The sequence below is a fragment of the Amblyraja radiata genome, chromosome 36 (assembly GCF_010909765.2).
Source record: "Amblyraja radiata isolate CabotCenter1 chromosome 36, sAmbRad1.1.pri, whole genome shotgun sequence".
NCBI lineage: Eukaryota > Metazoa > Chordata > Chondrichthyes > Rajiformes > Rajidae > Amblyraja > Amblyraja radiata.
In genome coordinates this window covers 1,338,791-1,410,879 of record NC_045991.1, presented here as the reverse complement: position 1 = coordinate 1,410,879, position 72,089 = coordinate 1,338,791, and the positions used below count along the sequence as shown (strand labels likewise).

General features: G+C 46.9%; 1 protein-coding gene across 2 annotated transcripts; it reads left to right on the top strand.

Moving 5' to 3' along the window:
• The first annotated feature begins 42,925 nt into the window (after window positions 1–42,925).
• On the top strand, window positions 42,926–69,625 carry LOC116966289 (sialic acid-binding Ig-like lectin 12). 2 transcript variants are annotated; one of them, XM_033012407.1, is made up of 5 exons: window positions 42,926–43,021; window positions 46,669–46,947; window positions 51,923–52,216; window positions 53,091–53,372; window positions 69,329–69,625. In XM_033012407.1, exons 1-5 carry the CDS (start codon window positions 42,982–42,984, stop codon window positions 69,616–69,618), a joined length of 1,185 nt encoding a protein of 394 aa, XP_032868298.1. In that variant the 5' UTR covers window positions 42,926–42,981; the 3' UTR covers window positions 69,619–69,625. The 2 variants fall into 2 exon arrangements, with proteins under 2 accessions (XP_032868298.1, XP_032868297.1); XM_033012406.1 differs by having other exon boundaries at window positions 46,669–47,025.
• The last annotated feature ends 2,464 nt before the right edge of the window (window positions 69,626–72,089 follow it).

Here is a 72,089-nt window from a genome sequence, read left to right as displayed (position 1 = left end):
GCGGAGCGGCCAGCTGCGACGTTGAACTTACATCTCGCCGAGATCACCAGTGCGCGGAGCTCCGTCTGGCGTGGTCTGTTGGCTTGGAAGCCGCAGGCTCCGGTGGGAAGGCGGCCGTTCCTGGCACCCCAAGCTGCTGGGGGTTCTCCCGACGCCGGAGTACCATCACCCGGCGAGAACATCGGGCGCCGTGGCGGCGACTGTGGAGGCCTCAATAGGCCCGACTATGGGTGGACAAGAGGATGGGGACTGGACTTTGTGCCTTCCCCCACAGTGGGAATCACTGTGGGGGGATGTTTTGGTGTTGAATTTCTTTATGAATACTGTGTTGTATTTTTATTAGTGTGCTGCAAGGACATCAGAATTTCACCTGAATAAGGGGATTAATAAAGTATTTATCTATCTATCTATCTATCTAGGCAAGTGGGACTCAGGTAGCTTGGACATTGTTGGCCGGTGTGGGCGAGTTGGGCTAAAGGGCCTGTTTCCACACTGTATCACTCGATGACTAAGTGTGAGGTGTTGCATTTTGGGACATCGAACAAGGCCAGGACCTGCACAGTAAATATTAGGACTCTGGGTAGTGTTGTAGAGCAGAGGGATCTAGGAGTACAGGTGCATGGTTCCTTGAAGGTCGAGGTGCAGGTAGATAAGGTGGTCAAAAAGGCTTTTGGCAATTTGACCTTCATCAGTCAGAGTATTGAGTATAGAAGCTAGGAGGTCATGTTGCAGTTGTATAAGATGTTGGTGAGACCTCATTTATAATATTGTTTTCAGTTCTGGGCACCGTGTTATAGGAAAGATATTGTCAAGCTTGAAAGTGTCAAGAATAGATTGATGAGGATGTTGCCAGGACTAGTGTGAACTATAGGGAGAGATTAACTAAGCTGGGACTCTATTCCATGGGGCGTAGGAGGATGAGGGGAGATCTTATAGAGGTGTATAAAATCATGAGAGGAATAGATTGGGTAGATGCACACTTTTACCCAGAGCAGGGGAATCAAGGACCAGAGGACAGAGTAGGGGAATCAAGGACCAGAGGACATAGGTTCAAGGTGAAGGGAAAAAGATTTAATAAGATTCAGAGGGGTAACACAGAGGGCAGTGGTGTATAGAGGAAGCTGCCAGAGGAGGTAGTTGAGGCAGGGACTATCCCATCGTTAAAGAAACAGTTGGACAGGTACATGGATAGGACAGGTTTGGAGGGTTATGGACCAAAAGCTGGCAAGTAGGACTAGTGTAGATGGGTCATTGTTGGCCGGTGTGGGCCGAAGGGCCTGTTTCCACACTGTATCACACTATGACTATGACACAGCGAGTATTGTAAAGCATCAGCAGCAAACGTTCTGCACCGTTGATTCACAGATGAAAGATCAAATCCCACCTGTCACTGAGGAATTAAATTCAAACACAGCATCAGACTAGAATGGACTCAGCCCCTCACTACACACACCCACACTACACACACACACACTACACACACCCTCACTACACACACACACACACCCTCACTACACACACTACACACACACACACTACACACACACACACTACACACACACTACACACACACACACTACACACACACACACACACTACACACACCCTCACTACACACACTACACACACACTACACACACACACACTACACACACACTACACACACACACACACACTACACACACACTACACACACCCTCACTACACACACACACACTACACACACCCACACTACACACACACACCCTCACTACACACACACACACACACACACCACACCACACTACACACACTACACACACTACACACACACACACACACACTACACACACACTACACACACCCACACTACACACACACACACACTACACACACACTACACACACCCACACTACACACACCCACACTACACACACTACACACACACACACACCCACACTACACACACACACACCCACACTACACACACACACACACCCACACTACACACACACACTACACACTACACACACCCTGTGTAGTGTGTGTGTGTGTAGTGTGTGTGTAGTGTGTGTGTGTAGTGTGGGTGTGTGTGTGTGTGTGTGTGTGTGTGTAGTGTGTGTGTAGTGTGTGTAGTGTGGGTGTGTGTAGTGTGGGTGTGTGTAGTGTGTGTGTGTAGTGTGGGTGTGTGTAGTGTGGGTGTGTGTAGTGTGGGTGTGTGTAGTGTGTGTGTGTGTAGTGTGTGTAGTGTGGGTGTGTGTGTGTGTGTAGTGTGTGTGTGTAGTGTGTGTGTGTAGTGTGGGTGTGTGTAGTGTGTGTGTAGTGTGGGTGTGTGTAGTGTGTGTGTGTGTAGTGTGGGTGTGTAGTGTGTGTGTGTGTAGTGTGGGTGTGTGTAGTGTGTGTGTGTGTAGTGAGGGTGTGTGTAGTGTGGGTGTGTGTAGTGTGGGTGTGTGTGTGTAGTGTGTGTGTAGTGTGGGTGTGTGTAGTGTGTGTGTAGTGTAGTGTGGGTGTGTGTGTGTGTGTGTGTGTAGTGTGTGTGTGTGTAGTGTGGGTGTGTGTAGTGTGGGTGTGTGTGTGGGTGTGTGTGTGTGTGTAGTGTGTGTGTGTAGTGTGTGTGTAGTGTGTGTAGTGTGGGTGTGTGTAGTGTGGGTGTGTGTAGTGTGTGTGTGTGTGTGTGTGTAGTGTGGGTGTGTGTAGTGTGGGTGTGTGTAGTGTGGGTGTGTGTAGTGTGTGTGTAGTGTGTGTAGTGTGGGTGTGTGTAGTGTGGGTGTGTGTAGTGTGTGTGTGTGTGTGTGTGTAGTGTGGGTGTGTGTAGTGTGGGTGGGCTCGAAGGGCAGAATGGCCTACTCCTGCACCTATTGTCTATGTTTCTATGTTTCTATCCTGGACTGTTACTCCCACTCCCACTGATCCTGTACTGTTATTGTGGGAAGAAGTGAACTGTTCTTCTCTCCTGTGATGAACACGGGCAGCCCTTTGTACTGTGGGACATGCTGGTTTAAACCGAAGATAGACACAAAATGCTGGAGTAACTCATTGGGTCTGGCAGCATCTCTGGAGAGAAGGAATGGGTGACGTTTCGGGTCGAGACCCTTCTTCAGACTGAATCAGGGGAGACAACAACGAGATATATAGATGGTGATGTAGAGAGAAATAGAACAAATGAATGAAAAAATGTAATGATGATAAAGGGAACAATGTTGGCTCTGTGCTGGCTGGGAACAAGAAGCTGGTGCGACTTGGGTGGGGGAGGGATGGAGAGAGAGGGAATGCAGGGGTTACTTGAAGTTAGAGAAATCAATATTCATACCAGACCAAGTAGGAATAGGTGACGTTTCCGATCGAGACCCTTCTACATTGACAGCATTGATGTGCAGTGGGATCTAGGAGTCCATGTTCACAGTTCACTGAAGGAGGCAGCATGAGTAGATAGGGTGCGTGGCACTGAGAGAAAGCCGGGTTCGGTGGTGACCACTCCGACATTCACAGTAACACGGTGAACTCAGCTGCTTTATTCCAAAGATCCAATAGCGAGCAAGATAGTCCACTCGACGAAAAAGACGTAGTACGGTCATGGGCAGATTCATGGGTAAATTCCGGCCCCATTTTCATAACCGGCTTCCGTCTCAGCCAAAGATACCAATGGGAGACAGAAGCCGCTTACGGAAAAACCCTCGTAAAAACCAAACATCTTTGGTAAAAATCTTTTCATTTTCTTTCTGCCTCACAATAAAAAGTAAAAAGATGCCTATGTTCCTTCCACAGCGTGTGGGAAGTCTGGCCCGGATCAGCAGGGCTGGGACACCAGGGTGAAGTTGCGGGGACATTTGCAATGTATTTTTATGTAATGTTGTCCCTTGTCTGGGCCTTGTGTCTGAAATAAACTTGATCATTATATATAAAAATCTGGAGAAATGTATATGTGTGTGTTATATGATTACAGTGGCTTGTAAAAGTATTCATACCCCTTGAACTTTTCCACATTTTGTCACGTTACAACCACAAACGTAAATGTATGTTATTGGGATTTTATGTGATAGACCAACACAAAGTGGCGCATAATTGTGAAGTGGAAGGAAAATGATACATGGTTTTCAAATTTTTTTACAAATAAAAAACTGAAAAGTGTGGCGTGCAAAAGTATTCAGCCCCCTTTACTCTGATACCCCTAAATAAAATCCAGTGCAACCAATTGCCTTCAGAAGCCACCTAATTAGTAAATAGAGTCCACTTGTGTGTAATCTAATCTCAGTATAAATACAGCTGTTCTGTGAAGGCCTCAGAGGTTTGTTAGAGAACATTAGTGAACAAACAGCATCATGAAGCCCAAGGAACACACCAGACAGGTCAGGGATAAAGTTGTGGAGAAGTTTAAAGCAGGGTTATGTTATAAAAAAATATCCCAAGCTTTGAACATCTCACGGAGCACTGCTCAATCCATCATCCAAAAATGGAAAGAGTATGGCACAACTGCAAACCTACCAAGACATGGTCGTCCACCTAAACTGACAGGCCGGGCAAGGAGAGCATTGATCAGAGAAGCAGCCAAGAGGCCCATGGTAACTCTAGACGAGCTGCAGCGATCCACAGCTCAGGTGTGAGAATCTGTCCACAGGACAACTATTAGTCGTGCACTCCATAAATCGGGCCTTTATGGAAGAGTGGCAAGAAGAAAGCCATTGTTGAAAAAAAGCCATAAGTCTCGTTTGCAGTTTGCCACAAGCCATGTGGGGGACACAGCAAACATGTGGAGGAAGGTGCTCTGGTCAGATGAGACCAAAATTGAAGTTTTTGGCCTAAATGCAAAACGCTATGTGTGGCGGAAAAATAACACTGCACATCACCCTTAACACACCATCACCACTGTGAAACATGGTGGTGACAGCATCATGCTGTGGGGATGCTTTTCTTCAGCAGGGACAGGGAAGCTGGTCAGAGTTGATGGGAAGATGGATGGTGCCAAATACAGGGCAATCTTGGAAGAAAACCTGTTAGAGTCTGCAAAAGACTTGAGACTGGGCGGAGGTTCACCTTCCAGCAGGACAACAACCCTAAACATACAGCCAGAGCTACAATGGAATGGTTTAGATCAAAGCATATTCATGTGTTAGAATGGCCCAGTCAAAGTCCAGACTTAAATCCAATTGAGAATCTCTGGCAAGACTTAAAAATTGCTGTTCACAAACACTCTCCATCCAATCTGATTGAGCTTGAGCTATTTTGCAAAGAAGAATGGGCAAAAATTTTAGTCTCTAGATGTGCAAAGCTGGTAGAGACATACCCCAAAAGACTTGCAGCTGTAATTGCAGCGAAAGGTGGTTCTACAAAGTATTGACTCAGGGGGGCTGAATACTTTTGCACGCCACACTTTTCAGTTTTTTATTTGTAAAGAAATTTGAAAAACATGTATCATTTTCCTTCCACTTCACAATTATGCACCACTTTTTGTTGGTCTATCACATAAAATCCCAATAAAAAACATTTACGTTAGTGGTTGTAACGTGACAAAATGTGGAAACGTTCAAGGGGTATGAAAACTTTTGCAAGCCACTGTATATACATCTATATCATATTCATATATGTGTGTAGACAAAAGTGCTGCAGAAACTCAGCTGGGTGCGGGTTCGATTTTCCATCATCTACAGTTCCTTCTTAAACATATACGTGTGTATGTGTGTTCTTTCATACACAATCTAATCAGTTGTATGGTCGCTGAATAAAACCATCCTTAAGTTATACATCATTTTTTAATCTAGCTCAAAACAAATGTTATTTTGTGAAATACTTCATTTAGATAACCACACCGTTACAGATAGATCTCATTCCACTCTCTGGCTATTGGGAAGACCAGACCCATTTTATTGTTGAAAAACAATTCCATAGACACAAAAAAACAATAAGAAACATTAATGAACATTTCAAGATTCCAAGAGCAGAGCAACTGGAATCTTCATATTGCTATTATTTTTCCAAATACCGCAGTTGTGAACAGTGTGATTAGATGAATGAATTACAGAGTGCAAGAGTAATGCAAAAATCAACTCAAACACAGCACATGAGCCATTTAAAAAGAAAAGCTTTTTAAAAAAAACATTAAAAAAGACAATTAACAGAATCATAATTTGTTAACACATTAATCATTTTCAAAATTTAACAGAATTATGAATGAATAGAATTATGAATCTAACAGATTCAGATTCAGATTCATTTTCAATCTTTATTATCATTGTGCAGTGTACAGTACAGAGACAACGAAATGTAGTTAGCATCTCACCCAGAAGAGCCAACCCTATATCACACACACAAACTGTTCCCCCGCAACGCTGATTACACTGCGAGAGGGATATACAAAGTCGGGTCGGGTTACTGAAATGGATGAAAAAAAGGCCCACGTTCTGCTCCATTGCGTACTACACGTCAGCCCATTGCATTTAGCATCTTGCTCCACTATAGGATCTTTGCTTTATTCTATTTAGACATAGAAACATAGAAAATAGGTGCAGGAGTAGGCCATTCGGCCCTTCGAGCCTGCACCGCCATTCAATATGATCATCCAACTCAGTATCCTGTACCTGCCTTCTCTCCATAACCCCTGATCCCTTTAGCCACAAGGGCCATATCTAACTTCCTCTTAAATACAGCCAATGAACTGACCTCAACTACCTTCTGTGGCAGACAATTCCACAGATTCACCACTCTCTGTGAAAAATGTTTTTCTGATCTCGGTCCTAAAGGATTTCCCCCTTATCCTTAAACTGTGACCCCTTGTTCTGGACTTTCCCAACATCAGGAACAATCTTCGTGCATCTAGCCTGTCCAATCCCTTAAGAATTTTGTAAGTTTCTATAAGATCCCCCCTCAATCTTCTAAATTCGAGCGAGTACAAGCCGAGTCTATCCAGTCTTTCTTCATATGAAAGTCCTGCCATCCCATGAATCAGTCTGGTGAACCTTCTCTGTACTCCCTCTATGGCAAGAATGTCTTTCCTCAGATTTAGAGACCAAAACTGTACGCAATACTCCAGGTGTGGTCTCACCAAGACCCTGTACAACTGCAGTAGAACCTCCCTGCTCCTATACTCAAATCCTTTTGCTATGAATGCTAACATACCATTCGCTTTCTTTTTTTACAGCGGCAAAATGTCCAGGACCACATGGGGCGCTGTCCCTCACCATCAGAGCGCATGTGGTCCTTGGTTAGATCTTTCCACCTTTCATTTCACTCTACTGGTATACGGGGGGGTGGGGGGGGGTTGCACTTAAGTTCATCGGGTCAAAGGGCGTGATGCGCGGAGCAGCTCAATCCATGTGGAGTACATGTACTCCAGCTTCCGGCATGTACTGTTAATACACGAAACGCATACGTTCTTACATGTTAAAAAACGCTGAAATTGTCTTTTTATTTGCACTGTAAATAATTGTGGAAATCGGGGTAACCGTGAGAGATATTTATCCTACTTCAGAATTCCAAAAGTGAGGAGAAATGACAGTAGAGAGAAGCGAGAGCTGAAGGGACAACAACAGCTAAAGTGGTTGGCGAACATTGGCCGTGCAGATATCAAGATTGAAAATATTGGCAATTATCACATTTGCTCACTGCATTTCATCAACTGACTTCTCCCGCTCGAATTGCAGGGTTGAGAGTGAGGTGGAGCGCGGCCTTACATCGCCCCGTGTGCGCTTTAAATGCCTGCGGAATTGCTAGCGCCCGCCGGGGGCTCTAACATCGGGACCCGGGGCAGGGCCTTACATCGCCCGGCGCGGCTTTAAGTGGCCGTGGGACTTGCTAGCGCCCGCCGGGGGCTTTGACTTTGACTTCGGGAGAGAAATGGAGAGCAGGGGAGAGACAAGTCTTTGCCTTCCATCACAGTGAGGATGAGATTCACTGTGATGGATGTTTGTGTAAATTGTGTTGGTGTGTGTCTTGGTTCTTTTCTTGTATGACTGCAGAAACCAAATTTCGTTTGAACTTCATGTGAGGTTCAAATGACAAATAAACGGTATTGTATTGTATTGTAAGGCATTATTTGTGTTTATTCTTGATTCCTTTGGTATCTAAAAAGTATCAGAATTGATAAATCTGGCTGTAAATTTTAAAATCGCCCATTGTCCTCAAGTGGTTTTGAAATGGGTTTTTACATGCAAAAAGAAACCGCTTCTGAAGCTAAATTTGTTAGTTGTTGTTATCCCTTCAGCTCTCGCTTCTCTCTACCATCATTTCTCCTCACGTTTGGAATTCTGAAGTAGGATAAATGTCTCTGACCCCGATTTCCATAATTATTTACAGCGCAAACATTGACTATTTTGGCGGTTTTTAACTGGTCCGTTACATTGAAAGCCATGGTCAGTGCTTGCCTGCAGTTCATCGCGTGTACTCCAGTTGGGGTTGCGTGGCAACAGTACAACCTCGACTGCTTGCAACCTCCCTATATTTTGAGAATGAGACTGAGGCCGGCCGGCTTCACCCTCTGCTGCGCTGCATCAATACATGGCTCATGCGAGTTGATCCCCAGTCTATATCCGATGCAGGTTCGATCGTGACTACGGGTGTTTTTCTGTACGGAGTTTGTACGTTCACCCAGTGACCTGCATGTGTTTTCCCCAAGATCTTCAGTTTCTTCCCACACTCCAAAAACGTACGGGTTTGTAGGTTAATTGGCTTGGTATAAATGTAAATTGTCCCCAGCGTGTGTGGGATAGTGCGGGGATCGCTTGTCGGCGTGGACTCGGTGGGCCACAGGGCTTCTTACCACATTGTATCTCCAAACTTAACCTAGAACTAGTGTGTGAATGGGTGATCGATGGTCAGTCAGGATTAGGTGTGCCGAAGGGCCTGTTCCTGCGCTAAAAAAAACAATGCTGTTATTGGACTTGCCATTAACTCTACACCCTCTCCTTGTGCCTTCAACCTCCCAAAGTGCAACACCGCACTCTTGCTCGGTTTAAACTCTGACTGCCATTTCTCTGCCCCTTTATGCATCTAACTTCATCCCGCAGCATCTTCCGACAGCTTCCTCAGTCTGCAACTCCTCCAATCTTGGTGTCGTCAACAAACCCACTCAGCCACAGATCGGCAGCATCTTCACACATGCGCTCTGACCGTGAGGGACAGCGCCCCCATGTGGTCCTGGACATTTTTGCCACTGTAAATAGAATAAAGCACCAGAGTTCACCGTGTTACTGTGAATGTCGGAGTGGTCACTGCCGAACCCGGCTTTCTCTCAATGCCACGCACCCTATCTATTCGTGCTGCCTCCTTCAGTGAACTGTGAACCTGGACTCCTAGATCCCGCTACACATCAATGCTGTCAATGTAGAAGGGTCTCGATCCAAAACGTCACCCATTCCTTCTCAGTCCGGTATGAATATTTTATTTCGGAGTCACGTGAGTGACTATGTGAAGACTCCGCCAGCATGCATGCGTGTATAGCATCTCACGCAGTGCAACAGCGACGGGCGGGGGTGGAGAGTGCTCCCACGGCAAAATTGAAAAACGGACCTAGAAGGTAAGAATTTTTTTTTCTAAAGTCGTATTTCTTCCCCTTGCTGTGCTTTGTGTTTCAGCACTTTGGACAAGGGGAAGAAAAAACGGATCACATTTCAAAGTCTGCGGGGAACTGTGAAAGTTCCGACAGCCGACAGTCGAGGGCGACCTGCGGCACCTGGACCGCAGGCAGCGGTCCACAAGACACGTTAATACCCAGATACAGCGCAGCGGGCTGGAGGGGAGTCGGTCCAGCCGATAGACTCGGGGAGCTTGGCCAGGAGGACGCGCTGCCCAAGGGCAGTGGAAGTGACCGTTTGGAGCGGTTGCTGAGGTCCACTTACCGACTCCAACGCTGAATCCAGCGCCGGGAGCTGTACAGCTCAAATCAGCGCTGCAGGCTGGAGGCAAAGCCCATCAGGAGTCAGCCAGGCCGATCATACTCATCTGAGTCCGGTCGGGAGGACGCGCTGCCCGAGTGCAGCAGAGGTTCCACCTCTCCCACGTAAAGCGGCGTGACTTGCTCCAGGAGATGGAGCAAGCTCACTATGGGAGTTTTCGCACTCCCATAACAGCACCTTATCGAGGGTTGTAAAACAATGCATCTCCCTCGACAGAGGGGAGCATTGTGGACCAGGGCTGGGCTGGTCCTGAAGAAGAGGACGTGGCTGAAGAAAACGGCAGTGTGCTGGGGGTGCAGTATCCTAAGGAGCTACTGGGAGTGGTCACCAAATTTGCGGATCACCGAAATCAGGAGTACCATTGCTGACCAAGCTGGTGGCCAGCATCAATTACCTGTACTTCCATCATCTGCAGGAACAGGTGGTTAACGAAACTACGGAGAAGTATATGCCTCCTGTGAACTTTACTTTGTTAAAAGAGCCGGCAGCAAACAATGCGATCTGCGGGTACAGTGGGACTAGCATAAAAACCCAGGAGGTCAAACTACAGAAGTTTCTAAAACTTCTGACAGCGGGCATATCATTGCTTGCTCGTTCAGACAATGGTACAGAGATGACGGACACTCAGCAGGACTGACATTGATCCGCAAAACCCACTATAAAATCAATTGCTTGCGAGAGCACAGTAAACCTGCACTAAACCGCAAATTTGCAGGGTTGTGCGAAACAGCTGCAACACAACTGCAGATACTGCTGTTTGGAGGGGAAACTTGTCTAAACAAGTAAAAAAGCTCGACGAAGAGTTTAAAGCCATCGGGCTCATGACAGCGTCATCAGCAACGGGCAGACCACACACCTCAGACGGCAGCACCCCTATGCAGCCACCAGCTGGCATCAACACCAGGACACTGGTGAAAGCATAAGGGCCGCGCAGCAACCACAAAGGTCCTTTTTAGGCCAAGGCCCAGAGCGATCCTCATGGAAAACGTGCCAACCCCGCACTCCGGCGCCTCTTCCGCAGAAGAGGCAGAAGTTGAAGAAGGGGACGTACCACCGGCAACCAAGGAGGTAGGTATATCTGGTTCCTTCCAGAACACAAAAGGTGTAGGACCTGTACTAGCAAGGGGAATGTTACACTTGTTTTGGGAGACATGGAGGTTATTACCACTGTGGAAACATTGTTACTGCCAAAACAATTAGTTTCAGAGGGATACTTCATGGCATGCATTGATCCAAAAGATGCATACTATTCAGTCCCCATACTAGGGATCATTGAAGATACCTAAAATTTAACTCGATGGGGCAATTATGGCAGTATATAGCATTGCCTAATGTGTTAAACTTCAACCCCAAGACTGTTCACCAAGATATTAAAACAGGCCTTGGCAATACTTAGGAAACAAAACATATTGTCATGGCATATCTTGATGATATATCAATTGTGGGGGAAAAACCCTGGAACTAGCTAAATCAGCAGTTTTAGCTACCAAACATTGGGTTGAAACTCTGGGGTCCATCTCCATCCGGATAAATCTAAGTTAACGCCATCCACAACTGTGGACTTTCTGGGATTTACAAGTAACATTATCCACATGTCTGTAACATTGCCAAAGAGTAAAGCAGCAGACTTGGTGGAAGCCTGCAACAAAATTAATTGTTGCAAATAAACCATCTATTCGACAGGTGGCAAGAGGAATTGGGAAACTAGTAGCAGCATTTCCAGCTACTCAGTTTGGACCTTGCATTATTAAAGCTCAAAAAGGGCAAAAGTGCAAGAGCTAAAACACCTTGCAGGTCACTTTGATCGACCTATGCAGTTACCAGCCAAAGCAATTTCGGAGTTACAATGGTGGAAGGGAAATATTTGGCATAGTTCCAGCCCCATCATTATTAGTAACCCATCATTCACATTACAAATGGAGGTCAGCGCTCATGGCTGGGGAGCTACTAACACTATATCCAGAACTGGTGGTAGATGGAACATTAGGAATCATCATTACTAAAAACACTGGGTATAAATTATTTAGAGATGTTGGGTGCGTTTCATGGGCTAAAAGCCTACTGTTCACAATGCACCATCTGCATGTCCACCTACAAATTGATAATCCACAGTGGTGGCATATATTAATCATATGGGTGGAATAAAATCGATATCATGTGCCAATCTGGCCAATAAAATCTGGCAATGGTGTGTTAACATACATATTTGGCTATCAGCAACTTACCTACCAGGTAAGCTCAATACAGTGGCAGACACCAGGTCATGAAAATTCAATGACAGCACTGAATGGCTGTTGGACCACAAAAATGTTTGCTGATGTTACTATAAGATATGAACACCAGATATCGATCTATTTGTATCTAGACTCAATCATCAGTTACCAACATATGTTGTTTGGGAACCACACCTGGGTCAGCAGCAATGGACGTTTCTCGCTGAATTGGGGGAAATTGTTTACCATATAACCATATAACAATTACAGCATGGAAACAGGCCATCTCGGCCCTACAAGTCCGTGCCGAACAATGTTTTTCCCTTAGTCCCACCTGCCTGCACTCATACCATAACCCTCCATTCCCTTCTCATCCATATGCCTATCCAATTTATTCTTAAATGATACCAACGAACCTGCCGCCACCACTTCCACTGGAAGCTCATTCCACACCGCTACCACTCTCTGAGTAAAGAAGTTCCCCCTCATGTTACCCCTAAACTTCTGTCCCTTAATTCTGAAGTCATGTCCTCTTGTTTGAATCTTCCCTATTCTCAAAGGGAAAAGCTTGATCACATCAACTCTGTCTATCCCTCTCATCATTTTAAAGACCTCTATCAAGTCCCCCCTTAACCTTCTGCGCTCCAGAGAATAAAGACCTAACTTATTCAACCTATCTCTGTAACTTAGTTGTTGAAACCCAGGCAACATTCTAGTAAATCTCCTCTGTACTCTCTCTATTTTGTTGACATCCTTCCTATAATTGTTTACTATACATGTTTACTATGTTTTTTCCCCTCCTGCCGCATCAGTCGGGTCCTATGCAAAATACATATGGTCTCAGCATCAGGTGTCTTGGAAGTACCTGATTGGCCTACTCAGCCATGGGTCCCTGTGGTCCTTGACATAGTCTCTGAACCATAAGTCCATCATGCTAAGATCTGGGCTGACAGACAGGACCATGAACATGATCACGGCGGCCTATCAAGAATCACCAATAAAGCAGTACCTCTCCAACATGGGAATATGGGGATCGTATTGCTCAAGGACTGGTGTAGCGTATAATACAGCTACAATCACCAAAGTCCTGGAAATTCCTGTCCAGCCTTCATGTAGATGAAGGACTGAGCTGCAGCGCTATAATTGCGCTAGGAGTGCCCTGTCAACTTACTGGTGGTAGGCACCGCAACAATCTCCATGGCATCTCACCCTTTATTTGCCAAACTTATGAGGGTTATTTACAACACCAACCCTCCTACAGCGAGGTACTCCCAGATCTGGGACGTCAGTGTTGTACTTACATTGCTAAGGGGTTGGTCACCAGCAATGTCCCTATCCCTGGGGAAAAACTCACATTAAAAAACAGTATGCTGATGGCACTGGTCTCAGCTCAAAGGGTCCAGTCTCTACATAAACTGAGACTGGACAATATGATGGCATCTCCAGAAAAGATAACTTTCGCATCTTGGAGCTGGTTAAACAAGATAAACCAGGAACATCAGGATAACATTTGGAATTCCAGGCATACCCATCTGACACCCGACTGTGTGTAAAGCCACACCTTCTACTATACCTTAAGACTACTAAAACTTTAAAAGGTAGTAAATTGGCACTATGGGCAGCCATAAACAGCCTAATGGCTGGGTATCAGCACAAACCATCTCTAGATGGCTCAGACAGGTTTTGGGAGCAGCTGGGGCGGATACTGACATCTTAAATCTCATTCCACCAGGACAGCAGCAACACCGGCAGCTAGAGACATGGAGGTGCCTATGGACCATATCCTGGCAACAGCAGGATGGTCTAGAGAAAAGACCTTCCAATTCTTTTATAATAAGCCAATAACCAAACCTGCGGTGTTGCAGAAACAAGTTTGAATTCTGTAATATATTTAGCCCAAGGGAGCATTATTTTGTTAAAATAAATTGTTATTGTTTGAATTTGATACATGTCTGAATACGATAACATACTTCCTCCCTTGAATGACATTGACAGTGAATGAAGCATGGATTTGTTCCACGGCTTGAAATCACAGATCTTTAAAATCTTCACGTAGTCACTCACGTGACTCCGAAGTAAAATAGTAAGATTAAACGAGAACCTACCAATTTGAAGTTTGATCTTTATTTTATGAGGAGTTACGATGAGGGATTACATGCCCTCCGCTCCCACCCTCTATTATAAAGGTCAACTGGTATCCTAGTTCTTCTTATCTTACTATGTTTATTTCAATTACTATTATTGTGATTCCACACCGCTGCTTTGAAGAATGCCGCGCATGCGTGCTGGCGGGGTCTTCACATAATCCCTCATCGTAACTCCTCATAAAATAAAGATCAAACTTCAAACTGGTAAATTCTCATTTAATCTTACTATTGATTTCTCTAACTTCAAGTAACCCCTGCATTTCCACTCTCTCCATCCCTCCCCCACCCAAGTCGCACCAGCTTCTTGTTCACAGCTAACACACAGCCAACATTGTTTCCTTTATCATCAGTACTTTTTTTGCATGTCTTTCATTAATTTGTTCTATATCTCGCTACATCACCGTCTATATCTCTCGTGTCCCTCTCCCTTGATTCAGTCTGAAGAAGGGTCTCGACCAGAAATGTCACCCATTCCTTCTCTCCAGGGGTGCTGCCTGTCCCAATGAGTTACTCCAGCAATTTGTGTCTACGGTTTAAACCAGCATCTGCAGTTCCTTCCTACACTGTTAATGGTTTAATTTAGTTTAGAGATACAGCGCGGAAACAGACCCTTCGGCCCATCGAGTCCGCACCAACCAGCGATCCCCGCACACTAACTCTATCCTACACTATGAACGATTTTTACTTTAATACCAAGCCCATTCATGTATATATTGGCAGCTCCTTCCACATACCCTCCCACCCAGTGAGTGAAAACGTTGCTCCTCAAGTTTCTATTTAATCTTTATCTGCTCACCTTAAACACAAGTCCTCTGGTTCTTGAATCCCGTACCCTGGGTAAAAACATTCAGTGCATTCAGTCAGCAGGCAAGGTGAAACAGTGGTAGAGCTACCTACCGCCTTACAGCGCCAGAGATCCGGGTTCGATCCTGACTACAGGTGCTTGACTGTACGGAGTTTGTACATTCTCTCCGTGACCTGCGTGTATTTTCCCCGAGATCTTCAATTTCCTCCCACACCAATTTTGTAGGTCAATTGGCGTTTGATAAATGTAAATTGTCCCTATTGTGTGTAGGATAGTGCTGGGACCGATGGTCAGCACACACTCGATGGGCCGAAGGAGCTATTCCGCGCTGTATCTTTAAACTAAACTAAATTTAAAACATTAAATATGGTTTTTTTGGTGTTCATGTATAAATGCAATTTGTTTATGTTATTTGTTAGTTTCATTTAGCTTAGAGATACAGCGCAGAAACAGACCCTTCTGCCCACCGCGTCCATGGCGACCTGCGATCCCTGCACATTAACACTGCCCCACGCACACTGAGGATAATTGTACATTTATACCAAGCCAATTAACCCACAAACCTGTACGTCTTTGGAGTGTGGGAGGAAACCCAAGCACCTGGAGAAATCCCACGCAGTCACGGGGAGAACGTGCAAACACCGTACAGACAGCACTCGTAGCCAAGATCGAGCCTGGGACTCTCGCTCAGTAAGGCAGTAGTTCAATCACTATGCTACCGCACCGCCGCGCTAATGCAGAGAATCTTCGCTGGTCAGCGCGGACACGGTGGGCCGAAGGGCCTGTTTCTGCAATGTAGCTCTAAACTAAACACATACCTAGTGTGAACGGGTGATCGATGGCCATCGCGGACTTGGAGGACTGAAGGGCCTGTTTCCACGCTGCATCTGCACTGTATCTCTAAACTAAATTAAACTGACTTATTGAGTGACTCCAGCTTTTTGTGTCTATCATCGGTGTAAGCCAGCATCTGCGGTTCCTTCTTCAACTAAATTCACCCTCTTGACCGTAAACCCTCGTGATAACAGACCACATCATGAGAGATTTTAGTTCTGTCAGACGGACTTGTTGACTAATGTCGATGCTTTTGCACCGCCTCCCTATGCCACCCCTCGGTATGATATGAATATTGATTTCTCTAACTTCAAGTAATCCCGGCGTTCCCTCTCTATCCATCCCTCCCCCACCCAAGTCGCACCAGCTTCTCGTTCTCACATAGTAAATCGCTAACAACGGCCTGTTACTTATTTTGCATCTTTCATTCATTTGTTCTATATATACATCACCGTCCATACCTCTCGTTTCCCTCTCCCCTGACTCTCAGTCTGAAGAAAGGCCTCGACCCGAAATGTCACCCATTCCTCCTCTCTAGAGATGCTGCCCATCCCGTTGAGTTACTCCAGCCCTTTGTGTCTAACCACCCCCAGATCCGCCGAGTTCCCCCAGCATTTGTTTTCTCGATGAATAAAGGGAGTGTTATGCACCCTCAGCTTTGGAGAATTCTGTGATACATTTCCCTTCATTCTGTGAACGAACAGTTTCATTTTTAGCACTAGATTTCCTGTCACAGCTTCTGTCTACTTCTACTTCCTCATACCCTCTCGAGTTTCTACCACATCATAAGTTACAGTGATAATGGTAATATAGAGAGCAAACTCAATGCGAGCATATATTTCAATAGGGCTGTTATACACAAACAGGGATATAATGTTGAGGCTCTATAAGGCGCTGGTAATATTTGGAATATTGTGAGCAATTTCTTGGGCCCCGTATCTGAGGAAGGATGTGTTGGCTCTGGAGAGGGTCCAGAGGAGGTTTACAAGAATGATCCCTGGAATCAGCACATTAACCTATGATGAGCGTTTGTCTGCACTGGGCCTGTACTCGCTGGGGTTAAGAAGAATGAAGGAGGACCTCATTGAAACGTACAGAATAGTGAAAGGCTTGGATAGAGTGGATGTGGAGAAACATAGAAACATAGAAAATAGGTGCAGGGATATAATGGTGCATGTCTTTCCTCAGATTAGGAGACCAAAACTGTATGTAATACTCCAGCTGTGGTCTCACCAAGACCCTGTACAACTGCAGTAGAACCACCCTGCTCCTATACTCAAATCCTTTTGCTATAAATGCTAACATGAATGCTAAGAGGATGTTTCCACGAGTGGGTGAGTCTAGGAGCGGAGGTCACAGCCTCAGAATTAAAAGAGGTTCTTCTACTCCTATTCCTTATGATAGGAGCCAAATTAAACCATTCGGGCCCTCAAGACTACACCGACATTCAATCATGGCTGGTCTATCTTTCCCTCCCAACAGCATTCTCCTGCCTTCTCCCCATAACCCCTGACAACCGTACTAATCAAGAACATATCTAGTGTATTTTGTACCTTTAAAAATATTAATTGACGGCCTCCACAGCCTTCTGTTGCAAATAATTCCACAGATTCACCACCCTCTGACAAGAAATTCCTCGTTATCGCCTTCCCAAAAGAATGTCCTTCAATTCTGAGGCTGAGACCTCTGGTCTTAGATTCTCCCACCTATTCTTGCTATTGAGGGAATGCAGCGTAGGTTTACAAGGTTAATTCTCTGGATGGCGGGACTGTCATATGCTGAGAGAATGGAGCTGCTGGGCTTGTACACTCTGGAGTTTAGAAGGATGAGAGGGTATCTCATTCAAACATATAACATTGTTAAGGGTTTGGGCACACTAGAGGCAGGAAACATGTTCCCGATGTTGGGGGAGTCCAGAACCAGGGGCCACACACAGTTTAAGAATAGTAAGATTAAACGAGAACTTACCAGTTTGAAGTTTGGTCTGTATTTTATGAGGAGTTACGATGAGGGATTACGTGAAGACCCCATCAGCACGCATGCGCGACATTCTTCAAAGCAGCGGTGTGGAATCACAGAAACACAGTAATTGAAATAAACATAGTAAAGATAAGGAGAACTAAAATAGTGACCTTTATAATTGAGGGTGGGAGCGGAGGGCACGTAATCCCTCATCGTAACTCCTCATAAAATAAAGATCAAACTTCAAACTGGTAAATTCTCGTTTAATCTCACTATTTTACTTCGGAATCACGTGAGTGACTACGTGAAGATTTTAAAGCTCTGTGATTTCAAACCATGGAACAGTCCATACTTCACTCACTGCCGAAGTCATCCAAGGGAGGAAGTATGTTATCGTAATCAAACATGAATCAGGTTTTTAAAAAACAATAACAATATTTATTTTAAACAAAGAAAAAATAACATTCCCCCGGGCTTAAATTATATATTTGCAGAATTTAAAATCCTCTCTGCAAATAATACAGGTTTAACAATCGGCTTATTATAGAACGTTTGGAAAGTTCTTTCCGTGGACCAGGATATGGTCCAATGGCACATCCATATTCTTAGCCGCTGATGTAGATGCTGCCCTGGTGGAGTGAGATGTGTAAATGTCAGTATCCACCCCAGCAGCTCCCAATACCTGTCTGAGCCATCTAGAGACGGTTTGTACCGACACCCGTCCATGTGGCTTTTTGTAGCTGACCCATAGTGCCTTTTCTCTCCTTCGGGGTTCTTTGGTTATGTTGAGATATTGCAGCAAATGTGTCATGACACATAAACGGGGTTCAGGTGGATATGCCCGGAATTCCATAGTTAGTCCTGAAGTTCCCGGTCTGCTCTGTTTTACCAGCTCCCAGATAGTAAAAGTAACTTGGTCAGCTGATATGACCATGTTGTCCAGTCTGAGTAGGTGCAGGGACTGGACCCTTTGGGCTGAGACTAAAGCCATCAGCATTACCGTTTTCAGGGTGAGCAGTTCCAGAGTGAGGGATCTGGCTGGTGACCATCGCCTTAGATATGACAGGACGACAATTCATTAATTTGGCCACCAGCGGATGTGACCCTATGGACTGTTGTCCTGGTGCCTGCCACAGATAGGCTGACAGTGCACACCAAGCACAATTAATTGTACTGTAACTCAGACCTTCATCGTAGTGAAGGCTGGACAGGAACTCCAGTATGTTCGTTATGGTTGCTGTTCTATATGTTGTCCCTGTTCTTGAACAGTACGCTTCCCACTTCCTGATGCTGGAGAGGTACTGTTTCTTGGTGGATTGTCGGTGAGATGCTGTCATCATGTCCACGGTCCTGTTTGACAGTCCCAGGTCCAATAATGGTCTTTTTAAATTCTGCAATTCAACAGATTTTTTCTGTCATGGCACGGATGACTCTCGCCTGTGACAGGGTGGACCAACAGATCTGGTCTCCTGGGAATGGTTATGGGTGGCAAGGACCACAGGGAACCATTTTCCCCAGTTCAGCGAGAATGCGTCCATCGCTGCTGCCTCAGGGTCTGGTTCCCAAGCAACATATGTTGATACCTGGTGATTCAGTCATGGGTTGCAAAGAGGTCGATATCTGGTGTTCCATATTGCTTTGTAATTTCAGCAAATACTTTGGGGTTTAACATCCATTCGGTGTTATCATTGAATTTGCGTGACCTGGTGTCTGCCACTGTATTAAGCTTACCTGGTAGGTAAGTTGCTGATAGCCAAATATGTCTGTCGACACACCATTGCCAGATTGTGTTGACCAGATTATCACATGATATCGATTTTATCCCGCCCATATGATTAATATAGGCCACCAATGTGGTATTGTCAATTTGTAGGCGGACATGCAAATGTTGCATAGTTGAACGGTAAGCTTTTAGCCCATAAAACGCACCCAACATTTCAAAGTAGTTTATACCCAGTGTCTGTAGTAGTGATGATTCTTGTATGTTCCATCTACCACCCGTACTAGATATAGTGTTAGTAGCTCCCCAGCCTTGAGCACATCCGTTTGTATCGTGAGTGTTGGGTTATTGATAACGATGGGGCTGGAACTATGCCAAATGTTCATTTTCCACCATTGTAATTCTGATATTGCTTTAGCTGGTAATTTCATGGTTCGGTTCAAATGACCTACATGTAGTTTTAGCACTTGCACCTTTGCGCTTTGTAAGTTTTGGTAATGCAAAGGTCCAAGCTGGGTAGCTGGAAATGCTGCTACTAATTTCCCAATTACTCTTGCCACTTGTCGAATAGTTGGTTGATTGGTAATCATTAATTTGTTGCAGGCTTGTGCCAATTCTGCTGCTTTTTCTTTTGGCAACGTTAGACATGTGCACTGAGTTAATTGTGAATCCCAGATAGTCCATAGTTGTGGATGGCGTCAACTTAGATTTATCTGGATGTATGACAAATCCCAGAGTTTCAAATAAATGTTTGGTAGCTAATACTGCTGATTTAGCTAATTCCAAGGTTTTGCCTACTATCAAAATATCATCAAGATATTCCATGACAATATGTTTTTGTTTTCTTAGTATTGCCAGGGCTGGTTTTAATATCTTGGTAAATAGTCTTGGGGCTGAAATTAGACCATTAGGCAACGCTTTATACTGCCATCGTTGCCCCATCCAGTTAAACTTTAGGTATCTACGATGATCCTTATGAATGGGAACTGAATAGAATGCAGCTTTTAAATTGATGCATGCCATGAAGTATCCTCTGGAAATCAATTGTTTGGCAGTAACAAATGTTTCCATTTTTAAATGTATATACTTGACAAATGTATTCAATGTCGTTAAATCAATGATGATGCGACATCCACCATCTTTATTAGTTTTAGTAAAGATATTTGATACAAATTCCAAAGGGTCATGTTCCGATTTCTCTATGATTCCCTTTGTATGTAGTCTCACCAGTTCTGCCTGTCCCTCGCATTTTTCTTTTTGTGAGAGGGTAAACTCCTTGTGGGGGGCATGCTGAACTGGCGGTATACTTTTTTGAACAAATTCAATTTTGTATCCCTGAATATTTTGTAGTATATAGTTATCGAGAGTGATAGCCCTCCATGCTTCCAAAAACAGGTGTGACCTCCCCCCTGTTAGCAAAGGCCCTGCACCTTTTATGTTCTGGAAGGAACCAGACCCACCTACCTCCAATGTTACCGGTAGAATATTCATTTCTTGGATCTGCGGCTCTTCATCTGTCGAGGTGTTGCTGTGTGGGGTTGGCGCATTTTCCATGGGGTCCACTCTGGGCCCTGTCCTAAAAAAGACTTCCGGGGATGGTATGCGGGCCCCATGCTTTTACCATTACCATGTTGTAGACGCCTACTGGTGGATGCGTAGGGGTGCTGCCGTCTGGGTTGCGTGGTCTTGCTTGTTCTGGGACCTGCCCTCGTGAGTCCAAGTGCTTTAGACTCCTCGTCCAGATCTTTTACCTGCTTTGGCAGGTCTTTACCAAATAGCAGGATTTGTGGTTGTGAGGTCGGCGTTTTGCACAACCCTGCAAATTTGGGGTTGAGGGCAGGTCTTATGGCTTCTTTCCGTAGGTTGTTGATTTCATACTGTGTATTACACAGCAGAGCCGTGGTGTCTTGTTGGTTATTGGTCATTTCGACACCGTCCACGGAACGAGCGTATGAAGTTAAGGCTGACGTCAGGAGCTTCAGAATTATTTGGAGTTTGAGTTCTTGGGTTCGAATACCCAGCCCAATGTACCCCCAGATTTGGCTATTGACGGCCGGTACATTGAGCGATATACAATTCTCCGGTGGCGTGTATAATTCCAACGCCTCATTGACTACCTGTTCTTGGAGTGGGTTGAAGGACAGGTAGTCAATGCTAGCCGCCAATTTAGGCTGTAACGGCTGTCCCGCTCGCGGTGTTATGGCGTAGCGGTTTACCACTCCCAGCAGTTCTTCCTGTTCCTGCACCCCCAGCATACTGCTGTTGTCTTCAGCCAACGACCCCTGTTCTTGACCAGCCCAGCCCTGGTCACCAACGCTCCCCTCCGCTGAGGGAGGTGCGATGGCCAGTGCTGGATAATGCACTGTGGCGGGTGTGCTTGCACTGCCTTGGCGGGCTTGCCCCATCTCCCGGAGCAAATCCCGCTGGAGCATTTGCGTGAGACACTATGTCGCGCATGCGTGCTGGCGGGGTCTTCACGTAGTCACTCACGTGACTCCGAAGTAAAATAAGGAGTAAGCCATTTAGAACGGAGACGAGAAAACACTTTTTTCTCACTGAGAGTAGTGAGTCTGTGGAATTCTCTGCCTCAGAGGGCGGTGGAGGATGGTTTTCTGGATACTTTCATGAGAGAGCTAGATAGGGCTCTTAAAAATAGCGGAGTCAGGGGATATGGGGCAAAGGCAGGAACGGGGTACTGATTGGGGATGATCAGCCATGATCACATTGAATGGCGGTGCTGGCTCGAAGGGCCGAATGGCCTCCTCCTGCACCTATTGTCTATTGTGTAGTCTAATCATCTGCCCCCCTCACCTGTATCCACCTATCACTTGGCAGGCTTTGACCTGTTCACACAATTTGCACAGTGTAGACTTTGGGAGGTCATGTTGTATAAGACGTTGGTGAGGCCACATTTAGAATATGTGCATTCAGTTCTGGGCATCATGTGATAGGAAATATGTTTTCAGCTGGAAAGCGTATGGAGAAGATTTACGAGGATGTTCCCAGGAATGAGTAGGCTGGGATTCTATTCCTTGGAACGTAGGAAGATGATGGGTGATCTTATGGAGGTGTATAATATCATTATACATTACATTACAGCATTCCCTCCACTAAATCAAAGTCATGCCCCATCAGGGATCAGTCATGCCCCATTTGCTGAAAAAGGAATACTTCCTTATTTTATTTCCGTTTCTTGATGTAAATTTTCCCCTCTACACATTCGTGTTCTCCACACAGTGACGGCCACTGAGAACAAGAGTTTGTCAGTCGATATTCCAGAGACGAGCAGCGGACACAACCCAGGTACGTAATTCTGTCAGTCGCTCGTTCCCACAAACAATGACCAGTTTATTGAATTGTGAGTTTGTACAGAGTCTGATCACTGAAATTCTTTGTGTATTAAGGTAACTGCAGATGCTGGTTTACACTGAAGATAGACGCAAAGTGCCGGAGTAACTCAGCAGGACAGGCAGCATCTCTGGAGAGTTAGTTTAGTTTTCTTGCTATTGAGGGAGTGCAGAGTAGGTTCACCAGTTCTGAAGAAGGGTCTCGACCCGAAACATCATCCATTCCTTCTCTCCAGAGATGCTGCCTGTCCCGCTGAGTTACTCCAGCATTTTGTGCCTACCTTCAATTTAAACCAGCATCTGCAGTTCTATCCTACACATTTTCACTAGGTTAATTCCCGCGATGGCGGGACTGACATATGATGAAAGAATGGGCCAACTGGGCTTGCATTCACTGGAATTTAGAAGGATGAGAGGGTATCTTATACAAACATATAAAATTCTGAAGGGATTGGACAGGCTAGATGCAGGAAAAATATTACTGATGTTGGCGGAGTCCAGAACCAGGGGTCACACACAGTTTAAGAATAAGGGGTCGGCCATTTAGGACTGAGATGAGGAAACACTTTTTCACACAGAGTTGTGAATCTATGGAATTCTCTGCCACAGAATGCAGTGGAGGCCAATTCACTGGGTGTTTTCAAAAGAGAGTTAGATTTACAGTGGCTTGCAAAAGTATTCATACCCCTTGAACCTTTCCACATTTTGTCACGTTACAATCACAAACGTAAATATATTTTATTGGGATTTTATGTGATAGACCAACACAAAGTGGCGCATAATTGTGAAGTGGAAGGAAAATGATACATGGTTTTCAAATAAAAAACTGAAAAGTGTGGCGTGCAAAAGTATTCAGTTCCCCTGAGTCAATACTTTGTAGAACCACCTTTCGCTGCAATTACAGCTGCAAGTCTTTTGGGGTATGTCTCTACCAGCTTTGCACATCTAGAGACTGAAATTTTTGCCCATTCTTCTTTGCAAAATAGCTCAAGCTCAGTCAGATTGGATGGAGAGCGTCTGTGAACAGCAATTTTCAAGTTCTTGCCAGAGATTCTCAATTGGATTTAGGTCTGGACTTTGACTGGGCCATTCTAACACATGAATATGCTTTGATCTAACCCATTCCATTATAGCTCTGGCTGTATGTTTAGGGTCGTTGTCCAGCTGGAAGGTGAACCTCCGCCCCTGTCTCAAGGCTTTTGCAGACTAATAATAATAATAATAATAATAATAATAATAGTAATAATGATCTTTATTGTCATTGTACAAGACAATGACATTTTGTTGGAGCAGTCATCCAGCTGCACAGGAATATCAGTATAAAAATACATTTAAAAAATAACTATTAAAAAATTAGACTATAAACATATAGGAGTATGGGCGGGTGTGTGAGAGAGAGGGGGGGGGGATCAGTGTGGGAGGGGGATAGAGTTCAGTAGTGTCACAGCTCTATGGTAGAAGCTGTTTTTTAGTCTTGTCGTGCGGGCGCTCAGTGTCCTGTATCGTCTTCCTGAGGGCAGGAGGGTGAAGAGGCAGTGTCCAGGGTGTGTGCTGTCTCTAATGATGCCCTTGACCCTCTGGATGCAGCGGGTCCGGTAGTTATGGCTGTACCCAAGAGCAGGGACCTCCTAGTGAACCCAGTTACAGGGAGTAATCATCCACTACATGAACGTATTAACTTGTTGGTCTGCAGATTCTGAGGAGGCCATTTCAAGGCATAGGACTGTCCGAACAAATACAACACAGTTCGGATAACGGATGTCTTGGAGTTCCTATCAACTCTGTATTATAACTATAAACAAAGTTATAGTGCAATCTATAGTGCCAGAGGCGCACTCTCCTCCTATCTGATGCTGGAAGCAGGCACGGGTCGATAGGAACGCACCCCTTTACAACAGAATTCATGAAGGGAATTTACAATTTAATACCTCCAAGGCCAAGGTACACGGACACATAGGATGTGAGCGTGGTACTAACCCTACTTTGACAGTGGGGGCCGCCTATAACTAACCCTGAAGGTGGTATGCTGACAAAGAGTCCAGACACTGCAAAAGCTACGGTTGGACTACATGACCACCAATATAAACAACATAACATTCGTAATCAGGAACCTGATAAAACAGAGCAGGCCAGGATGAAGATCCAGTTCTTGGCATATCCAGAGGACCAACGGTTGTGTGTGGGGTAACATACTAACACCACTATCTGAGAGTTACAGAGAACTTCAGAGGCTCAGAACAATCGGTCCTCATCAGCCATAAAAAAACACACCAGAAGGTGTCAACTCAAACCATCTCCAGATGGTCAAAGGAGGTAATGGTGCTAGTAGGAGTGAACATTCATATGGTTAAATCTCATTCCACCAGGGCTGCATCTACGTCGGCAGCAAGAGCTATGGACGTGCCCCTTGACGACATCCTAGTGGCTGCAGGAAGGACGAATGAAATAACAGTCCACCAGTTTTATAACAAACCCATAACCAGACTGGGGGTGTTTGCACGTATCATTTTAAGTTCTGTCCCTTAGTTTCCCCCCCAAGGTTGGGAGGGATAACTATTTTTTTAAAACATTTCTTTCATTTAAAGCATCAGTGTCTTTACTTAACTACGTAATGTCTGAATACTTTAATGATTACACGCATCCATGGTCAATCCATTCAGTGTGTGACGCCTGGATTTGTAACCGGCGTAAAATCACAGAGTTTTGAAAACTTCACGTAGTCACTCACGTGACTCCGAAGTAAAATAGTAAGATTAAACGAGAACTTACCAGTTTGAAGTTTGATCTTGATTTTATGAGGAGTTACAATGAGCGATTACGTGCCCACCGTTCCCACCCTCATACTATCAAGGTCATATGGAAGTTCTAGTTTCTTCACAATCTTACTATTCTCAGGTCTTTTTATCTGTGATTTAACACCGCTGCTTTGAAGATTGACGCGCACGCAGATGGACGGTTCTTCTTCACGTAATCCCTCATCGTAACTTTTCATGAAATCAAGATCAAACTTCAAACTGGTAAGCTCGTTTAATCGTACTATTTTGGATGATCAGCCATGAACATATTGAACATATTGGCCCTTCGAGCCAGCACCGCCATTCAATGTGCTCATGGCTGATCATCCCCAATCAGTGACCCGTTCCTGTCTTCTCCCCATATCTCCTGTCTCCGCTATCTTTAAGAGCCATATCTAGCTCTCTCTTGAAAGTATCCAGAGAACCAGCCTCCACCGCCCTCTGAGGCAGAGAATTCCACACTCACAACTCTCTGTGTGAAAAAGTTTTTCCTCATCTCCGTTCTAAATGGCTTGCCCCTTATTCTTTAACTATGGTCCCTGCTTTAGGACTCCCCCAACATTGGGAACATATTTCCTGCCTCTAGCGTGTCCAAACCCTTAATAATCTTATATAAGATCCCCTCTGATCCTTCTAAATTCCAGAGTATACAAGCCAAGCCGCTCCAATCTATCAGCATATGACAGTCCCGCCATCCCGGGAATTAACCTTGTGAACCTACGCTGCACTCCCTCAATAGCAAGAATGTCCTTCCTCAAGTTTGGAGACCAAAACTGCACACAATACTCCAGGTGTGGTCTCACTAGGGCCCTATACAACTGCAGGAGGACGTCTTTGCTCCTATACTCAACTCCTCTTAAGAGAGGGAAAGCAAGGGTTACTTGAAGTTAGAGAAGTCGATATTCATAACGCTGGGGTGTAAGCGGCCCAAGTGAAATATGGAGTGCTAATCCTCCAATTTGCGTTGGGCCTCACTCTGACAGTGGAGGAGGCCCAGGACAGAAAAGTCAGAAAGGTATATCTGTGTCTCCCTCTCACTTGAATCTCAGTCTGTATTGTACTCAATATTGTGAGCAATTTTGGGCCCCGTTTCTAAGGAAGGATGTGCTGGATCTGGAGAGGGTCCAGAGGAGGTTTACAAGAACAATCCCAAGAATGAGTGGGTTAACATATGATGAGCACTGGTCTTGTACTCGCTGGAGTTTAGAATAAGTACAGAATAGTGAATGGCTTGAATAGAGTGGATGTGGAGAGGATGTTTCCACTAGTGGGAGAGTATCGGACCAGAGATTATAGCCTCAGAATTAAAGAACGTTCTTTTAGGACGGAGATGAGGAGGAATATCTTTAGTCAGAGGGTGGTGAATCTGTGGATGCTTTGCCACAGAAGACCGTAGAGACCAAGTCAGTGGATGTATTTAAGGCAGGGATGGATAGATTTGTGATTAGTCGTGGAGTCGGAGGTTACGGGGAGAAGGCAGGAAAACGGGGTTAGGAGGGAGAGATAGATCAGCTATGATTAAATGGCAGAGTAGACTTGATGGGACGAATGGCCTAATTCTGCTCCTATCACTTATGACCTTATATATACGACTTACCTGGGTTGCATGCAAACACTGTATCCTGTAACACATGGCAATTGTACAACCATACCAATCGATGGGCAAAAATGGGCTCGCATGGACGTGGTGGGCCGAAGAGCCTGTTGCTGTGTGGATGGAACTGTTCTCAAACCAAGCTATGATGCATCCTGATATAATGCTTTCTGACATGACCTTCAGGGGTGGAATGGGGAGACTGCTTTGTGTAATGGACTGAGCGATATCCAAGTTTGGGCAGCAAGGTGGTGCAGCATTAGAGTTGCTGCCTCACAGCGCTAGAGACCCTGGTTTGATGCCGACTTTGGGTGCTTCTCTGAACGGAGTTTGCCTGTTTACATATTCTGTTGTGCTGCTGCAAGTAAAAATTTCATTCTGTAATCTGGGACATTTGACAATAAAACATTCACTGCCTGCTGCACCTGCATGCCTACTTGCAACGAGACCTGGGTGTCATGGTACACCAGTCATTGAAAGTAGGCATGCAGGTGCAGCAGGCAGTGAAGAAAGCGAATGGTATGTTAGCATTCATAGCAAAAGGATTTGAGTATAGGAGCAGGGAGGTTCTACAGCAGTTGTACAGGGTATTGGTGAGACCACACCTGGAGCATTGCGTACAGTTTTGGTCTCCTAATCTGAGGAAAGACATTCTTGCCATAGAGGGAGTACAGAGAAGGTTCACCAGACTGATTCCTGGGATGTCAGGACTTTCATATGAAGAAAGACTGGATAGACTCGCTAGAATTTAGAAGATCTTATAGAAACTTACAAAATTCTTAAGGGGTTGGACAGGCTAGATGCAGGAAGATTGTTCCCGATGTTGGGGAAGTCCAGGACAAGGGGTCACAGTTTAAGGATAAGAGGGAAGTATTTTAAGACTGAGATGAGAAAATAATTTTTCACACAGAGAGTGGTGAATCTCTGGAATTCTCTGCCACAGAAGGTAGTTGAGGCCAGTTCATTGGCTATACTTAAGAGGGAGTTAGATGTGGCCCTTGTGGCTAAAGGGATCAGGGGGTATGGAGAGAAGGCAGGTACAGGATACTGAGTTGGATGATCAGCCATGATCATATTGAATGGCGGTGCAGGCTCGAAGGGCCGAATGGCCTACTCCTGCACCTATTTTCTATGTTTCTATGTCCTGTTTCTGTATTGTACCTCAAGAACTAAACACAGAAATAGTGTGTGGATGGGTGATCGATGGTCAGCACGGACTCGGTGGGCTGAAGGTCCTGTTTCTGTATTGTATCTCAAGAGCTAAACATATAACTAGTATGTGAACGGGTGATCGATGGCTGGCATGGACTCGGTGGGCCGAGGGGGCCTGTTTCAGCGCTGCATCTCTGAACTAAACTAAACTAAACTAAGCTCTCAGCAATTTCTTGTGGTGTTGAGCGGAGCTGGTCCCAAACCATGATGTGATGCAACATAACAGAGTTCTTGATTTGGTGTGAGTCACTGGAGAAATGCCGAACTTCCTTCATCTTTTGAGGAAGATGAGACATTAGCGTGCTTTATTGACCACACCTTCAATGTAGTTGATGCAGGGTATGTTGTTGGTGATATTTACAGTCTTGTGATAGGAGCAGAATTAGGATATTTGACCCATCAAGTCTACTCCGCCATTCAATAATGGCAGATCTATCTCTCCCTCCTAACCCCATTCTCCTGCCTTCTCCCCATAACCCCTGACACCCGCACTAATAGTAAGATTAAACGAGAACTTACCAGTTTGAAGTTTGATCTGTATTTTATGAGGAGTTACGATGAGGGATTACGTGAAGAACCCGCTCAGTGCGCAGGCGCGGCATACTTCCAAGCAGCGGTGTGGAATCACAGATAGACACAGTTATTTGAAGTAAACATAGTAAAGATAAGGAGACATCAATTTATTAGTTTGATCCATATAATGAGGGTGGGAGCGGAGGGCACGTAATCCCTCATCGTAACTCCTCATAAAATACAGATCAAACTTCAAACTGGTAAGTTCTCGTTTAATCTTACTATTTTACTTCGGAGTCACGTGAGTGACTACGTGAAGATTTCAAAGCTCTGTGATTTCAAACCGTGTAACAGTTTCATTTCACTCACTGCCGAAGTTCTTGAGGGAGGAACTATCGTAATCAACCAATGAGTCTATTTGTAGAAAAACACAATGGTATTTTTTAAACAATAACAACAAAGAATTAAGTTGCTCCCCTGGGCTTAAATTAAATATTTGCAGTTCGTAAATCTTTACTGCAAATAAACCAGGTTTTGCCAACGGCTTATTATAAAATTTCTGAACGGTCTTTTCCCCCCCACCATCCTGCTGTAGCCAGGATGTGGTCTATAGGCATGTCCATTCTTTAGCCGTCGACATGGATGCTGTCCTGGTGGAATAAAATTTGTACATGTTAGTGTTTATCCCAGCAGTTTCTAGCACCTGCTTGAGCCATCTCGCAATGGTTTGGCTTGTCACCCGACCATAAGGTTTTTGTGACTGACCCACAAGGCTTTTCATCTCCCTCGTATATTTTGGTTGTGTCTATGTAGGATAGTAGGTGAGTCATGGCACATAACCGTGGTTCTGGTGGGTAAGCCACGACTGGATTAGGTGTTCCTGGTCTGCTCTGTTTGATCAGTCGCTGGATAACGACAGATCTGGTCTGGAGCTGTGATCACGTTGTCCAGTCGCAATAGGTGTAGTGACTGGACCCTCTGAGCGGATACAAGTGCCATCAACATGAGCGTCTTTAGTGTAGCTTGCTCGAGGCCGGGGGATCTGGCTGGTGGCCATTCCCTGAGATATGTCAGGACCACACTGATATCCAAAATATGGGTATACCTGGGCTTAGGGCTTGATATTGTAAATGCCCTTCATCAGTTTTACCACCAGTGGATGGGATCCCATCGCCTGTTGTCCTGGCACTGGTTGTTGATGGCACTGTAGCTGATCCCTACATCGTGGTGTAGATAGGCCAGGAACTCCAGTATGTTGGTGGCTGTAGCTGTTGCGTATGTCGTCCCTGTTTCCTGGCAGTACTTCTCCCTTTTTTGATGCTGGTTAAGTACTGCCTCTGGTGGATGTTCGAAGGGATGCCGACATGGTGATGGTTTGTTTGGACAATCCCAGTTCCAGGTAAGGTCTGTTCAAACTTGCAACCCAGGCGTTTAATTTTCTCATGGTATGGGTGTTTAGCTTACCTGGTAGGTAAGTAGCTGATAGCCAAATATGTCTTTCGACACACCATTGCCAAATCATGTTGACCAATTTGTCGCATGACAATGATTTTATGCCACCCATATGGTTAATATAAGCCATCACCGTAGTATTTATCAATTTGTAACCGAACATGCAAGTGCTGCATATTAGATACATATGCTTTTAAACCATAAAAGGCGCCCAACATCTCTAGATAGTTAATGCCCAGTGTAAGTAGTAATGATGACTCTAGGTTAGTCCATCTACCACCTGTGCTGGATATGGAGTTAGTCGCTCCCCAGCCTTGAGCACTGGCATCTGTTTTAGTAACTAAAGTAGGGTTAGTGATAAAGATAGGGCTGAAACCATGCCAAACGTTTTCTGCCCACCACTGTAGCTCTGATATTGCTTCAGTGGGTAAGTTCATGACACGATCATAGTGACCTGTATGTCGTTTTATTGCCTGTACCTTTGCTCTCTGTAAATTTTTTGATAGTGCAAAGGTCCGAATTGAGTAGCCGGAAATGCTGCTACCATTTTCCCAATTACTCTTGCTACTTGTCGAATATCCTTTGGAATTCAGTTGTTTGGCAGTAACATATGTCTCCATTTTGAAATGTATATACTTAACAAATTTGTTTAGTAATGTTAAGTCAATGATAATGCGGCAGCCACCATCTTTTTTGGTTTTAGTGAATATATTCGATACAAATTCCAAAGGTTCATGTTTGGTCTTTTCGATGACCCCCTTTGTGATAAGTCTCACCAGTTCAGCTTGTCCCTCACGTTTCTCTTTGACGGAGGCAGAAATACCCTTTGGGGCCATTGTTGAACTGGCGGCGTTTTTTCTGACATGAATTGTATTTTATATCCACTATGCTTCAAACCGGTGCAATCTACCTCCTGTTAGTATTAAGCCTCCACCTCCCAAAAGGTGATAGGAACCAGACCCACCTACCTCCATGGTTACGGGTATTTCCTCTGATTCCCTTTGGTCGGCTTGCGAGGTGTCTGATGTGGCGTGTTTGTTAGGGGTTGGCGCATTTTCCACGGGGTCCGCTCTGGGCCCTGGTCTAAAAAAGACTTACGGTGAAAGTAAGCGGACCACGAGCTTTCATCAGTGTTGAATGGTGGATGTTTACTGGTGGATGCGGCGGGGTGCTGCCACTTGGTGGTGTGTGTTTTCAGTTTGCTCGTTTTATACCCTGCCTTCCCGAAGAGCAGCCTGTCTGGCTTATCGGCTGATGTTTTACACAGCCCGGCAAATCGAGGACTGATGGCAGGTTTGATGATTTCTTTCCGCAGATTATTAATTTCAAACTGCGTGTTACACAACAACGCGAGTGTATCCTGTTGATTGGTGGTCATCTCGGTGTTGTTTATAGAACGAGCAAACGAAGTGATGCCTGCTGTCAATAGTCGGAGTATCCGCTGCAGCTTTAGCTCGTGGTGCCGGATGGTTGCCCCAATGTGTCCCCAGATTTGGCTGTTCACCGCTGGTACTTTTTAGAGGTTCACAGTTCTCCGGCGCCGTATAGTATCTAAAGCTTCATTAATCACCTGCCCCTGCAGAGCTCTGTTGGAAAGGTGATTGATACTTGCCGCTAGTTTGGCCTCTAGCGGTTCCCCTGCACGGGGTTTTGACACGTAGCGGCCCACTGCACCAAGCAGCTGTTCCTGCTCCTGCACCCCCTGCATACTCCCGAAATCTTCAGCCATAACCCCTTGTTCTGGACCAGCCCAGTCCTGGTCCCCAAAGCTATCCTCTGGAAAGGAGGATGCAATGGACAGTGCAGGAGGCACTGTAGAGGGAGTGCCTGACCTCCCTCTGCAAGAGCTCCCCTCCCGGGGTGCACCTTGCTGGAGCACCTGCTCCAAGAGCCGCTCCATGCGGCTCAGGCGGCTGTCCCTCCCCCTCCTGGGTGGAGAGACGTCCCCGTCCGACGAGTCGGATGCCACCGGCCGGTTGCTCTTCTGTTTGGCTTTGCCTCCAGCCCGCTGTCCAGACATTAGCGGAGCTGGACTCGGCTCGGTGTTGGGGATAGCGGTGCGCCCGGATAGCGCACCTACCGCCTGTTGCTGCCCCCCCTTCTCCTCTTGCGGAGTTGGACGGGGGCAGATTTCGAAAGTCTTGTTTTTTCTTTTCGCGAGAGCGCTCTTTCTGCGCATCTCGCTGGAGCTGCTCCAATAGCTGTTGGATGCAGCTCAGGCTGCTGTCTCTCCTCCATTTTAGGTAGAGACATGTCCCCGTCCGACGAATCGGACGCCACCGGCCGGATGCCTGTTCGGATGGCTAGATATCCAGCCCGCAGTTCAGGCACTAGCGGGACTGGGCTCGGCGCGGTGATGGGGATAGCGGTGCGCCCGGTTCCTACCGCCTTCTTCTGGAGCTTTTGCCTTGTAGATGCGAGAGCGCCCCTCAAGCAGCGCGTCTCGCAGGCACCTGCTCCGTGAGCCGCTCCAGCGGCTCAGGCGGCTCTCTCTCCCCCCGTGCGGGTGGAGAGACGTCCCGTCCGACATCGGGAACACCTGCCGGATGCCTCTCGAGTGGCTATGCGTCCAGCCCGGTGCTTCAGGTACTAGTGGGCTGGCCTCGGCACGGTGTCGGGGAATTACGGAACACCGGGTAACGCTCCTATCGCCTGTTGCTGCCCCCCTTCCCCCCGACGGGAAACCGTTCCTCCTTGAACGGGGGACAGTTTTGTTCCAGAGCCTTTTTCTCTGCCTGTAAAAAACACAAGCAGAAAAAAGGCTCACCTGTAAAAGAAACCCCGACCTCAGGGTACTCACCTGACGGTCCGTTTCATCCTGTAACGGGAGAGCCTAACTCCCGTTGCAAGCCGCTGTTGCACTGCTGGCGTAATGCCGCGCCTGCGCACTGAGCGGGTTCTTCACGTAGTCACTCACGTGACTCCGAAGTAAAATCAACAATCTATCTATCTCAGCCTTAAAAATATCCACTGACTTGCCCTCCACAGCCTGCTATGGCAAAGAATTCCACAGATTCACCACCCACTGACTAAAGAGAGAACTAGTGTGTGAACGGGTGATCGCTGGTGGGCACGGACTTGGTGGACCGAAGGGCCTGTTTCCGTGCTGTATCTCTAAATTAAACACAGAACTAGTGTATGAATGGGTGATCGATAGTCAGCGTGGACTCGATGGGCCGAAGGGCCTGTTCCCGCACTGTATCTCTAGACTAAACATAGAACTAGTGTATGAATGGGTGATCGATAGTCAGCGTGGACTCGATGGGCCGAAGGGCCTGTTCCCGCACTGTATCTCTAGACTAAACATAGAACTAGAGTGTGAACGGGTGATCGATAGTCAGCACGGACTCGATGGGCCGAAGGCCTGTTTTCGCTCTGTATCTCTAAACTGAACTGAACTAAATTATATGTTGTTATTGTACTTGCCTCAGCTACTTCCTCCGGCAGCTTGTTCCACATATCCACACAACCCCTCATCAACCTCTGTATGAATAGCCTCTTACTTCAACTTTAGTAATGATCAGCTTAGAACCCTAGGCTGTTCCTCAGATACCTTCCCTAATTCATGAACCAGGCACCTTGTGGGACGTAGCCACATGGCAGAACAGTAGCCGTTCATGTCAGTTGAGTTTAGTTTTCTAGTTTAGAGACACAGCGCGAAATCAGGCCCTTCAGCCCATCGAGTCCACGCCGACAATCGATCACCCGTTCAGACACTAGTTCTCTCTTTAGTTTAGAGATACAACGCGGAAACATAGAAACAAAGAAATTAGGTGCAGGAGTAGGCCATTCGGCCCTTCGAGCCTGCACCGCCATTCAATATGATCATGGCTGATCATCCAACTCAGTATCCCGTACCTGCCTTCTCTCCATACCCTCTGATCCTCTTAGCCACAAGGGCCACATCTAACTCCCTATTAAATATAGCCAATGAACTGGCCTCGACTACCCTCTGTGGCAGAGAGTTCCAGAGATTCGCCACTCTCTGTGTGAAAAAAGTTCTTCTCATCTCGGTTTTAAAGGATTTCCCCCTTATCCTTAAGCTGTGACCCCTTGTCCTGGACTTCCCCAACATCGGGAGCAATCTTCCTGCATCTAGCCTGTCCAACCCCTTAAGAATTTTGTAAGTTTCTATAAGATCCCCTCTCAATCTCCTAAATTCTAGAGAGTATAAACCAAGTCTATCCAGTCTTTCTTCATAAGACAGTCCTGCCATCCCAGGAATCAGTCTGGTGAACCTTCTCTGCACTCCCTCTATGGCAATAATGTCCTTCCTCAGATTTGGAGACCAAAACTGTACGCAATACTCCAGGTGTGGTCTCACCAAGACCCTGTACAACTGCAGTAGAACCTCCCTGCTCCTATACTCAAATCCTTTTGCTATGAAAGCTAACATACCATTCGCTTTCTTCACTGCCTGCTGCACCTGCATGCCTACTTTCAATGACTGGTGTACCATGACACCCAGGTCTCGCTGCATCTCCCCTTTTCCTAGTCGGCCACCATTTAGATAATAGTCTGCTTTCCTGTTTTTGCCACCAAAATGGATAACCTCACATTTATCCACATTATACTGCATCTGCCAAACATTTGCCCACTCACCCAGCCTATCCAAGTCACCTTGCAGTCTCCTAGCATCCTCCTCACAGCTAACACTGCCCCCCAGCTTAGTGTCATCCGCAAACTTGGAGATATTGCCTTCAATTCCCTCATCCAGATCATTAATATATATTGTAAATAGCTGGGGTCCCAGCACTGAGCCTTGCGGTACCCCACTAGTCACTGCCTGCCATTGTGAAAAGGACCCGTTTACTCCTACTCTTTGCTTCCTGTTTGCCAGCCAGTTCTCTATCCACATCAATACTGAACCCCCAATGCCGTGTGCTTTAAGTTTGTATACTAATCTCTTATGTGGGACCTTGTCGAAAGCCTTCTGGAAGTCCAGATACACCACATCCACTGGTTCTCCCCTATCCACGCTACTAGTTACATCCTCGAAAAATTCTATAAGATTCGTCAGACATGATTTACCTTTTGTAAATCCATGCTGACTTTGTCCAATGATTTCACCACTTTCCAAATGTGCTGCTATCCCATCTTTAATAACTGACTCTAGCAGTTTCCCCACTACCGATGTTAGACTAACTGGTCTGTAATTCCCCGTTTTCTCTCTCCCTCCCTTCTTAAAAAGTGGGGTTACGTTTGCTACCCGCCAATCCTCAGGAACTACTCCAGAATCTAAAGAGTTTTGAAAGATTATTACTAATGCATCCACTATTTCTGGAGCTACTTCCTTAAGTACTCTGGGATGCAGCCTATCTGGCCCTGGGGATTTATCGGCCTTTAATCCATTCAATTTACCCAACACCACTTCCCGGCTAACCTGGATTTCACTCAATTCCTCCAACTCCTTTGACCCGCGGTCCCCTGCTATTTCCGGCAGATTATTTATGTCTTCCTTAGTGAAGACGGAACCAAAGTAGTTATTCAATTGGTCCGCCATATCCTTGTTCCCCATGATCAACTCACCTGTTTCTGACTGCAAGGGACCTACATTTGTTTTAACTAATCTCTTTCTTTTCACATATCTATAAAAACTTTTGCAGTCAGTTTTTATGTTCCCTGCCAGTTTTCTTTCATAATCTATTTTTCCTTTCCTAATTAAGCCCTTTGTCCTCCTCTGCTGGTCTCTGAATTTCTCCCAGTCCTCCGGTATGCTGCTTTTTCTGGCTAATTTGTACGCATCATCCTTCGCTTTGATACTATCCCTGATTTCCCTTGTTATCCACGGATGCACTACCTTCCCTGATTTATTCTTTTGCCAAACTGGGATGAACAATTTTTGTAGTTCATCCATGCAGTCTTTAAATGTCTTCCATTGCATATCCACCGTCAACCCTTTTAGAATTAATTGCCAGTCAATCTTGGCCAATTCACGTCTCATACCCTCAAAGTTACCTTTCTTTAAGTTCAGAACCATTGTTTCTGAATTAACAATGTCACTCTCCATCCTAATGAAGAACTCAACCATATTATGGTCACTCTTGCCCAAGGGGGCACGTACAACAAGACTGCTAACTAACCCTTCCTCATTACTCAATACCCAGTCTAAAATAGCCTGCTCTCTCGTTGGTTCCTCTACATGTTGATTTAGATAACTATCCCGCATACATTCCAAGAAATCCACTTCCTCAGCACCCCAGCCAATTTGATTCACCCAATCTATATGTAGATTGAAGTCACCCATTATAACTGTTTTGCCTTTGTCGCACGCATTTCTAATTTCCTGTTTGATGCCATCTCCAACTTCACTACTACTGTTAGGTGGCCTGTACACAACACCCACCAGCGTTTTCGGCCCCTTAGTGTTTCGCAGCTCTACCCATACCGATTCCACATCCTCCAAACTAATGTCCTTCCTTTCCATTGCGTTAATCTCCTCTCTAATCAGCAACGCTACCCCACCTCCTTTTCCTTTCTCTCTATCCCTCCTGAATATTGAATATCCCTGGATGTTCAGCTCCCAGCCTTGGTCACCCTGGAGCCATGTCTCCGTGATCCCAACTATATCATAGTCATTAATAGCTATCTGCACATTCAACTCATCCACCTTATTACGAATGCTCCTTGCATTGAGACACAAAGCCTTCAGGCTTGATTTTACAACACTCTTACCCCTTATACAATCATGTTGAAAAGTGGCCCTTTTTGATTTTTGCCCTGGTTTTGTCACTTTTACTTTTCACCTTGCTACCTATTGCTTCTACCCTCATTTTACACCCCTCTGTCTCTACGCTCACACATTTAAGAAACCCTTTCCCTTTAACTCCATCCTCCACTATCCCATTCGACACCCCACCCCCCTTATTCAGTTTAAAACCACCCGTGTAGCAGTGGCAAACCTGCCTGCCAGAATGCTGGTCCCACACCTGTTAAGATGCAATCCGTCCCTTTTGTACAGTTCCCCCTTACCCCAAAACAGATCCCAGTGATCTAAGAATCTAAATCCCTGCCCCGTGCACCAGTTCCTCAGCCACACGTTCAGGTCCCGTATCTCCCTGTTCCTGCTCTCGCCAGCACGAGGAACTGGAAGCAAACCGGAGATAACAACCCTGGAGGTCCTGCTTTAGAGCATTTTTCCGAGCTCTCTAAAGTCACGCTGCAGAATATTCATCCCCTTCTTTCCGACATCGTTTGTGCCGACATGCACTACCACTTCCGGATGTTCACCTTCGCCCTTGAGGATTTTCTGCACTCTGTCCGAGACATCCTGGATCCTGGCACAGGAAGGCAGCACACCATCCTCGCATCCCGTCTGTTGCCGCAGAAACCCCTGTCCGTACCTCTCACAATGGAGTCTCCCACTACAATGGCGTTGCCTGCCTTAGGCCTTTTTGGTTCTGGCTCAACAGCCCTATTCGCATCGCAAGCCAGTCCGTCGCCCAGTGTAAACACCTCTTCTGTCCCGACAGCTTCTAAGTGGTTAAGAAGGTTCAATGGTTGGGTATTAATGGTGGAGTAGCAAGATGGATTCAACAGTGGCTGAATGGGAGATGCCAGAGAGTAATGGTGGATGGTTGTTTGTCAGGTTGGAGGCCAGTGACGAGTGGGGTGCCACAGGGATCTGTGTTGGGTCCACTGTTGTTTGTCATGTACATCAATGATCTGGACGATGGTGTGGTAAATTGGATTAGTAAGTATGCAGATGATACTAAGATAGGTGGGGTTGCGGGTAATGAAGTAGAGTTTCAAAGTCTACAGAGAGATTTATGCCAGTTGGAAGAGTGGGCTGAAAGATGGCAGATGGAGTTTAATGCTGATAAGTGTGAGGTGCTACATCTTGGCAGGACAAATCAAAATAGGACGTACATGGTAAATGGTAGGGAATTGAAGAATGTAGGTGAACAGAGGGATCTGGGAATAACTGTGCACAGTTCCATGAAAGTGGAATCTCATGTAGATAGGGTGGTAAAGAAAGCTTTTGGTATGCTGGCCTTTATAAATCAGAGCATTGAGTATAGAAGTTGGGATGTGATGTTAAAATTGTACAAGGCATTGGTGAGGCCAATTCTGGAGTATGGTGTACAGTTTTGGTCGCCTAATTATAGGAAGGATGTCAACAAAATAGAGAGAGTACAGAGGAGATTTACTAGAATGTTGCCTGGGTTTCAGCAACTAAGTTACAGAGAAAGGTTGAACAAGTTAGGGCTTTATTCTTTGGAGCGCAGAAGGTTAAGGGGGGACTTGATAGAGGTTTTTAAAATGATGAGAGGGATAGACAGAGTTGACGTGGAAAAGCTTTTCCCACTGAGAGTAGGGAAGATTCAAACAAGGGGACATGACTTGAGAATTAAGGGACTGAAGTTTAGGGGTAACATGAGGGGGAACTTCTTTACTCAGAGAGTGGTAGCTGTGTGGAATGAGCTTCCAGTGAAGGTGGTGGAGGCAGGTTCGTTTTTATCATTTAAAAATAAATTGGATAGTTATATGGATGGGAAAGGAATGGAGGGTTATGGTCTGAGCGCAGGTATATGGGACTAGGGGAGATTATGTGTTCGGCACGGACTAGAGGGGTCGAGATGGCCTGTTTCCGTGCTGTAATTGTTATATGGTTATTATAAGTGGGTGAACCTGTTCACAAGAGGTACAACACCCGGGGACGTTGGCATTCCATGCTTCCCTCCCTTTCTCACTGTCTCCCACCTTCTCTCTTCCAGTATCTTAGGTGTAACAATCGTACTGTAGGACTTGTCGAGGAACGACTCCGTTTCTCGGACGAACCGGAGGCCATCCACTTGCTTCTCCAGTTCCCCAATACGGCCCTACAGGAGCTCTACCTGGATGCACTTCTCGCATTTTTTGAAACATTGAAACATTGAAAATAGGTGCAGGAGGAGGCCATTCAGCCCTTCGAGCCAGCACCGCCATTCATTGTGATCATGGCTGATCGTCCCCTATCAATAACCCGTGCCTGCCTTCTCCCCATATCCCTTGACTCCACTAGCCCCTAGAGCTCTATCTAACTTAAATCCATTCAGTGACTTGGCCTCCACTGCCCTCTGTGGCAGGGAATTCCATAAATTCACAACTCTCTGGGTGAAAAAGTGTGCTGTCTGTGTGGAGTTTGCACGTTCTCCCCATGACCCGTGTGGGTTTTCTCCGAGATCTTCAGTTTCCTCCCACCCTCCAAAGATGTACAGGTTTGTAGGTTCATTGGCTTGGTAAATGTAAAAATTGTCCCTAGTGGGTGTAGGATAGTCTTAATGTGCGGGGATCGCTGGTCGGCGCGGATCCGGTGGGCCGAGGGGCCTGTTTCCGCGCTGTATCTCTAAACTAAACTTATGATTTTTATCATAATCTTTAGAATTTAGACCCTACCCACCCCATCACATGACCAATTCAACCCCTCTTCCCCCATAACAGCAACAATTCCCAGCAGCTTGCCCCAGCTTAACGTCTAACCATCGATCAATCACAATTCTTGATCTCCTAGCTCCAGGCTTTGCTCTGGAGAGTTAGAGACTCAGAGCCAAAAATGAGATTTATGGCTCACCATGTCCATGCCAACTTTATTACCTATCTAAACTAATCCCGTATTCCCATACAAGGTCCATATCCTTTTATGCCTTGCCTATTTAAGTGTCTGTCTAAATTACTCTTAAATAGTCTTAAATTAACTCTGATTTCTCTGATTTGTAGCAGCCAGAGGCACCAGCGGTGTCCTTGACCTCCCACATACTGCAAGCATCACACTGAATCAGCTTGCCTGACATCTCCTTCTTTCGTCTCTACCTCTCAAGCGTATTGCGTGGTCTCCTCTCCTCAGCAGCCTCCTCGCCAAAGACTCACACTTTTCTCACAGGGCACTTCCCTCACTGCCGCTCCCCAAGAGCAGTCTTGCTTAAATTGACTGATAAATTGCCTGATTTACCAATTTACAAACCAAATTCCTCAGTTTTCAACTGTTTTCCTGCCACTGACTCACTTCTCTCCTCCCACTTGGGCTATAGCCAATCAGTCGTATCTCTTGCTAAGCTCCTGCTGCTGTTGCTCCCAAAGCTACAGCAGTTCTGAGTAAAGTCTGCCTGTCCTTGGCCTCTACTTTTCAATTGTTTTCACCCCTCTGACTCACTTCTCTCCTCCCACTTGGGCTAGAGCCAGGCCCATCATCCCACCGAGTCCGTGCCGACCAGCGCTCACCCGTTCACAAACAAGTTCTGTGTTTAGTTTAGTGATACTGTGCAGAAACAGGCCCTTCGGCCCATGCTGACCAGTGACCAACGCTATCCTACACACACTTCGGACAAATATTTTATTTTTACCGAAGTCTAATTAACCTACAAACCCATACATCTTTGGAGTGTGGAAGGAAACCAGAGGCCCCGGAAAAAATCCACGCAGATCACAGAGAGAACGTACAAATTCCGTACAGACAGCACCTGTAGTCAGGATCAAAGTCGGGACTCTACTGCTGCGCCACCGTGCGCCATCATGTTACTTGGCAAAGATTAGCAGGAGGTCTAACGATTGGGAAGCTTTTAAAAACCAAAAGAAGGCAACTAGATTGCTCATGAGGTCATAAGTGATAGAAGAATTAGGCCATTTGGCCCATCAAGTCTACTCCCCCATTCAATCATGGCTGGTCTATCACTCCCTCTTAACCCCATTCTCCTGCCTCCTCCCCATAACCCCTGACACCTGTACTAATTCATAATCTTTCTATCTCTGCCTTAACAATATCCACTGACTTAACCACCAGGTGGCGCTAGCAATGGCTGCCCCGCCAACAGTCTGTCTGTCCCTTCCTTTTTTGTTGTCTGTTTGTGTGTGTTAAATGTATGGTTTTAGTGTTCTTTAGCTTGTTTTATGTAGGGAGTGGGGGGAGAGTTGGGGGAAACTTTTTGTAATCACTTACCTCAACGGAGATGCAATTTTCTTCCGTATCATATTTCCGTCCGCACTGCGGTCTAACATCGAGGAGTTGGTGGCATTTGCATGAGACCGACTTCGAGAGCTGTACTCTGGGTGCCTGCAGGACTTACCATCACGGAGCTTGCGATCCCTGTCGGGGTCAAGTTTGGGGCTCCACCCATGGGTGCCTGTGGACTTTAACATCGTGGAGCTTGTGGTCGCTGGTTAGAGACCGACTTCAGGGAACTCCAAACCGCAGGAGCTTCGATCGCCCCGACGCGGGGTCTTCCACCGCCCTGAAATGGAGCAGTGGAAGACCCCACGTCAGGGCGATCGAAGACCCCACGTGGGGTCTTCGAGCGCCCCGACGCGGGAGCATCGATCGCCCCGACATGGAGCATCGATCACCCCAATGCGGAACATTGATCGCCCTGACGCGGGATCTTCGATCGCCCCGACGCGGGAGCATCGATCGCCCCGACGCGGGGGTCTTCAATCGCCCCGACGCGGGAGCATCGATCGCCCCGACGCGGGGTCTTCAATCGCCCCGACACGGGGTCTTCGATCGCCCCAACGCGGAGCATCGATCGCCCCGACACGGAGCATCGATCACCCCAATGCGGAACATTGATCGCCCTGACGTGGGGTCTTCGATCTCCCTGATGTGGGGTCTTCGATCGCCCCGACGCGGGAGCATCGATCGCCCCGACGTGGGGTCTTCGATCGCCCCGACGCGGGAGCATCGATCGCCCCGACGCGGGGTCTTCCACCGCCCTGACATGGAGCATCGATCGCCCCGACGCGGGGTCTTCCACCGCACCGACATGGGGTCTTCGATCGCCCCAACGAGGAGCATCGATCGCCCCGACGCGGGGTCTTCGATCGCCCTGATGCGGGGTCTTCGATCGCCCTGATGCGGGGTCTTCCACCGCCGGCTGCGGGAGCTTCAATCTCCAGACTGCGGATGGTTCGATTGCCCCGACCGTGGGAGAATGAAAGAGGAAGAATAAGTTTGGAATTTATTGCCTTCGGTCCCAGTGAGGATGTTTATGGTGACTTTTATGTAGTTGTGTCTCTTGTTGCTTTTTTTTGGTTATTCGAATTTCACTGTACCTTAAATGGTACATGTGACAATAAACTAACCTTGAAAGCTTGAATTGGCCTCCACCGCCGTCTGCGGCAAAGAATTCCACAGATTCACCACCACCTTCCTAAAAGAACATCCTTTAATTCTGAGACTATGACCTCTCCAACTAGTGGAAATATCCTCTCCACATCCACACTCTCGAAGCCTTTCACTATTCGGTAAGTTTCATTGAGGTCCCCCCTCATTCTTCTAAACTCCAGCGAGAAAAGGCCCAGTGCCGTCAAACGCTCATCGTATGTAAACCCACTCATTGCTGTAAACCTCCTCTGATCCCATCCAGAGCCTGCACATGCTTCATCAGATGGGGCTCAAAATTGCTCACAATATTCCAAATGTGGCCTGACCACTGCCTTGTAGAACCTCAGCATTACATCCGTTTCGTTTTATGTATATTGGTCGCTGGAGTTTTACTGCAATTACTTTCTCTTCCAGATCGGGTAACTGACGGGATATCTGGGATTGGACAATGATCGGGAAAGCGTGCTTCCTCCTCTCCCTTCTCCAAGGTACCATCAGCAGCAACTCGGAAGTGTTTACTGGCAAGGAAGCTTTTACTGGTTGGCTGCCAGTGACTAGCGGAGTTCCGCAGGGGTCGGTGCTGGGGCTGCTACGATCGTTTCACTGAACACCTTCACTCAGTCTGCCTGGACCTACCTGATCTCCCGGTTGCCAAACACTTTAATTACCCTTCCCATTCCCACACTGACCTTTCTGTCCTAGTTCTCCTCCACTGTCAGAGTGGGGCTAAATGCAAATTGGAGGAACAGCATCTCATATTTTGCTTGAGCAGCTTACACCCCAGTGGTATGAATATTGATTTCTCTCACTTCAAGTAAATCCTGCATTCCCTCTCTCTCCATCCCTCCCCCACACAGGTCGCACCAGATTCTCGTTCTCACCCAACAAACAGCTAACAATGGCTTGTTTTTTGTCATCATTTTTGCATATCTTTCATTCATTGTTCTGTGTCTCTCTACATCATCGTCTATATCTCTCGTTTCCCTTTCCCGTGACTTTCAGTCTGAAGAAGGGTCTTGAATCGAAACATCACCCAATCCTTCTCTCCAGAGAAGCTGCCTGTCCTGCTGAGTTTCTCCCTATTTTTGTGTCAATCTTCAGTTCAAACCAGCAACTGCAGTTCCTTCCTGCACACCACTATTCTTCACGTTATATATTAATGATTGGGACGAGGGGATTGAAGGCTTTGTGGTCAGGTTTGTGGATGATACGGAAATAGTTGGAGGGGCAGGTTGTGTAGAGAAAGCAGGGACTCTGCAGAAGGACTTGGACAGGTTCGGAGAGTGGGCAGGGATGTGGCAGATGGAATATAGTGCAACAAATGAGGGAGCGACGGACTGTTTTTTTTAATCAAAAATAATTTATTTAATTACGATCACACTGCTAGAATACTGACTAATAACATGTAATCTTCAAAATTTCAATTATCAAGGGGCAATAGACAGGGGTGTGCATTATCACCCCTGCTATTTTCCCTTGTGATAGAGCCTTTAGCAGAAAGTCTAAGAAGCCATCCGAATATTCGGGGATATAATATCAAAGATTCAAATAATAACATTTCACTATACGCAGACGACGTATTAATATACATTACAAATTCGCAAATTAGTATACCAAATATACTAAATTCAATAATGGAATTTGGCTCCTTTTCAGGATATAGAATAAATTGGAACAAAAGTGAAATTATGACGCTAAAACCGCAAGAGTCGACACACCTGTTAAAATTTCCCTTTAAAATTGCAACCTGTCTTCTCTCCATATCCCCTGATCCCTTTAGCCACAAGGGCCACATCTAACTTCCTCTTAAATATAGCCAATGAACTGGCCTCAACTACCTTCTGTGGCAGAGAATTCCAGAGATTCACCACTCTCTGTGTAAAAAATGTTTTTCTCATCTCAGTCCTTAAAGATTTATCCTTTATCTTTAAACTGTGACCCTCTTGTCCTGGACTTCCGCAACATCGGGAACAATCTTCCTGCAACTAGCCTGTCCAACCCCTTAAGAATTTTGTAAGTTCTATAAGATCCCCCCTCAATCTTCTAAATTCTAGCGAGTACAAGCCGAGTCTATCCAGTCTTTCTTCATATGACAGTCCTGACATCCCAGGAATCAGTCTGGTGAACCTTCTCTGTACTCCCTCTATGTCAAGAATGTCTTTCCTCAGATTAGGAGACCAAAACTGTACGCAATACTCCAAGTGTGGTCTCAGCAGGGCCCTGTACAACTGCAGTAGAATCTCCCTGCTCCTATACTCAAATCCTTTTGCTATGAATGCTAACATACCATTCGCTTTCTTCACTGCCTGCTGCACCTGCATTCCTACTTTCAATGACTGATGTACCATGACACCCAGGTCTCGTTGCATCTCCCCTTTTCCTAATCGGTCACCGCAAAGATGCAAGCAACTGTTCAGGCAAAGCCCTCTTCCGCCTGGCACCGTGACTCGCGGATGGCCAGCTTGGCCAGGCCTAGGAGCAACCCAGCCAGGTCATCTTCGGCCCTGCCAACTCCCTAGATCCCATCACCAGTCCTTCGGTCGCGGACTGCAGAGTCACTATGGACCCTAGGTGGAGTGGCGGTGCTCCTTGCCCTCCGGACCCTGGCTACAAGGGACACTCTACTGGTCCCTGGGAGTGACGCACTGTGGGAGGGGAGGTGAGGAGAGAGTGACGCACTGTGGGATGGGGGTTGAGGAGAGAGTGACACACACTGTGGGAGGGGCGGTGAGGAGGGAGTGATGCACTGTGGGAGGCGGGGTGAGGAGGGAGTGACACACACTGTGGGAGGGAGTGGTGCACTGTGGGAGGGAGGATGAGGAGGGAGTGAGACACTGGGAGGGAGTGATGCACTGTGGGAGGGAGTGATGCACTGTGGGAGGGACTGATGCACTGTGGGAGGGATTGATGTACTGTGGGAGGGCGTGACACACACTGTGGGAGGGGTGATGAGGTGGGAGTGACGCACTGTGGGAGGGACGGTGAGGTGGGAGTGACGCACTGTGGTAGGGAGTGACACACACTGTGGGGGTCAGTGAGGAGGGAGTGACGCACTGTGGGGGGGTGAGGGAGTGACACACACTGTGGGAGGGGGGTGAGGAGGGAGTGACGCACTGTGGGGGGGGTGAGGGAGTGACACACACTGTGGGAGGGGGGTGAGGAGGAAGTGACGCACTGTGGGAGGGGGGTTGAGGGCGGAGTGACGCACTGTGGGAGGGGCGGTGAGGAGGGAGTGACACACACTGTGGGAGGGAGTGACACACTGTGGGAGGGGCGGTGAGGAGGGAGTGACACACACTGTGGGAGGGGGGGTGAGGGGGGAGTGAGGCACTGTGGGAGGGGCGGTGAGGAGGGAGTGACACACACTGTGGGAGGGGGGTTGAGGGCGGAGTGACGCACTGTGGGAGGGCGGTTGAGGTGGGAGCGATGCACTGTGGGAGGGGCGGTGAGGAGGGAGTGACACACTATAGGAGGGAGTGATGCACTGTGGTAGGGAGTGACACACACTGTGGGAGGGGCAGTGAGGAGGGAGTGACGCACTGTGGGGGGGGGGGTAAGGGCGGAGTGACACACTGTGGGATGGGAGGTGAGGAAGGAGTAACGCACTCTGGGAGGGAATGATGCACTGTGGGAGGGGCGGTGAGGAGGGAGTGACACACTGTGGGAGGGAGTGACACCCTGTGGGAGGGGAGGTGAGGAGGGAGTGACACACACTGTGGGAGGGGCGGTGAGGAGGGAGTGACACACTATGGGGGGGGTGGTGAGGAGTGAGTGACGCACTGTGGGAGGGGAGGTGAGGAGGGAGTGACACACTGTGGGAGGGGTGGTGAGGTGGGGGAGTGACACACTGTGGGAGGGGGGGTGAGGTGGGAGTGACGCACTGTGGGAGGGGGGGGGATGAGTAGGGAGTGACGCACACTGTGGGAGGGGGGGTGAGGAGGGAGTGACACACACTGTGGGAGGGATTGACACACTGTGGGAGGGGGGTGAGGAGTGAGGCTCTACCACTACACCACCATGCCGCTCCTCTCCGCTCTGTACACACCAGGCCCACAGCGCAGGATAAAAGTGTGGAGAGTGAGTCCAGTGAACTGACAGGGTGTTCACTGCTAAAGATTGTTCCTTCTGTCCTCAGCCGTGGTGTCGGGACAGTGGAGTGCGGACAATCCCGGAGCTGTGACAGCGCAGAATGGTTTGTGTGCACGGATTCCGTGTCACTACAAATACCCGTCGTATCTGAAGAATAAACCACGGACTGGAATCTGGTTTAACAGTGAGACACAGTCTGTAGCCTTCCACTCCAGGAATCACAGTGTAATATCAAGAAAGTTTCAGCATCGGACCCGGCTGTCAGGAGTCCTGAGACACAACGACTGTTCCCTGGTTATAGACAACGTCATGCAGCAAGATACAGGTCCTTATTTTTTCAGAGTTAATTTTAGAGATGGAAATCGTTACAACTACCACCCTGTAACACAGCTCCGTGTTACTGGTAAGTGTTCTGTATAATTCATTCATTCACTCAACAGTTTCTTCCCAGCTGTTATCGGGCAACTGAATCATCCTACCACAACCAGAGAGCAGTGCTGAACTACCATCAACCTCACCGGTGACCCTCGGACTATCCTTGATCGGACTTTGGACTGTACACGTTCCCCATTCACCAAGAGTGGAACTCGCTATCACACACACGCGTGCGAGGCTTCGGAGGCTCAATCGAGCGCTAAATACAGCTCAACTGCCTGTCTCACCGGGTTAACTGCAGTCCTGTCTGGACTGACGGGACACCAGCGCTGCTTCTCCACGCTGGCCATATTTCCCACAAGTCCAGGAAGGGCTATAGGCTCACCTGGCGGGACAGGCAGAGGTGAGCTGGTTTAGCGCTGTTTCTCTGTGCTGGCTGTGGGCCTGGGGGCACCGCGCCCGTCTGACGACCTCTCTGGCCACTTGGGGGGGGGGGGGGGGGTACACGCGAGGGGACAGGACAGCGCCGGAGACCCGGCCGGGATCAATCCTGCCTGCTGCACCTGCATGCCTACTTTCAATGACTGGTGTACCATGACACCCAGGTCTCGCTGCATCTCCCCTTTTCCTAGTCGGCCACCATTTAGATAATAGTGGCGAAAACAGGAAAGCAGACTATTATCTAAATGGTGGCCGACTAGGAAAAGGGGAGATGCAACGAGACCTGGGTGTCATGGTACACCAGTCATTGAAAGTAGGCATGCAGGTGCAGCAAAATAGTGGCAAAAACAGGAAAGCAGACTATTATCTAAATGGTGGCCGACTAGGAAAAGGGGAGATGCAACGAGACCTGGGTGTCATGGTACACCAGTCATTGAAAGTAGGCATGCAGGTGCAGCAGGCAGTGAAGAAAGCGAATGGTATGTTAGCTTTCATAGCAAAATGATTTGAGTATAGGAGCAGGGAGATTCTACTGCAGTTGTACAGGGTCTTGGTGAGACCACACCTGGAGTATTGCGTACAGTTTTGGTCTCCAAATCTGAGGAAGGACATTATTGCCCTAGAGGGAGTGCAGAGAAGGTTCACCAGACTGATTCCTGGGATGTCAGGACTGTCTTATGAAGAAAGACTGGATAGACTTGGTTTATACTCTCTAGAATTTAGGAGATTGAGAGGGGATCTTATAGAAACTTATAAAATTCTTAAGGGGTTGGACAGGCTAGATGCAGGAAGATTGTTCCTGATGTTGGGGAAGTCCAGGACAAGGGGTCACAGCTAAAGGATAAGGGGGAAATCCTTTAAAACCGAGATGAGAAGAACTTTTTTCACACAGAGAGTGGTGAATCTCTGGAACTCTCTGCCACAGAGGGTAGTCGAGGCTAGTTCATTGGCTATATTTAAGAGGGAGTTAGATGTGGCCCTTGTGGCTAAGGGGATCAGAGGGTATGGAGAGAAGGCAGGTACGGGATACTGAGTTGGATGATCAGCCATGATCATATTGAATGGCGGTGCAGGCTCGAAGGGCCGAATGGCCTCTACTCCTGCACCTAATTTCTATGCCCAGACCGCAGAGGTCCCCAAGATATGGGGTAAACCGACCAAAGTGGTCAGACCTGGTGCCGGGAGGGTTCCCTTCCGGTAAGGTGAAAAACGGTGGAGGTTGACCAGGATGGAGCCCTATTGAGAGGAGGCTCAAGCTAGATACACTCTAACAGCAGGAGTTGTGTCAGTGCGGGACTACGGGAGAGTCCGCGCCCGCAGCAGGGCTGCTTAAAGGGGATGCTGAGTCTATGGCAGTGCCGGCCTATTGCTCTAGGCCGCGCCAGCAGTGCCTTGTAATAGGGCTGCTTAATGTTTGGCAGCAGCACCTGTAGAAGGGCTGCATAATGTCTCCCTCATGGAGGAGGTGAGTTTACCGGGGCATTTTCTGACCCTGAAGGGTGGGCCTGTTGGAGAGGCCGCGCTAGCAGCGCCTTGTAGTAGGGCTGCTTAATGTGTCCCTTATGGAGGAGGAGGACATGCCGGGTCAGTGTAAATCTGATGCCGAGGCTGAGAGTATAGCGTGGAGCATACCACAAGGGATGAAGGGCATGTGACAGAGGTATGATTCCTGGCAGCAAGGTTGCCATCCCAACACAATGCAGTGAACACCACTATCAGGGGACGTTAGAGCCACCCGCCGAATCTTCTATTCAGGTAAGACCTATTCCACAGGCAAAACCTGAAGGACAAAGCATAAACTGTTGGACCAATTAGGCCAACGACGAGGAAGGCTTCATAGTTTCGAGGACAACGCATCCCTCGGCTTCATCGGCAGTAAGCGGTTCACTGAAGCTGGTGGCAGCATGAAAGCTGACCAGAGTTACAACTAAGTGACCACGAACAAGTTGGTAAGATTTACAATTGGTTGGGCAATACACAAATGATTGAGACATTGTCATCTACTCAGAGGCATTTTAACCAGGTAAAACTGGACATTACTAGTATTCCAAGAAGGTTGGAATTTGGCCAGAAGTGTGTTGAGCCAGGTTCAGTATTTTAGCCAGGTTTGCCTTCAAGACAGGCTCGGAGATATGGGGAATTGTCTTTCAAGGCAAGGTCAGATTATGGCAAGAGTTGTCTTGGGACATGTGAGAATTATCGGTAACCGGGCCAGAGTTGCCGTTCAGGGCAGACACGAAATGATGGCAGGCGTGGCCTGTTCATTATGAAAGAAGGGTGATCAAACTGATTTCATAGGGTTTTTCCATGTACAATGATCATCAGAGATGTTTGAAGGAATTGCTATGATGAGGCAATTTAACAGTATGATGACAATAAATCATTCAAAGGACTACTCGGAGTTCAAAAACACCTGTGATGTATTGTCTGGATGATATTTTGACGCTCTATTTGGCTAAAATCCACTGTTTCAGTCTCAAGCTACTTGAGAAATTGTTCTCCTCTATCCAGTTAAATTAAGTTGTTATCAAATGGATAGTTGGCCTGTGACTCCGCCCTGGGCAACAGATTGGAATCAATAGAAACCTGGAACAGCCTTGTTGTTATAAAGCAGCTTTCTATTCGTTAGACTAATTGGCAATGTAATAGATGTGATGCAGCTGTGCAAGTGGGGGAACTGACAGCATGCTTAATGGCAAACTATAAAGGGCCATGAAGGTCATTGATAACACACCTTTGCTATTACCAACTGAAGCTACTGAAGTCACTATGCTGGACAAACAGTATTCAGCATTGCTCCAGTAGTTGATCAATAAATATGTAATTATATTGCAAAATGATGCTAATGGCCTAAGTTGGGAAATTGCGAATGTCATCTCTAGTTGGAGGTGGAGGAGATTTGCATGAGTTATTAACTCTTCAGTTATTGGTATCAACTATCTATAGACCCTACGTGCATTTTATGGGTTAAAGAGTGATTGAGCGAATATGCATAGCTGCATGCTCAACTTCATGTTGATAGACTATGATGATGGCATATGATAAGCACGGGGGTGCAATCAAGTAATAATCCTGTAAACGGTACATAATCTCATTTGCCACTGGAGTATCATTAAGTACAGGTCAATGACAACACAGAATGGGTGTTGGACCACAGTATTTATTAAATTCTGATTCAATGCAACACCGAATATAGATATATTGTTTTCATGCTAATTCACAGGTTGCAAAAATATGTGGCATAACAGTGGCGAAAGATACATTCTAGCTACAAGCATGAGGAATGGTATTTTATGTCTTCCTCCATTTTGCTTTATGAGTCGGATCTTGAAATAGAGTCATCAAGAGCCCGCTTTAGGTTCCAGCTGTGGGATTGTCCTATGTAGTTTGATTCCCAATTTGTCGGGAATAATATTAATGCAACATTATATGGTTATTTTAAACGTAACTTGCTGGTTCAGCCTGTGGCTCGGGTAATCAGCCGTTGCATGATAAAATCAATTTATGTTCTACAGATTCAACAGTTGTTTAAATCTATGTCATGATTGTATGCATTATGAATGTTTTCCCTCATTTGTCAATGGGGCAGTTGTGGTTGTGTAGACTTGTTTCTCACGGCATGAAATCACAGAGCTTTGAAATCTTCACGTAGTCACTCACGTGACTCCGAAGTAAAATAGCAAGATTAAACGAGAACTTACCAGTTTGAAGTTTGATCTTTATTTTATGAGGAGTTACGATGAGGGACTACGTGCCCTCCGTTCCCAGCCCTCATAAAGGTCATCTGGTAGTTCTAGTCTTCTTTCATCTTACTATTATACTTCAGTCACTATTATCTATTATTTCACACCGCTGCTTTGAAGATTGACGCACGTGCGGCTGTACAGGGTTCTTCACATAGTCCCTCATCGTAACTCCTCATAAAATAAAGATCAAAGTTCAAACTGGTAAGTTCTCGTTTAATCTTACTATTAATAATCAAAGTTTTGTCCGAGCCAGGTTTAATAGCCTGATGGCTGTGGAGAAGTAGCTATTCCTGAACCTGGTCGTTGCAGTCTTCAGGCTCCTGTACCTTCTACCTGAAGGTAGCAGGGTGATGAGTGTGGGGCCAGGATGGTGTGGGCCTTTGATGATACTGCCAGCCTTTTTGAGGCAACGACTGCGATAAATCCCCTCGATGGAAGGAAGGTCAGAGCCGATGATGGACTGGGCAGTGTTTACCACTTTTTGTAGTCTTTTCCTCTCCAGGGCGCTCAAGTTGCCGAACCAAGCCACGATGCAACTGGTCAGCATGCTCTCTACTGTGCACCTGTAGAAGTTAGAGAGAGAACTCCTTGACAAACTGACCCTCCTTAGTCTTCTATGTGTGTTTTCACACTTCTGTACCTTGTAAAAACATCCTTCCTCGTGTGGGACTGGGTTACCATGTGAACTGATGTATCCTGTTATATTTAACTAACAGTATCTGTTTCTGGGTGTGTTAGATTTCACAGATAAACCCACGATATTCCCTGCTGAAATGGAAGCAGGTCAGCCTGTGAACATGACCTGCATCTTCAACACCACATGTGATGGAACAGCCCCCACCTTAACCTGGGTCACCCCCGCTGATGAACCACCGTCAGCCTCACGCAGCGTAACTCAGTGGAGAGACACTCTGACGTATACTTCTGTTCTGTCCCTGACCCCAGCGCTCAAACATCACGGGCAAAACCTCACCTGCAGAGTCACATACCCAACTGTCTCATCCGAGCAGATCCTCACAATGGCTGTTGAATGTAAGTACGGAGATCGTTTATTGTGCAGGAACAGCAATAATCCATTAGCACTGTTGGTACATAAGGTCATAGGCGATATGAGCAGAATTAGGCCATCAAGTCCACTCCGCCATTCAATCATGGCTGATCTATTTCTCCCTTCTAACCCCTTTCTCCTGCCTTCTCCCCATAACCTCTGACATCCGTACTAATCAAATCAACACCAAAATGCTGGAGTAACTCAGCGGGACAGGCAGCATCTCTGGAGAGAAGGAATGGGTGATGTTTCGGCTCGAGACCCTTCTTCAGAGTGAAAGTCACGGGAAAAAGAAACGAGAGATATAGACGATGATGTAGAGAGATGTAGGACCTACCTGATCTCACGGTTGCTAAACACTTTAATTCTCCTTCCCATTCCCACACTGACCTTTATGTCCTGGGCCTCCTCCACTGTCAGAGTGAGGCTAAACGCAAATTGGAGGATCAGCATCTCATATTTCGCTTGGGCAGCGTACACCCCAGAGGTATGAATATTGATTTTTCTAACTTCAGGTAGCCCCGGCATTCCCTCTCTCTATTTCCTCCCCTGCCCAAGTCGCACCAGCTTCTCGTTCTCACCCAACAAACAGCTAACAATGGCCTGTTTCCTTTATCATGGTTACTTTGTTGCATATCATTCAATCATTGTTCTTTATCTCTCTACACCATTGTCTATCTCTCATTTCCCTAAACATAGACTAATGTGTGAACGCATGTTCGGTAGTCGGCGCGGACTGGGTGGGCTGAAGGGCCTATTTCCGCACTGTATCTCTAAAGCCTGAAGACTATAGTCTTTTACAATCCAAGGATCATGGAAGTGCCACAAAACTGATTGCTGAATTTTATCTGTTTGTAGACGCCCCCCAGAATCTATCAATCACTTCCCCCGATGACGTGAACAGTTCCTGGGTCAGTGTAAAGGAAGGAACCTCTGCAGTGATCCTCTGCTCCGTCCAGAGTTTCCCAGCATCTAACCTGACGTGGAGACATCTCGGTGTCACGCTGAACGCAACACGTTCCAACAACGAGCTGTGGATGGAGTTCCCTCAGCTTACACGGCAGGACGCTGGGGTCTATCAGTGTGTGGCGGAGAATGAACACGGGACAGCAGAGAGGGATGTGACCCTCACTGTAGAATGTGAGTAGACACACTGGCATGTCTCTAAAGGCAGATGGATTATGGGCCCATGAAAAATGCTGGAATTCACCGCGCACACACTCACACTCACTCACTCACACACACACACAACACTCACTCACACCTGCACAGTCTCCCTCTCTCACACACACACATACACATTCTCTCTGCCCCACACATGAACACCATCACTCACACACGCTCTCTAAAACATATACACCCTCTCACTCTCTCTCACACACTCGCCCTCTCTGTCACACTCACTCAAACACACACACATTCTCTCACAAACAATCGCACGCACACACACACACATACACACGCACTCACTCAAACACACACTCACTCAAACACACCCATTCTCTCACAATCGCACACACACACACACGCTCTCTCTCTATCACACTCACTCAAACACACACACATTCTCTCACAAACACACACCCATTCTCTCACAAACAATCGCGCACACACACACGCACACGCTCTCTCTCTATGACACGCACTCACTCAAACACACACACATTCTCTCACAATCGCACGCACACGCGCACACACACACACACACACACGCGCTCTCTCTCTATCACACGCAGTCACTCACACACACACACATTCTCTCACACGCGCACACACACACACGCTCTCTATCACAGTCACTCATTCATACACTCACACACACACACATCCTCAAGATCTCAGAGAAAACCCATGCAGGTCACGGGGAGAACGTGCAAACGCCGTACAGACAGGCACAGGTGGTCAAGATCGAACACGGGTCTCTGGTGCTGTGAGGCAGCAGCTCTACCCACCGTGCCGCCCACATCTACAATCTTTTGTGTTCCCTACCTGTATGTAGCCTGTCTGACCTCTGCCTGACAAATTGTTGGTTTATATTGGTGTCTCTACCCAGAAACACTCAATGCCTCCCTCTATGTATCGTCACTCCTCGCGTTCCTTAAAACACAAAGTGCTGGAGCAACTCAGTGGGTCAGGCAACATCTTTGGAGTCATTGAGTCTTACAACGGTTTGCCCAACTTGCCCACACTAGCCAACAACCCCCAACTACACCAGTCCCACCTCCCCTACTTCGGCCCATATCCATCCAAACAAGTCCTATCCATGTTACCTGTCCAACTGTTTTTTAAATGTTGCAATGGTCCCAGCCCCAACTACCTCTTCCGGCAGCTCGTTCCATACACCCACCACCCTCTGCATGAAAAAAAGTTACCCCTCAGGATCCATTAAATCTTCTCCCCTCATCTTAAATCTAAGTATAGAATCCTAGCGTCCTTAACCTCTTCCTATAGACTGAAGAAGGGTCTCGACATGAATAATGGATGGCATTTATATAGCGCCTTTCTAATACTCAAGGCGCTTTACATCGCATTATTCATTCACTCCTCAGTCACACTCGGTGGTGGTAAGCTACTTCTGTAGCCACAGCTGCCCTGGGGCAGACTGACGGAAGCGTGGCTGCCAATCTGCGCCTACGGCCCCTCCGACCACCACCAATCACTCACACAAATTCACACACAGGCAAAGGTGGGTGAAGTGTCTTGCCCAAGGACACAACGACAGTATGCACTCCAAGCGGGATTCGAACCGGCTACCTTCCGGTTGCCAGCCGAACACTTAGCCCATTGTGCCATCTGTCGTCTCGACATGAAACGTCACCCATTCCTTATCTCCAGAGATGCTGCCTGTCCCGCTGAGTTACTCCAGCTTTTTGTGTCTACGTGATTACAATAGTTCCATCCACTGTGTACACACACAAGATAAGGGAATAATGTTTAGTGCAAGAAATTCAATCATGGCTTTCTGCCTCCTAATCCTAATTGCCTGTATAACTCGTTATCACCTACCCCAGAGCCAACAATGGACCATTGTGGGCTCGACGTTTTACATAATCATCGTTGCTTTTACATATCTTTCATTCATTTATGCCATCTATATCTCGCTTCCCTCTCCCCGACTCTCAGTCAGAAGAAGAGTCTCAACCCAAAACACCACCTATTACTTTTCTTCAGAGACGCTGACTGACCCGCTGAGTTATTCCAGCACATTGTACCCATCAACGTTCTCCAGAGATGCTACTTGACCCGCTGAGTTACTACAGCACTTTGTACCTGCCCACGTTCTCCACAGAGATGCTGCCTGACCCGCTGAGTTACTCCAGCACTTTTTACCTGTCCACGTTCTCCACAGAGATGCTGCCTGACCTGCTGAGTTACTCCAGCACTTTGTACCTGTCCACGTTCTCCAGAGATGCTGCCTGACCTGCTGAGTTACTCCAGCACTTTGTACCTGTCCACGTTCTCCACGGAGATGCTGCCTGACCCGCTGAGTTACTCCAGCACTTTGTGTCTATCATGGATGTTTATATAGTATCTTGTTTCAATGAGAAGGAGATATAGGATCACCTTTTGACTTCAAACAGGCGGTTCATGTTTACAAGATCACAAGATATTGGAATAGAATTAGGCCATTCGGCCTATCGAGTCCACTCCGTAATTCAATCATGGCTTTCTGCCTCCTAATCCCATTTTCCTGCCTTCTCCCCATAACCCTTGACACTTGTTCTAATCACAAACTTGTTTATCTCTGCCTTAAAAATATCCACTGACTTGGCCTCCACAGCCACCCATAGGCCTCTGTGGCAATGTTCCACAGAACTACCTTCTGACTAAAGACGTTCTTCCTCACCTCCTTTCTAAAAGAGCGCCCTTTAATAGTAAGATTAAACGAGCTTACCAGTTCGAAGTTTGATCGTTATTTTATGAGGAGTACGTTGAGGGAATACGTGAAGAACCCCGCCAGGACGCATGCGTGTCATTCTTCAAAGCAGCGGTGTGAAATCACAGATAACTGTAATGACTGAACATAGAAAGATTAGAGAAGAAAATACCAGTTGAGTATATGATCAAGGGTGGGAGCGGAGGGCACGTATTCCCTCAACGTACTCCTCATAAAATAACGATCAAACTTCGAACTGGTAAGTTCTTGTTTAATCTTACTATTTTACTTCAGAGTCACGTGAGTGACTACGTGAAGATTTCAAAGCTCTGTGATTTCATGCCGTGGAAACGAGTCCATGCATCACATCTGCCTTAATTGACTGTGGGAGGAATTGTGTTAACATGTTTAGACATGAATCCAACATTGAAATCCATGATAAATTGTTAACAACAAATTATAGCCCCTATTTATGGGGTGAAATTATATTACAGAACTTAAAATTGGCTCTGCAAAGTTCCAGTTTAACTACTGGTTTGTGGTAGAACAGTTGGAACATTTTCCCCAATCCATCCTGCTGTCTCGAGGATTTGGTTCATTGGTACATCCAACTCCATAGCTGCCGATATAGTTGCAGCCCTGGTGGAATAAGATTTGAATATGTTAGTATCCACCCCAGCTGTTGTTAAAACCTGTTTCAGCCATCTGGAAATAGTTTGAACCGATACTTTTTTTTGTGGGTTTCTTTGTGGCTGATTAGTAGTGCTATCTCATAGCCTCAGATGTTTTTGGTGTTCTCCATATAGAACAATAATTGTTTTATTATCCAGAGACGATATCTGTAGGGTAATCCCTAAATTCTATTTTGAGGCCTGATGATCCTGATCTGTTCTGTTTGACTAATTCGTAATATGAAACGTTATATTCCTGTTGAAGAAGTCATATAGTCCAGCCTTAACTTATGTACGACTGTACCCTTAGTGCCGTGACCAAAGCCATCAGCATGACTATTTTGTGCGTCAGTCTTATGCAGGGACAGAGCTGTTGCTGGAAACCAATTCCTTAGCAACGTTAGGGCAATACTCGTATCCCATTTAGAGAGTACCTGGTTCTTGGGGGATTGATATTAAAAATTCCCCTCATAAGTTTGGTTACCAGGGGTGAGTCCCAACAGAATGACGCTCTGATCCTCGCCATAGATATGTTGAAAGGGCGCTTCTGGCGCAGTTAATGGCACTGTAACTGAGCCCCTCATCATAATGGAGGCCTGCCAGGAATTCGAGAACAGACGTTATATTCATCAAACTGTAAGTGATGTTGTTTCTGTGACAATATATCTCCCATTTCCTGATGTATACCAGATATAGTTTTTGGTGGACTGTCTGTGGCCCGCTGAGATAATGTTCAATGTTCGGTCCGCCAGTCCCAGTTGCAGTAGAGGTTTCTTTAGACTCTACAAATTGATAGGTCTGTTGTATTTGACATGGATGGGTTCCCCTGTTACGGGATGAACCAATAATCTGGTTGTTTCAGGATGGTGATACATGGTTAAAACCCATGTTGAGTATCACAGGGAACCATGGTTAAGTAGGCCAATCGGCACTACCAATTAACAGACGCTGAGTCTTGTTATATTTTTCGTAATACCCGACTGATGATGCAGAAAAGGAGAGAATGCATAGATATCCAAGATGGCGGCGCTGGCTTAACAGCTGCGGCCCACCTGCAGTCCGTCTGTTTTTTTTCTTTCGTTTTGTTCATTGTCATGTTTTAGTTAATTTTGTTTTATTAAGTTGTGTATGTGTGTGGGTGGGGTGGGAGAAACATGTTTTGGTCTCTTCCTTCGGGGGATGCGACTTTTTCTTCGGTCGTATTCCCCGTCTCCGTCTGCGCCGAGGCCTAATGGCGGAGCTGGCGACATCGGAGTTGTAGCAGCAACAGCGGCGGCAGCGGAGACCGGACTCGGCACCGAAGCTGTAGCAGCGGCAGCAGCGGCAGCGGAGACCTGACTCGGCCCCGAAACTGTGGCGGCGGCAGCAGCGGCAGCGGAGACCTGACTCGGCACAGAAGCTGTGGCGGCGGCAGCAGCGGCAGCGGAGACCCGGCTCGGCCCTGGAGCGGTAGCGGCGGCAGCAGCGGCAGCGGAGACCTGACTCGGCCCTGGAGCGGTGGCGGCGGCAGCAGCGGCAGCGGAGACCCGGCTCGGCCCTGGAGCGGTGGCGGCGGCAGCAGCGGCAGCGGAGACCCGGCTCGGCACAGAAGCTGTGGCGGCAGCAGCGGCAGCGGAGACCCGGCTCGGCCCTGGAGCTGTAGCAGCAACAGCAGCGGCAGCGGAGACCTGACTCGGCCCTGGAGCTGTAGCAGCAACAGCAGCGGCAGCGGAGACCCGGCTCGGCACAGAAGCTGCGGTGGCGGCAGCAGCAGCAGCAGCAGCGGCGGAGACCCGACTCGGCCCTGGAGTTGCGGCGGAGGCAGCAACCACCCGCGGAGTTTGAACCGTCGCCTCGGCGCAGAGGGAGAACAAAGGGGGAAGAGACAGAGACTTTAAGATTTTGCCTTCCACCACAGTGAGGAGGTGTTTGGTGAACTCACTGTGGTGGATGTTAAATTTGTGTTGATTGTGTGTTTTTGCCATTTTAAAAAATTATATGTATGACTGCAGGGAAACAAAATTTCGTTCAGACCGAAAGGTCTGAATGACAATAAAACGAATCTAATCTAATCTAATCTAATCTAAACAATTGCCCCCTCAATGCAGTGAAAAGCATCTGTCCCTGCTGTCCCAGGGTCTGGTTCCCAAGAAACACAGTTTGGTGATTAAGTCTTATTTTATTGAATTTGCGTGACCTGATGTTTGTCACTGAATTTTTGGGTTACCTGGTAGGTAAGTAGCTGATATTCCAATATTTCTCTGGATACACCCTTACCAAATTGTATTAGTCAGTTTGTCACTCTGTAGTCCGACATGCTGGTGATTTATCCCAGAGCAGTATGACTTTAGGCCATAGAACGCACCCCACATTTCCAGGTAGTTTATGCCCAGTGTCTGTGATAATGATGCCTCCTGTGCCTTTCATCTACCTCCACAGATGGAGATGGAAATTGGTAGTACCCCAACCAAGCGCACTGGCATCAGTTTGTAGCACCACTAAGGGTTTGCTGATAACGATAGGGTTGGAACAATGCCGAATGTTATCCCTCCACCATTTTAATTCCATAAGCTTTGATTGGTGGCTTATTGGTCTGTCGAAATGACCAGTATTAACTTTGAGTGTTTGTATTTTTGCCCTTTGTAGATTTTTGGTAATACAAAGGTCCAAATTGTGTGGCTGGAAAGGCAGACACTATATGCCAATTATACTTGCTACCAATCTGATAGACGGTTCACTGATGTCAGTGGGGTTGTTGCAGGCCTCAGTTAAGACTGTAGCCTTGTCCTTTGGTAAAGTCACCGACATGTGAGCTGTCAATAGTGAACCCCAAATAATCCATTATGTTGGTTGGCGTTAGTTTAGATTTAACTGGATGGATGATAACCCCAGTTTTCACCCAATTGTATGGTGGCTGTTACAGCTAGTTAGGCCAACTCCAAAGTTATGCCCACAATTAGTATGATCATATAATTATGTATTTGGTAGAGCTCTATACTGCCAGAGCTGCCCCATCCAGTTGAATTTTTTAAAATAACGTTTATGATCAGTCCGTATAGGCACTGAATAGTAAGCATCTTTTAGGTCGATGCTAGCCATGGAGTAGCCTTTGGAAATCAGTCCTTTAGCAGTTACCAGTTCCCATTTTGTACTGAATATATAGTACAATGTATTCAATTTTGTCAATTCGATGATGATGCGACTGTCTATTTTGTTTTTGGTAAAGATATAAGACACAGATTCCAGCCAATCGTGTTGGGTTTACCCATTACCTCTTTTGCACAATTCAATGGTATATCCCTGGATACTGCTTAGGATATAAGTGTCTGTAGTTAATATACACCATGTATCCAAAAGAGTGTAATCTCCCACTAATATGTGTATTATCCACTCTTCCTATGTAAGGGACCAGACCCACCTACCTCCATTGTTACCAGTGGAAGTTTGCTTCTTCTGTGTGGTTCACGTGGAGGTTGAGGCGCCGGTGTCTGGGTTTGTTTTTGGGTTGGGGGTTTGCGCATCTTCCAGAAAGGCTGGTCTGGGCTATGGTCTAAAAGACCGCTGTCCTGTATGCCCGGCCTTTGAGCTTTCACCAGCTTCTCTTGTTCTGCTGGTGGGTGCATAAGGGTGCTGTCTTTGGCAGTAGGAGATCCTTAATGTTCTCGCCTTTATGAGCCCCAGGGCTTTCCTAAGTCCTGCTCCGACATGTTTCCAGATGCTATTTCCACGACTGGAACATTCAGGGATGCGCAGTTTCCTGGTCCCAAGTATTTTTGCAGTGGTGTCCATCGTGGTCTGGCTGTATGTATTTGGACATCATGACCAGTAGATTTTGCCTTCCTGCACCCTCTGCACACTTGTAGTTTTGTTCGTCAAAACCCCTCTTCAGGGTCAGCCCAGAATTGACCCCCCAGTACTCCCCTCTGACGAGGGGGATGCACTGTGCAGCCCTACAACAGGTGCTGCTGTGGGTTTTACATAGTGCCCACAGTGACTAGACTCCATCTCCCGGAGCCTGTCATGTTGGAGCTCGGCTCCATAAGCCGCTCCAACCGGCTCCAGCGCTCACGGTCGCCGGCCGCCCAAAGTCGGACTCATCAGTCCTTGACTCTTTTGGTTTTCTGCTTGCCTTCCCGCCCAGACGCAGTGTTTAATCTGGCCGGTGCGGGAGCGAAGTCGGGCACAGCTGTTCCCTTACGGGTGATTCCTGTGCTGCCTGCCGTTATTTTCACAGCTCTCCATGTTTCCCCACCTGTGAAACAGTATGGGGAGAATAAAGACCGCAGTTTTACATACCTGCAGGTCCTGGTTTAAACTGTCGCTACGGGGGAACGTCGTTCCACCCCGCCTCCTGCCGTTTCGGCCCCATTCTGAATAGTCTCCCGTGGTGTTCTGGCCGGCGCGTGACCAAAAGTCGGCACAGCTGATCCCACTAACGGGGCTTGTGCCTTCAGCTGCTGCTGGCTCCCGCAACGTCGCGGTCCTCCCCAGCCAGCTTCACTCGCAGCACTTGTGGACACTATTATGTCCAGCTTCCCCCCCCTGTGTAAAAACAGCGCGGGGACAAACATTACCGCAGAGTAAATCACTTACCTGCAGGTCGCGGTTTCAAATTTACCGCTGCGGGGAAACGCTCCACCCCGCCTGTCGTTTCGCAAGCGTGAAAGTGATATGGCACGCATGCATCCTGGCGGGGTTCTTCACGTAGTCACTCACGTGACTCCGAAGTAAAATTAATGATTAATGCTTAATGATTTGGAAGAGGGAATTAGGAACAGCACTAGCAAGTTTGCGGATGACACAAAGCTGGGTGGCAGTGTGAACTGTAAAGAAGATGTTAGGAGGTTGTAGTGTGGGAAGGAGGGTCTGTGTTATGAGGGACCGTGGGGTGGAGGGACTGGGTTGTGAGGGACTGAGTTGTGAGCGGAGGAGAGTCTGAGTGGGAGGGAGGAGGATCTTGGTTAGGAAGTTCTGAAGGGAAGTGTCTGAATGCAGAGGGGACAGAAGAGCAGGATGGTACCTCAGGGTAGGAATGAGACTTTGAAGGGGGGAGAGAAAAGAACTGTAGGATATATATTAATGATTTGGAAGAGGGAATTAGGAGCAACACTAGCAAGTTTGCGGATGACACTAAGCTGGGTGGCAGTGTGAACTGTGAAGAGGATGTTAGGAGGTTGCAAGGTGACCTGGACAGGTTGAGTGAGTGGGCAGATGTGTGGCAGATGCAGTATAATATAGATAAATGTGAGGTTATCCACTTTGGCGGCAAAAACAAGGGGGCAGATTATTATCTCAATGGGGTTAGGTTAGGTAAGGGGGAGGTGCAGCGAGACCTGGGTGTCCTTGTACACCGGTCACTGAAAGTTGGCGTACAGGTACAGCAGGCAGTGAAGAAAGCTAATGGAATGTTGGCCTTCATAACAAGAGGATTTCAGTATAGGAGTAAAGAGGTTCTTCTGCAGTTGTATAGGGCTCTGGTGAGACCACATCTGGAGTATTGTGTACAGTTTTGGTCTCCTAATTTGAGGAAGGACATCCTTGTGATTGAGGCTGTGCAGCGTAGGTTCACGAGATTGATCCCTGGGATGGTGGGACTGTCATATGAGGAAAGATTGAAAAGACTAGGCTTGTATTCACTGGAGTTTAGAAGGATGAGGGGATATCTTATAGAAACATATAAAATTATAAAAGGACTGGACAAGCTAGATGCAGGAAAAATGTTCCCAATGTTGGATGAGTCCAGAACCAGGGGCCAGTCTTAGAATAAAGGGGAGGTCATTTAAGACTGAGGTGAGAAAAAACTTTTTCAACCAGAGAGTTGTGAATTTATGGAATTCCCTGCCACAGAGGGCAGTGGGGACCAAGTCACTGGATGGATTTAAGAGAGAGTTAGATAGAGCTCCAGGGGCTAATGGAGTCAAGGGATATGGGGAGAAGGCATGCACGGGTTATTGATTGGGGACGATGAGCTATGATCACAATGAATGGTGGTGCTGGCTCGAAGGGCCAAATGGACTCCTCCTGTACCTATTTTCTATGTTTCTGTTTCTATGTCCCCACCTCAACCTTCTGATCTCCAGCGAGTACAGGCCCAGTTTTGTCAAGCGCTCATCATAGGTTAACCCACTCATTCCTGGGATGGTTCTTGTAAACCTCCACTGGACCCTCTCCAGAGCCAGCACATCCTTCCTCACATACGGGGCCCAAATTTGCTCACAATATTCCAAATGCGGCCTGACCAGCGCCGTATAGAGCCTCAGCATTACATCCCTGTTTATGTATTCCAGTCCTCTTGATATAAATACCAGCATTAAATTTGCTTTCCTTCCTACTGATTCGACTTGCAAATTAACTTTTTGCGAGTTCTGCACCGGCACCCCCAAGTCCCTTTACACCTTCGATTTCTGGATACACCATTTAGAAAATACTCTTATTACCAAAATGCATGACTTCACACTTTGCAAATCTGAATTTCATCTGCTACTTCTCTGCCCACTCTCCCAACCTGTCCAAGTCCTTCTACAGAGCCCTTGCTTCCTCTACGCTATCTACCTTAGCATCATCTGCAAACTTGGCCAAAATGCCTTCAATCGGCTTATCCAAATAATGAATATACTACGTGAAGAGTAGCGGCCCCAGCACCGATGCTTACGGAACTCCACTGGTCACTGGCAGCCAATATGAAAAAGCTCCTTTTATTGCAACTCTTTGCCTTCTTCCATCCAGCCAATCCGCTATCCATGCTAGTATCTTTTATACCTTTAATACCATGGGTTCTCATCTTTATCCCTTTAATGCCATGGGTTCTCATCTTCCCCAGCAGCCTGACGTACGGCACCTTATTGAAAAATTTCTGAAAATCTAGGTAAAGAAACATAGAAAATAGGTGCAGGAGTAGGCCATTCGGCCCTTCCAACCAGCACTGCCATTCAAAATTATCATGGCTGATCATCCAAAATCAGTACCCCATTCCTGCTTTCTCCCCATATCCCTTGATTCCGTTGGCCCTTAGAGCTAAATCTAACTCTCTCTTGAAAACATCCAGTGAATTGGCCTCCACTGCCTTCTGTGGGATTTCCACAAATTCACAACTCTCTGTGTGAAAAGGACTTTCCTCAACTCAGTCCTAAATGGACTACCCCTTATTCTTAAAATATGGCCCCTGGTTCTGGACTGCCCCAACATCGGGGACATTTTTACTGCATCTAGCCTGTCCAATCCCGTAAGAATTTTATATCTATATAATTAAAAGTCTCATCTTGATTTGATTATATTGATTTTAGAAAAAAAAGGCTACCATATATCGCTATGATTTTTGGCCATCTTACTCACAGTCCTCTGCTGAGCAGGCCCCGAGGATTATTCCCATCGATGAAAAATAAAAATATTATGAGTGTTTAAAAAACCTTGAGATCCCCTCGCCTGTCAATCACCATGATTCCGGTGGGGGTGGGGGGCAGGTCTATAAAACCCCGAATGCCTGGACGTGACTCAGTCACTCTGCAAGATCGCGAGGGAGAAGCCACGATTCACATTCTAAGCTGTGAATCAACTGAACTGTGAGTCTGCAATGTACTTGCAATAAATGATTTGTTAGCCCTTAATGACAATGCCATGAGTTGTTTGGCCTGCTGCCCTGCCTGTGTTTGAAACTGCAATGCTTTATTAGGTCCGACTGTGTTTGGAAGGAATAAATGCTTTATTAGGTCTGACAGTGTTTAGGTCAAAGGTCTTGCTCATTTCGTAACTTCCACTTAGTGGACAGGTCGTGCTGATTGCGTAATTTCTGGTGAGTGCAGAGGTCGTGCAGATTGCGTAATTTCCGGTAAGTGCAGAGGTCACGCTGACTGCGGAAGTGCCGCTGACTGCGGAAGCCCCAAAGTGGAGAGGCCGCGCTCAGCCGTTAGTATTCATGAACATTTACTGCCATATACAGGTATATGGTGTGTGAGTCAGTGAGTGTGTGTGTGTATGTGTTTGTGAGTGTATGTGTGTGTGTGTGTATGTGTTTGTGAGTGTGTGTGTTTGTGAGTATGTGTGTGCGTTTGCGAGTGTATGTGTTTGTGAGTGTGTGTGTGTGTGTGTGTTTGCGAGTGTGTGTGTGTGTGTGTGTGAGTGTATGAGTGTGTGTGTGTGTGAGAGTGTGTGTATATGTGAGTGGGAGTGTGTGTGTGTGTGAGTGTGTGTGTGGTCTCAGTGACTGAGCTGGCAGCCCAAGAATCCATTCGGCCCACAATGTCCATTCTAACCCTCTGGAAACCAGTCCCTTCGGCCCACACCATGCTAGCGCTCCAGACCCCCCCTCCCACTGGCCAGTAATATTGGAATTGGTGGAGAGGTGGAATATTGTGTTGGGGGACCAGCCCTCCCGTGTGAAGCTGGGACCCAACGGTTACCACTTAGTCTGGTGTTTCTATAAGATATCTTCTCATCCTTCTAAATTCCACTGAATACAAGCACAGTCGCTCCATTCTTTCATCATATGACAGTCCCTCCATCCCGGGAATTAACCTGGTGAACCTACACTGAACTACCTCAATAGCAAGAATGTCCTTCCTCAAATTAGGAGACCAAAACTGCACACAATACTCCAGGTGCAGTCTCACCAGGGCCCTGTACAACTGTTATAGGACCACCTTGCTCCTTTCTCAAATCCTCTCGCTATGAAGAACGTGCCATTTGCTTTCTTCACTGCTTTCTGTCATCCGGTCACCCCTCTGTCTGATGTCCTGGTATTAACTTCCTCAAAGAACTCCAGCAGATTTGTCAGGCAAGATCTTCCCTTCACAAAACCATGCTGACTTCAGGAAATTTTCTCCTGAACATCTAAGTACTGCGTAACCTCTTCCTTTACAATTGACTCTAAAATCTTACCAACCACCGAAGTCAGGCTAACCGGCCTATAGTTTCCGCTCTTCTGTTTCGCTCCCTTCTTGTTCAGCGAGATGATATTCGCAAATTTCCAATCTTCACGAACCCACTCCTAACCCTAGTGATTCTTGAAATATTACAACTAATGCCTCCACAATCTCCGAGGCCACATCCTTCAGAACCCTGTGGTGCAGGCCATCCAGTCCAGGTGACTTATCCACTCTCAGTTTTCCTAGCACCTTCTCCTCATAGCCCTATCCCACGGTAAAAGTTCATTCCAAGAGTTCTCCGGAGTTTGCCCTGATTCGAACTCAGAGATTTACGGAAATGGCCACACGTCGGTACTCGGGGCTATCATGGACATTTTTCAACATGTTGAAAAATCTTCACGAGTCTTCCCGTGCGTACTTGCCGTCAGCGAGTCTTCCCGAGTACCTGTCATTAGCGTTACGAGCCGCTAAGAGACGTCCCCGAGCTCCGACGTACCCGCTACGTTCATTCTCCGTGCTTACCACGAGTTTGATTTTTTTCAAACTCGGCAGAGCTCTTGGAATGAACTCGTACTGTGGGACAGGGCTAGTAATCACCACTCCACTAACTTCCACCCCCTGTCTCTCTAGGATTGCAGGCACACTGCTGGTGTCCTCCACGGTGAGGACTGATGCAAAAAAGTTATTCAATCCTTCTTCCATTTCTTGATTTATCCTGCGTCATTTCCCAACATCCACTCTTGTCTCCTTTTTTACTCTTTATATATCTGTAGAAACTCTTGCTATCCACTTTTACATTATTGGCCAGCTTACATTCGTACTGAAGTTAGACTCAAAAAAGCCGGAGTAACTCAGTGGGACAGGCAGCAACTCTGGAGAGAAGGAATGGGTGATATTTCGGATCGAGGCCCTTCTTCAGACTAGTTAGGGATAAGGTAAATGAGAGATAAAGACGATGATGTAGAGAGATAAAAAACAATGAATGTAAGGTCGGAGAGCAGGAGGCATCACAGAGGGGGAGCAGTGTGAGAGGATGTGGCAGAACTGCAATGTTGTGAAATATTGCAGCAGGACCTTGATCGATTGGTCAGATGAGCTGAGGAATGGTTGGTGGAGTTTAATACAGAGAAGTGTGAGATGTTGAATTTTGGGACGTCTAACAAGAGCAGGCCCAACACAGTTAATGGTAAGCCTCTGGGGAGTGTTGTAGGGCAGAGGGATCTGGGAGTACAGGTGCAAGGTTCCTTGAAGGTCTAGTCGCAGGTGGTCAAAAAGGTTTAGGCACACTGGCCTTCATCAGTCAGAGTATTGAGTATAGAAGTTGGGTGGTCATGTTGCAGTTGTATAAGACTTTGGTGAGACCGCATTTAGAATATTGTGTTCAATTCTGGGCATCATGTTTGTGGAAAGATATTGTCAAGCTTGAAAGGGTTCAGAGAAGATTTACGAGGATGTTGCCAGGACTAGAGAGTGTGAGCTACAAGGAGAGGTTGAGTAGGCTGGGTCTCTATTTCTTGGAGCGCAGGTGGATGAGGGGAGATCTTATAGAGGTGAAAAGATCAACTGGCTGGAGTTTTTACGGACATTTTCAACCTCTCACTTCTGAGGTCTGAGGTCCCTACCTGCTTTAAAAGGGCATCAATTATACCGGTGCCCAAGAAGAGTAAGGTGACGTGCCTATATGACTATCGACCAGTGGCACTAACGCCGGTGGTGATGAAGTGCTTTGAGAGGTTGATCATGGAGCAAATCAACTCCTACCTCGACAAAAACCTGGACCCACTGCAGTTCGCTGACCGCCACAACAGATCAACGGTGGATGCGATCTCGCTGGCCCTCCACTCCACTCTGGACCACTTGGACAACAAAAACTCATATGTCAGGCTGTTATTCATCGATTACAACTCGGCATTTAATGCAATCATCCCCTCCAAGCTGGTTACCAAACTCGCAGAACTGGGTCTCTGCGCATCCCTCTGCAATTGGATCCTCGACTTCCTCATCCACAGACCACAATCTGTTCGTATTGGTGGAAATGTGTCAGACTTGATAACAATCAGCACGGGAGCACCTTAAGGCTGCGTGCTCAGCCCCCTGCTGTACTCACTCTATACCCATGACTGCTGGGCCGGTCATAGTGCGAACTCCATCATCAAGTTCACTGACGACACCACTGTTGTGGGACGTATCACTGATGGGGATGAGTCAGAGTATAGAAGAGAGATCGACCGACTGACCATATGGTGCCAGCACAATAACCTGGCCCTCAACACCAGCAAAACCAAGGAACTGATTTGTGAACTTTGGAAGGAAGAGGATGGGGGCCCACAGTCCCGTTTATATCAATGGTTGAAAGGGTCAACAGCTTCAAATTCCTGGGCGTGCACATCTCTGAAGATCTCTCCTGGTCCGAGAACACTGATGCTATTATTAAGAAAGCACATCAGCGCCTGTTCTTCCTGAGATGATTACGGAGAGTCGGCATGTCAAGTCGGTATGTCTCTCTAACTTCTACAGGTGCACAGTAGAGAGCATGCTGACCGGTTGCATCGTGGCTTGGTTCGGAACCTTGAGCGCCCTGGAGCGGAAAAGACTACAAAAAGTGGTAAACACTGCCCAGTCCATCATCGGCTCTGACCTCCCGTCCATCAAGGGGATCTATCACAGTCGCTGCCTCAAAAAGGCTGGCAGCATCATCAAGGACCCACACCATCCTGGCCACACACTCATCACCCCCACTACCTTCAGGTAGAAGGTACAGGAGCCTGAAGACTGCAACAACCAGGTTCAGGAATAGCTACTTCCCCACAGCCATCAGGCTATTAAACTCGGCTCGGACAAACTCTGAACATTAATAGCCCATAACCTGTTTATTTGCACTTTATCAGTTTATTTATTCATGTGTGTATATATTTTTATAATGGTATATGGACGCACTGATCTGTTCTGTATTCATGCCTACTATGTTCTGTGTGCTGAAGCAAAGCAAGAATTTCATGGTCCTATCAGGGACACATGACAATAAACTCTCTTGAACTTTTGAACTCTTGAAAATCATGAGGGGAATAGATTGAGTAGATGCACAGAGTTTCTTGCCGAGAGTAGGGGAATCGAGGACCAGAGGACATAGGTTCAAGGTGAAGGGAAAACATTTAATAGGAACCTGAGGGGTGACTTTTTCACACAAAGGGAAGTTGGTGTATGGAATGAGCTGCCAGAGGAGGTAGTTGAGTCAGGGAATTATCCCAAAGTTTAAGAAACAGACAGGTATATGGATACGACAAGTTTGGTGGGATATGGGCCAATGTGGGCAGGTGGGACTAGTGTATCTGGGACATGTTGGCCGGTGTGGGCAAGTTAGGCTGAAGGGCCTGTTTCCACACTATCACCCTATGACTCTAACTCTCGTCAGAAAGAAGATAATTTCTTCAAAGTAGACATATCTTGAGGAGATTTCGCAGTGCAGCAGACACAATGTGTAGGAAGGAACTGCAGGTGCTGGTTTAAACTGAAGATAGTCACAAAAAAGCTGGAGTAACTCAGCGGGACAGGCAGCATCTCTGGAGAGTAGGAATAGGGTGAAGTTTTGGGTCGAGACCCTTCTGCAGACTAGTCGCATCCGTACTGCATCTTTTTCTCCGTATTGTCCTGTTTGACACGTGGAATTCTGCCGTGTGAACTCACGTTTAAACCTTTGTTTATCTTTAGATGCTCCACAGAATCTCTCAATCACTTTCCCCGACAACGTGAACAGTTCCCGGGTCATTGTAAAGGCAGGAAACTCTGCAGCGATCCTCTGCTCCGTCCAGAGTTTCCCAACATCTAACCTGACGTGGGGACATCTCGGTGTCACGCTGAACACAACACGTTCCAGCAACGAGCTGTGGATGGAGTTCCCTCAGCTGACACGGCAGGATGCTGGGGTCTATCAGTGTGTGGCGGAGAATGAACACGGGACAGCAGAGAGGGATGTGACCGTCACTGTAGAATGTGAGTAGACACACACTGTCATGTCCCTCGAAACGTCATAAGGTCATATATGATAGGAGCAGAATTAGATGGCCGAATGGCCAAGTCTACTCCACCATTCAATCATGGCTGATCTATCTCTCCCTCTTAACCCCATTCTCCTGCCTTCTCATAGAGCCTTGGAATCATAATGATAGAGGGTGATCCAGCGTGGAAACAGGCCCTTCGGCTCAACTTGCTTTCAACGGCTTACATGTCCCAGCTAGATTAGTCCCACTTGCCCACGTTTGGCCCATATCCCTCCAAACCTGTCCTATCCATGTACCTATCCACGTCTGTTTCTTAAACACTGGGATAGTCCCTACCTCAACTACCTCCTCTGGCAGCTCGTTCCATACACCCACTGCCCTTTGTAGGAAAAAGTCACCCCCACGATTCCTATTAAATCTTTTCCCCTTCACCTTGAGCCTATGTCCTTTGGTCCTCGATTCACCTACTCTGGGCAAGAGATTCTGTGCGTCTACCCGATCTATTCCTCTCATGATATTATACACCTCTATAAGATCAGCCCTCATCCTCCTGCGCTCCAAGGAATAGAGTCCCAGCCTGCTCAACCTCTCTCTATATCTCAGGGCCTCGAGTCCTGGCCACATCCTCATAAATCTTCTCTGTACCCTTTCCTGCTTGACAACACATTTCCTATATTTCCTCTCTCCTCTTCTAAGATGAGGAAGATTAGATAACATTATTGGAAGCATTGTGTGCAGTTCTGGTCACCACATTACAGGAAGGATGTGGTGAGGGTGCAGAATGCAGCCTGGATTAGATAGTATTAGCAATAAGGAGTTTTAAGGAGGGCACACAGTGGTCCAACGGTAGAGTTGCTGCCTCACAGCACCAGAGAACCGGGTTCGATCCTGACTACGGGTGTTTGTCTGTCGGGAGTTTGTAAGTTCACCTCATGGCCCGAGTTGGTTTTCTCCGGGTGCTCCGGTTTCCTCCCACACTCAAGTCATACAGGTTTGTAGGTTAATTGACTTGGTATAATTGTAAATTGTCCCTAGTGTGTGTGGGATAGTGTAAGTGTGCGGGGATCGCTGGTCAGCATACACATGGTGGGTCGAAGGGCATCTTTCCTTGCTTTATCTCTAAACTAAACTAAAGAGGTTGGAGAGATTTGGATTGTTTTCTATGGAGTTGATAAGTTCATAAGGTCATCAGGATGTCAGGACTTTCATATGAAGAAAGACTGGATTGACTCGGCTTGTACTCGCTAGAATTTAGAAGATTGAGGGGGGATCTTATAGAACTTACAAAATTCTTAAGGGGTTGGACAGGCTAGTTGCAGGAAGATTGTTCCCGATGTTGCGGAAGTCCAGGACAAGAGGGTCACAGTTTAAAGATAAAGGATAAATCTTTAAGGACTGAGATGAGAAAAACATTTTTTACACAGAGAGTGGTGAATCTCTGGAATTCTCTGCCACAGAAGGTAGTTGAGGCCAGTTCATTGGCTATATTTAAGAGGGAGTTAGATGTGGCCCTTGTGGCTAAAGGTATCAGGGGGTATGGAGAGAAAGCAGGTACAGGATACTGAGTTGGATGATCAGCCATGATCATATTGAATGGCGGTGCTGGATCGAAGGGCCGAATGGCCTACTCCTGCACCTATTTTCTATGTTTCTATAAGTGAAAGGAGCAGAATTAGGCCATTCGGCCCATCAAGTCTACTCCGCCATTCAATCATGGCTGATCTATCTCGCTCTCCTAGCCCGATTGTCCTGTCTTCCCCTAACCCCTGACACCCGCACTAATCAAGAATCTATCTATCTCTCATAAATATATCCACTGACTTGGCCTCCACAGCCGTCTGTGGCAATGAATTCCACAGATTCACAACCGAGTTCAAAGGCTGAGGGGAGACCTGAGAGAAATATATAAAACTATGAGATGCATAGAGAAGGTAGACAGTCAGAATCTTTTTCCCATGGCGCAAATGTCAAGGTTGAGAGGGCAGAGCTTTAAGGTGAGAGGGGAAAATCGTAAAGGAGATGTGTGGGGCAGCTTTTACAATACGATACGACAGAACTTTATTTATCCCAGGAGGGAAATTGATTTGCCAACAGTCATAAAAACACAAAATACATGAAACATGAAATTAAAGTGACGAGTGGAAAGGATTGGGGGATGTGCAAAGATTACGTGGGAGGGGGGTGGGGAGGGGTCAGTCTCAGTCTACCCCACGACAGAAGGGGGAGGAGTTGTACAGTTTGATAGCCACAGGGAAGAAGGATCTCCTGTGGCGTTCTGTGCTACATCTTGGTGGGACCAGTCTGTTGCTGAAGGTGCTCCTCAGGTTGACCAGTGTGTCATGGAGGGGGTGAGCTGTGTTGTCCAGGATGCTCCACAGTTTGAGGAGCATCCTCTCCTCCAAGACCACCTCCCGTGAATCCAACACGGCCCCCAGGACAGAGCCGGCCTTCCTGATGAGCTTGAAGCATTC

Bases quoted from the DNA above. Each gene is read 5' to 3' on its own strand.
- LOC116966289 (XM_033012406.1), top strand. From the start codon at position 42,982: ATGATCGGGAAAGCGTGCTTCCTCCTCTCCCTTCTCCAAG. The intron at 47,026-51,922 runs GTAAGTGTTCTG...TGGGTGTGTTAG, and splicing joins AACACAGCTCCGTGTTACTG to ATTTCACAGATAAACCCACG. The intron at 52,217-53,090 runs GTAAGTACGGAG...ATCTGTTTGTAG, and splicing joins CCTCACAATGGCTGTTGAAT to ACGCCCCCCAGAATCTATCA.